This window comes from Phaseolus vulgaris, chromosome 5 (genome assembly GCF_051622355.1).
Source record: "Phaseolus vulgaris cultivar YP4 chromosome 5, ASM5162235v1, whole genome shotgun sequence".
Lineage (NCBI taxonomy): Eukaryota > Viridiplantae > Streptophyta > Magnoliopsida > Fabales > Fabaceae > Phaseolus > Phaseolus vulgaris.
In genome coordinates, this window is record NC_143502.1 from 17,976,822 (window position 1) to 18,048,533 (window position 71,712).

Sequence of the window (71,712 nt, forward strand, 5' to 3'; positions counted from 1 at the left end):
TTTTTTTTTTTTTTTGATCAGCAAAGAATTAATTTAAATTAAGGGGATACAAGAGGGGTATCCCAACCCTTTACAAAACCCAAACCCTATTTTCTACGCACGCTCAGAGATCACCACTTCATTTCTAAGACGGCAATGATGCATAACTTCGGCAATCCCCGACTACACACGCACAGATACCGCCTCTTCATCGACCGGCGATCATGTTGGTCACGGTGATGATGCATACCTTCGGCGACCACCGACTACGCACGCATGGAGGCCGCCGCTTTATCGACTGGCGATCATATTGGCCTTTCACGTGTCCTCATCCCCATCGCTTTATGTACGCACGAAGATCGCCGCTTCATCGAAACTTCGGCGACAACCGACTATGCGCGCATGGAGAACGCCTCTTTTATCGCGGCGATCATGTTGGACTTCTTAAAAAACGGTGATGATGCATACCTTCGGCGACCACCGACTACGCACGCCTGGAGAGCGCCGCTTTATCGACCGGCGATCATATTGGCCTTCCACGTGTCCTCATCCACCTTAAGCACTACCAACCTCTCACACAATCGATTACTGATGTTCCTTCTTGAAATCATCTCGAGCCACACAGGGCTTGCTCGTTAGTTCATACAACAACGAACCGGTACCACCTATATAAGCACCAGAAACACAAACACCACAGACACAACAAGCCAAATAACAGTTTAAACCTGTCAAATTACTGCAGAGAGGCAGTGGTTGGGGTTCAAGATCTAATCTGAGAACGCATAAGAGAAACCAATTGTCTTATGTTTTAACCATAACCATGACCATAACTAAGCGTTTTGGAACACTTCGTCCGCGTCAGGTATCCCTCCTCTAAAAACTACATGGTTCCGCTGTTCCCAAATGCTTCTAACAATTGCCGCCCATAAACCTCTCCACACCTGGTTTTGTGTACTGGATAGGTGGACTAAATAGAAGTTGACGAAGTGACTTCTTATGTCCTTATTATTAGCCCCCAAGATGCCAATCCAGCGATAGCAACGGGACCATACTCGTTGTGCCTGAACACACTCAAAGAAGACATGTTGAGATGATTCATCTGCCGAACCACACAGGGCACATAATGGAGAATTCACCTGTATCCCTCTCTTTATAAGATTGTCATTGGTAGGCAACCTGTCTAGAATGACTCTCCAGGCAGTGATAAGTATCTTTGGCATGGCTTTCGACTGCCATAAGAGGCCAAAAGCATTATCCGTTGCTACATGAGTTTGGTGCTGAACTAGAAGGGAGTATGCTGATTTCACCGAAAACATGCCTTTTGAATCTGCCCTCCAGGTGAGGAGATCTTGGACATCCTGGCACATATTGACCAATGACAGCGTTGAAGTTAGCTCCTTCTCCATATTTGCTTCCCATTCAAATCGATCCCTCCTCCAACTTAACCTCCAATGCCATCTATCTTCCTCCCATCCTCCTAACTCACCCACTGTCTTACCTTGGTCCAACGACAGGGTATAAAGTCTTGGGTACATGGATTTAAGACTACTGTCCAGTAACCACACGTCTTCCCAGAATCTGACTTTACCCCCATCACCTACTTTCCATCGAACTGCTTTATGGAACCAACCTTCCTGCTCGCCTTCACCAATAACTTTAACTAGGTCTCTCCACCACCACGATTGATATTTCAGCCCAACTTGTCTACCACCTGGGTCTAGATCATATTTGGACTTAAGGATGTCTTTCCATCTTCCTTCCTCATGACTCACTATACGCCATTTCCATTTTGCCAATAGAGCTGAGTTAAACCTCCTAATTTCTTTGATCCCCAACCCGCCTTCTTCAGGAGGCCTACAAACATTGTCCCAGCTTACCCAAGAGATCGGTTTATTCTCTCTCCCCCACCCCCATAGGAATCGTCTCTGTATACTAGTAATCCTGTTGCATACTGCTACTGGCGCTTTAAAAATGGATAAATAGAAGAGCGGAATGGTGGTGAAGACCGATTTCAGCAAACATATGCGACCTGCCATAGATAGGGATCTACTTTTCCAAGAACTAAGTCTAGCTTCTAATTTTTTCACCACCGGCTCCCAAAAGTGCTTCGTCCTAGGATTACCACCGACTTCTACCCCCAAGTATTGAAATGGAAGTTGCATAGTTTGGCAGTTAAGCGTCTTCACGTAAGTGTTCAGTACAAAGTTGTCGATGCTTATACCTACCAGCTTAGACTTGTGGAACTTAACTTTCAAACCTGAAGCAATTTCAAAACATCGAAGGATGGCCTTGATAGCGAAAATGTTATTGAAGGAGTCTTGGCAGAGAAAAAGTGTGTCATCAGTAAACTGTAGTAAACAACACTCAGAGTTGTTCCTTCCTACCTTTATCCCCGTAAGCTCCCTCATACTCAGCGCATTCCGCACAATCCCAGCTAGCCCTTCCGCCACCACTAGAAACAGGAAGGGTGCTAGGGGGTCTCCCTGTCTTAAGCCCCTAGATGGTTTAAACTCATCTGTAGGACTTCCGTTAACCAAAACAGACACTGAGGACGAGACCAAGCACCCTTTAACCCACATTATCCACTTTTCATGGAATCCCAGCCTTCGTAACATGTCAAACAGAAAACTCCACCTAACATAATCATATGCCTTTTCAAAGTCCACCTTGAAACAAACTCCTCTCCTTCGAGTCCTCCTACACTCCTCAAGTACTTCATTAGCCATAACCACACTATCCAAAAGACCTTTGTCACTAAGGAAGGCAGACTGGCTATCATCAATGACCATAGACATAACATTCTTCATCCGTATCGACAAGACCTTAGTAATGATCTTGTAAATGGCTCCAACAAGAGATATGGGTCGAAATTGTTCGAGCGACGACGGATCTCTTACCTTGGGAACTAAGGCAATGAAGGATGCGTTACAGCCCTTGGGAAAAGACCCCGTAACCTGAAAGAATCTCACAGCTTCCATAAGATCCGTTTTTAGGACGTCCCAACATTTCCTGATGAAATTGAAGTTGAATCCGTCCGGACCCGGACTCTTTGATCCTCCACATTGCCATACGGCATCCTTTACCTCCTCCTCGGTGAAGTTAGATATCATTTTCCTGCTAACCTCCATAGACAGGGACTTGAATTCCACCGATCCTAGGGTAACACCATAGTCTTTTGTAGCGTTAAATCTGTTCTCAAACACACGTTGTGCTTCCCTACGAACTACCTCCGGCTCCTCACACCACTGCGAATCAATCTCAACACCTTTGACCTCATTTTTTAATCTTCTCCATCTGATTGCAGAATGAAAAAACTTTGAATTGGTGTCCCCATATTTGGACCAGTTCACTCTTGCTTTTTGTCTATATACTGAGTCCAACTTCTTATCGACCAACCCCAACTGACTAAACAGTTCCATCCTCCTCAAATTTCCAGTGTCATCCAAGGCATCGTTGTCATCCTTGGCATCTAGCTCCTCAATTTCCGAAACTATTCGTTTCTTGTTGGTTTCCAGGCATCCAAAGGTATTTCTGTTCCACACTTTGAGATCAGCCTTCAGTAACTTCAGTTTGTCTTTGAGGACGGACATACTGTCGCCTTGCACATGATATGAATCCCATTTTCTTTTTACCATCAACTTGAAATCCGGCTCCATGAGCCATACATCAAAAGATCTGAACGGTTTGGGGCCCCAATCTTTTTCCCGTGCCTTCATCACTAGCGCACAATGATCCGATACCGTTCTCGGTTGTACATACTGCTTAGAAGCGGGCCAGATTTGGAGCCATTCTTCCGACACCAGACATCTGTCTAGTCTGCTCTTAGCTGTACCATTGGCTTTGAACCAGGTGTACTTCTTACCCACAGCGGGGATGTCCAATAACCCATTAGTTTCAATAAAATAATTAAAGTCTTCGATCTCCTTCTTTTGACTTGAGAAGCCTCTTAAGCCTTTTCTTTCGTTCTCCCTTCTCACAGCATTAAAATCTCCACAGAACACCCAAGCTTGATTTTGGTATTGTTGTTTGAGAGTTGTCAGCACTTCCCATAGACCCCCCTTTTCATTTAAGCTACATGGTGCGTAAATGTTCACCACGACACACTGGGTGCCCGTTTTGAGATGTTGACCCTTGAACGCAATAAAGCCTGCTCCCACGACGTGATTATCATAGGCGAAGGCAGTTTTATGCCACATTGTTACTAAACTACCTGCCCCATTGAGCCCCTCGTAATGAACCCAGCCAATGTTGTTGTCGCCCCACAGGGTAAAACATTTGGCGTCCGTTAACGAGGACGATTTAGTCTCCTGCAAACACATGAACTCAGCACCCTCCTTAGCCACTAGATGGTTCAAATAACGTTTTTCGTCCCCCCCCCCCCCGAAACCTCTGATGTTGAGGTTGATAACAATCATGGTACCTCTTTTCTCCTCCCCCTCGGGACACCTTATTAACTTCGCTGTCCCTAGCCTCCATGCGTCCCAATTCTCCAGCCACACTACCTTCATCCCCTAAGCACTGCATCCCCATATTTAGACCAAACTCCCAAATTCTAACGGAATCAGCTGTGTCATCTTCGGACTTCAAACGGTTATTACACAACACGATATCATTAACAGATTCTGCAAAGGAGCATTTACTTAACCTGGAAGAGGAAGTTGCTCGATGGTGTATGGTCCCAATTCCACCTTTTGATCTCCACTTAGGTTGGGCAGTTGACGCTTCCATTTTCCGTAGTTCCCGCAACCGTCGAATTTCCAGAGAAGTTGAACATGTCCCCTCCTTCTCATCCGCCCCAGACCTACTCCTCGCCACTCCTACCTCAAGCCCTTCCTCGAGCCCCTTCTTACAGGAATAATTGCTTCCACTGTGGTAGGGGACAGAACTTCCCGTAGAAGAACCCTCTCCTTCGCTGTACCTGCGAGTCGCATGGCAGGGGTGAATACCGGAGTCGCTCCCTTGCACTGACGTCGCTCCATGGTGATCCACATTGTCTTCCTTCTTCGAACGGATAGAGATGGCCGGAGGCGACGATGAAGCTGTCGATCCTTCCCTGTCTCTATCTTCAACTACACCTCCCCACTTACACCCTTCCTCTGGCCCATCCACGCTTCCCTCTTTTCTGAACGCACCCCTTCTTCCTATTTGGGCCTCCACCTGGTTGGGCCCAGTAGAGATTGCATTAAAAAGTTTAGGGCTAAGTACCGGATGTTCTCGGTGCGTGATGCTGCTCCATCAGCGAACGTCGTCCTCAGCTCCAAGTAGCCTCGTACCTCTACTGGATTATCTGCAAACCCATACAAACATCCAGTATAGGGTCTCAAAAGGTCGGGGGACAACTGTAGCTTATTGAATGTGGACCAAAACATTACATCTGCGGAACTCCCCTGGTCGACGAGCACCCTATGCACCCTCCTTCCTGCCATAACTACTGAAATGACCACTGGGTCATTGTCGTGTGGGACCACGTCCCGCAGGTCGGCCCTTGTGAAAACGAGATCTTACTCCCATGGGTCGTCTAAAAATTCCTCTACAACTGTACTCACTGACCTCACATATTTCTTCCGTTGAGAGGCAGTGGGCCCCCCTCCAGAAAAGCCGCCAGAGATGGTGTGCACTTTGCCGTGAACTGGGACTTCATGCGCTTGACCTTCCTCTGGCGTCGGCGGGACTGTGGTCGTGGTGGGCCTAGTGAGATAATCTTTCAAGAAACCATTCTTCACAAGCTCGTCCAACTGATAGCCCAGTGCCAAGCAGTTGTTAATATGGTGCCCAAACGCCTCGTGGAATTCGCACCATGATTCCTTGTGAGGCCCTAGAATTTTGTCAGACTTCACTGGTGGCCTCAACCTGTCAGCTATGTTGGGCACAACAATGAGGTCTTTGAGTTCCACCACAAAGTTTTGCCTCAGTGGCCTACTCCCCTCTCTCCTTCCTTCGGCTCTGCCCCTGGGCGGGGCTCTCCTTGTCTCGTAAGTGCGCTTCCTGTCTGAGTTCCTTCTCTTTGTGGCGACTTCATGGACCCTAGCAGGTTGTGTGCGTATCTGCGCCTTGGGTCCAGCGGATGCAACAATCGTGCACTTCTCGTATGCCTCGCCCTCTGAGGCAATGTGCTCTACCGCTCAACGTCTCACTTCAGCAAAAGTTCTGGGGCGACTACGGTTGAGCGACTTGCTAAAAGATTCAGGGCACATCCCCTTCCTGAATGCGTACACGATCATGGGCTCTTCTGTGGTACCTACCTTTACAACATGCGGTCCGAAGTGACTTATGTATTCCTTCAAGGTCTCCCCTTGGAATTGTTTCACGTCGAAGAGGTCGTACGAGACCGGGGCTGGGGCCCTGTTGCCTAAATACTACTCTCTAAATAGTCGTGAGAGCTGTGCGAAGGACGTGATGTGACCCTCTGGGAGGCTGAGGAACCAATCCAGGGCCATCCCAGTCAAAGTGCTCATAAAGAGCTTGCATTTTACGGCATCAGAGCCGCCAACCAACATCATTTGTGTGTGGAATGTCGTGAGGTGCGCCTCGGGATCCTCCACCCTTGTGAAGGTTACTTTGGGCCCTGTGGATGTGTTGGGGATTACTGTCTCTAAGATCGCCCATGAGAACGGTGTTGTGACTTCCCTAGGTGGGGAGGCGGTCTCAGGCTCGTCCACATCGCGCCATCCGCGACGTAACTCCTCATTGGCTCGGTGGAGCTCATCGTTTCTCGCCTGAGAAGCTGCAAGATCTGCCATTGCGCTCTTGCTCCGCTTTCGAGGCGGCCATTGCGTCCTGCAGCCCTTGCATCATGCCCATGAGTTGTTGCATGGTCATCTCTTCACTCCTAGCACGTGCTAGTCTCGTGGCCATGGCTTTTTGGAAACTCTCTCAATTTATCTAGGTTTTAAGAACTGAAACTGAGAAACTTGCGTGGTGGGACTGACGTTTTATATCAGCCCCACGGTGGGCGCCAAATGTTGCCGCCGGTTGACTGGGATCGTCTTTGCACGTGGCTTGTCCCTGCGAGCTAGGGCACCTTTGTCTTGCTCCGTCCGTGGATACCTGAAAGAAGTGAACAAAGGGGCGCCCTCGCGGTCGTTTGCACTCCGACGATCAAGTCAGCTAGCGGGAAACATCAGAACTGGGGACACACCCTTGAGAGGTGGTCGAAAAAACTGTACTGAATGACTGAAACTGTGTAACTAGAATTGTGCTGCCCTAATTGCCTGGTGCTCACTGTAAGTGCGCCGCGAAGACAACTAGGGTTTTTTCTGTGTATCTATGTGTCTTATGTTAAAATTCTGACCCCTTTCAAATGCTCCCAAGGTCTCTTTTTATACCCTTCTCCCTCTTTTTCACATCAAAGCGCATTGAAAGCGTATAAAAACATTCCTTGGCACATTCGAATCTTAACTGAATTAACGCGTACCTTAGCAAACTTTCACTGAAACCTTTAACGAGCACGTGTGCCTTGCCACGTGCCCTCCTGACTTGACCGTTTATTTTGTGCAGAGGGTCCCACAGCGCCGCAACCCAACTTAGGGTTATTCCCTCGTGCGAGCCCTCTTTCCTGTGAAGTGCTTTTGGCACGTGGGTTGACTTTCTGGGCGTCAACTCATGCGCCCCAATCATTAGTTGCTTGCCCTGGGGGTGGGTCTACCTTTCCCTCGTACCATGCACGTGGTTCTCCCCTGGTTATGGCCCTCTCATGGGCCGTATCTGTTCCAAGGTCTCCCAGTGGTGGCAGGGGTACTTCACGAGTCAGGATATCCCCTTCCGGCACTAGACTTATGGCCTTGAAGCCACCTTTCTCTTCTCCTTACTGTTCTTTTGTATGGTCGAGGCTCGAGGCCTATCGGGCGATGTCTTCGCTCGGCGATGTTTCTTTTTAGGCGAGGCCCCTCTTGGGCGACGCCTCTCTTTGGCGATGCCTTTCTTGGACGATGCCTCAGCGAGGCAATGACTCGAGCGGCCAACCTGTTGACTTCTCTTCCTTGGGTCCCCTGAGGGGTCCCACCATGTGTTGACCCTGACCTTTGGTCAAACGCCCGGGAACGGGACAGTACATGCATTGTACAAAAACATTCGAGAACATATATGTTTCGATCGAAATTTTTTGGGTGACCCCATTAAAAAAAACCCTTTGAAGGGAAAAAGAGTATCCCCTTAGAACCGTGTACAACCTTCAAAAATTTAACTGTAATAAAACTTGAGGTTGGCCACATTCCATGTACGAGGAATTGGGCCTCCTTTCAATGTCTCAAGCCTGTATGCTCCATTCCCAAGGGCCTCTGTCACTCTGAAAGGACCAGTCCAATTGGGGGATATGTTGTTCTCTAACTGGTACGAGTGGGCCTTGCGCATCACCAAGTCGGCGACTTGGAATTGGCGTGGCTTCAACTTGGAACTGTACTTATACTCCACCCTTCTCTTCAAGGCTTCGGCTTTAATTCTCACTTCCTCTCTGACTTCATCCAGTAGGTCCAGGTTCACCCTTCTTTCTTCGTTGGACTCTTCAGCCACGAAGTTCTAGAAGCGTGGCGAGCTCTCCTGGATCTCTACTGGAATCACCGCGTCTGACCCGTACACCAAGCTGAAAGGTGTCTCTCTGGTGGTGGACTGGGGAGTGGTGTGGTAAGCCCACACGATCCTAGGAACCTTCTCTTCTTAGGCTCCTTTGGCCTTCTCTAGCCTTCTCTTCAAGCCTCTAAGCAAGACTCTGTTGGTAGACTCGACTTGCCCATTCGTCTAGGGGTGCTCGACTGACGCAAACACCTGCTTTATTCCAACCTCTGAGCATAGCTTTCCCAGTTGTTGGCTTGCAAACTGCGTGCCATTATCGGACCCCAAGCACTTCGGCACCCCAAAGCTATGTTTTTCCATACGAAGTGAGTAACCTTGTGAGTCGTGATTTGGGCCATAGGCTCAGCCTCGACCCACTTCGTGAAGTACTCTATGGCGACCACGAGGTACTTCATCTGCCTTATCGCCAAAGGGAAAGGCCCTAGGATATCGATTCCCCACGTATGGAATGGTCGAGGGCTATAAATCGACCTGAGCTCATATGGTGGCGCCTTGTGCCAATCGGCGTGTTGCTGACACTGTTTGCATTGCTAAGCGTACCTTGTGCTGTCTTCCCTTATTGTGGGCCAATAGTATCCCACACATAATAGCCTTTGACACTAGAGATCGTCCATCGATGTGACTCCCACATATCCCTTCGTGGAGCTCTGCCATTATGTGTGTGCATTGGTTTGCTCTTACACATACCAAGATCGGGTGGGTGAACCCGTGTCTGAACAACTCCCTATCAATGAGAGTGTACTTGGCAGCATTTTTCTTTATTTTTATGGCTTCTGTGAGTTCCTGGGGAAGTATCCCATCAGCCAGGTAGCGTTTGTAAGGCATCATCCAAGTTTTCCTCGTTCAACCTGGCAGACCTGCCTTGCAACCTCCTCCCCCAAAACTGGGTATACGCCTATTTGGGGCGCTCTCAGCGTCTCCTGAGTCAGTGACTGATGACTCCTTGCTCTCCCTCTTGAAGTGCTGACCTGATGAAACCCCACCATGTTATCTGCTGTGAAGGTTCACGGTGTCTTGAGGGTCTCTTGTATGACGGTCCTTTGTCTGCCCCCCTTGCCCGAGCTGGCGAGTTTGGCTAGCAAGTCAGCTCTGGCATTCTGGTCCCTGGAAACGTGTACTAGCTCAAACATTGCGAAGGACCCCCTCAAAGTTTGGACGTACCCTAGATACACGACCATCTGAGGGTCCTTGGCTTGATATTCTCCAGTCACCTGACCTGTGACCAACAAGGAGTCACTTTTCGCCAAAAGACTTCGTGCGCCCATCTCCTTGGCCAGCAGCATGCCTGCGATCAAGGCCTCGTACTCCGCCTGATTATTGCTTTCTTTGAAGAGGAATCGTAGGGCCTGCTCAATCAACAACCCGTTTGGTCCCTCCAAGATGATGCCGGCTCCACTTCCTTGTTGGTTAAATGACCCATCTACAGAGAGCACCCACCGGAAATTAGACTCCTTTTGGTGTGCATCTGCCGAGGAGAGCTCTACCACAAAATCTGCGTAAACTTAGCCTTTGATAGGGCCTCTGGGCTCATACTGGATATCGAACTCTGATAGTTCCACCGCCCAGCGCACCATTCTTCCTGCCACATCCGGCTTCTGTAGGACCTTGTGAATGGGTAGATTTGTCATCACCACCACAGTGAAACTCTGGAGGTAGTGACAAAGCCTTCTCGCTGAGAACACCACCATCAGGGTCGCCTTCTCCAGTGCTTGGTACCTTACCTCAGGTCCTTGCAATACCTTGCTCACGAAGTATATGGGTTTCTGAACCTGGTCCTGTTCCTGAACAAGGACTGAACTGATCGCTCTGTCAATTACCGCAAAATACAGACGAAGAGGTGTGTTTGGCTGTGGCTTGCACAAGACTGAAGGGCTGGTTAGGTACTCCTTCAGCTTGTGGAACGTCTCTTCACACTCTTGGGTCCATACGAACCTGTTGTTCCTCCTTAGCCACTGGAAGTAGGGGTGGCCCTTGTCTCCTCCAGCTGATATGAATCTAGACAGGGCGGCCATGCGCTCTGTCAGCTGCTGCACCTCCTTCACGGAAGTTGGGCTTCTCATCTCCAATATCGCAGCGCACTTCTCTGGGTTCACTTCTATTCCACGTTCGGTGAGCAAGAAACCCAGAAACTTCCCTGCCTCAACTCCAAACACGTACTTCTCAAGGTTCAGCTTAAGTCGGTACATGGCTATCGTCGTAAATAGTTCTTCCAAGTCAACGACGTGTTGTTCTTTTGAATGCGAGGTTACCACCATGTCATCCACGTAGGCTTGCACGTTTCGCCCTAACATGGGCACTAGCACTCTGTCCATCAGCCTCTGGTAGGTGGCGCCCACATTCTTTAGCCCGAAAGGCATCACCATGTAGCAATAGCAAGACAACTCAGTCATGAATGCTATCTTGCATTCGTCTCTGGGATGCATCTTAATCTGGTTATACCCGAAAAAGGCATCTAGGAAGCTGAGCATCTTGCAGCCTGAGGCACTGTCCACCAATGCGTCGATGCTCGACAGGGGATAAGAGTCCTTTGGGCACGCCTTGTTTAGGTCCGTGAAGTCAACGCACATTCGCCACTTACCATTGGCCTTCTTCACCAGGACCACGTTCGCCAACCACTCCGGGTACTGGATCTCTCTGATGTGGCCGACGCCCAACAGCTTCTGGGTCTCTTCCCTTATTACCTGGCGCTTCTCCTCGTTAAACTTCCTTCGTCTCTGGCAGACAGGTCAGACCTTGGGGTCCATGGTCAGGCGGTGGCACACGAAGTCTGGGTCTATGCCAGGCATGTCCGAGGCGGACCATGCAAAGGCATCCGAGTGTCGTGCTATCACCTGGGCAATCTGATCCTGTGCCTCTTGGTCCAGAGCTTTGCTAAGCTTGAAGACTCTTCCTCCAATCTCTCTTTCCCCTACCTCACCCGCTGGCTCGGGTCGCTTCTCCCGGGTGATCTCCGAACGGGTGATCTCTGCTTTGGTCACCCTCTCTTCACTCTGTTCCCGAGTGGTGACGATGGGTATTGATCTCTGCACTCGCTCCCCCTAGGCGATTTCGGCGCGTTTGGTCTCGGGCTGGGCAACCTCTTCTGAGCGTGGGGGTCGCGTAGTGACCACAAATACCCCCCCTCTTTGTCTTGAGGCTATTCTCATAACACCTCTTGGCCTCCTTCTGATATGACTTGATGGTGATCACCTTTCCCGCCAAGTCAGGTAGCTTCATCTTCATGTGCCTTGTCGACGGTACTACCCCCAACCTGTTCAGCATAGGTCTACCTAGCAGCACATTATACGCGGAGGGGGCATTGACGACAAGGTATCTAATGTTCTCCGTGCGGGACGCCGTACCATCCGTGAAGGTGGTCCTCAACTCTAAGTATTCACGCACCTCTACCTGGTCTCCTGCGAAATCGTACAGGCAACCCATGTATGTCCTTAATGTATCAGGGTACAATTGCAGCTTGTTGAAAGTCGTCCAAAACATTACGTCTGTCGAACTCCCCTGATCCACCAATACACGGTGCACCTTCCTACTAGTAGTCACTACTGAAATCACCACCGAATCGTTATCATGGGGAACGACATCTTGGAGGTCGGCCTTGGTGAAGGTGAGGTCGACGTCAAAGGCGTCGTCTGCCCTTGGTGCTTCCACCGACATCACCGCCTGTGCGTACTTCTTCCGCTGAGAAGCAGTGCAACCTTCTCCTGAAAAACCTCCCGCAATGGTGTGGATTTCACCATGCAGGAATTTCATGCCCCTTGTCACCCCTTGTTACTGCCACATCCTCGGCACCCTGAGTTTCCTGCAAGTAATCTCTCAGGAAGTCGTTTTTCACCAACTCGTCTAGCTGGTGTCCCAATGCCAAACAATTGCGTATGGGGTGGCCGAACGCTTGGTGGAACTCACACCAGGCGTTTTTGTTGAGCCCGAGCTTCTTGTCGGTCTTGGGAGGTATCTTCAACCTCTCCGCTATGTTGGGGATAACGATGAGGTCCTTTAACTCTACCACGAAGTTGTGCCTTGGTGGCACGCTCTCCCTTGCACGCCCCCTGGTTTGGAGCTTCCTTGGTTGGTAGGGCTGCTGCTTCGCGAGGGTCTTCTTCTCTATCGTTGCCTCATGTACCCTTAGGGGTTGAGGTAGACCTGGTGCACGTGGGCGTGTGGGAACCATGCACGTGCGCTTCTCACTAACTTCACCCTTTGCAGCGATGTGAGCCACCGCCCATCGCCTTATTTCTCCAAACGTTTTAGGGCGGTTTCTAATGAGCGATTCGCTGAAAGGCCCTGGTACTATGCCCTTTCTGAACGTGTGCACCATCATTGTTTCGTCCTTGATGTTCAACCTCACCACCTGGTCTCCAAAGCGGTTGAGGAATTCTTTTAAGGACTCTCCCTGATATTGTCTTACGTCAAAAAGATCGTAAGAGACCGGTGGTGGAGCGTGATTCGCGATGTATTGTTCCCTGAACAGCTTGGTTAGTTGCGCGAACGATGTTTTGTGGCCATCTGGGAGGCTGATGAACCAATCCATCACCGTTCCTACCAGGGTGCTCATGAACAACTTGCATCGCACCGCGTCAGAGCCCCCAATCAACATCATTTGGGTATGGAAGGTCGTGAGGTGAGCCTATGGGTCCTCTGCACCCGTGAAGGTGGCTTTAGGGCCCACGAACGTAGTTGGTATCGTGAGGTGAGCCTATGGGTCCATTATCGCCTACGAAAACGGCATTGGGAACTCCCTGGGTGGCGTCGTGGCTTCTTGTTCTTCCACCTCATGTTCCCCTGTCTGGTTCTACAGATCCCTGTGCAACTCCTCATTGGATCGGCGCAGTTCTTCATTTGTTGCCCGCGACGCCTCCAAATCAGCCTGAATGCGCTCTTGATCCGCTCTCGACACAACCACCAGTTCTTGGAGGGTCTGCATCGTATCCATAATCTGTTGCAAGGTGAGGGTTTTGCCCCCGTTCGGTGCAACAGATCTTTGTCTAGTATTTCTCATCTTCTCAATCTTTCTGGTTCTTGCTGGTGCGACAATGTTTTAGATCGTGTCTCACGGTGGGCACCAAATGTTCCTGCCGGTTGACCGAAAACGTCTTCGTGCGCCTACGACAATCTCACGCCCCAGAATCCCTGCGTTCACTCATGCTTTCCTTCTGATTGAACACCTGAAAACACAAAGACCAAGGGCGCCCTAGAGGTCGTTTGCACTTCGACGCTCAAGTCAATCTTAGGGCTAGGAAACACCAAAACTGATAACTGTAAAGCTCTATGTAACTGTGTGTTTAGCGGCGCAAATGAATAGCGTACCTTGTTATGTCTATTACTTCTGATCCTGCCGGTTGACCTAGCGCAAGAGCGTTGCCTTGTCACGATCTTCCTCACCAGCTTGACACCACGTGCCCTTCAAGTCCACACCACAGATAGCCTATCTGAGAACCTGAAAACATAAGGTGGCGCCTTTGCGGCCGGTGGCGCTCCGACGCTCAAGTCAGTAACAAGAACACCCAAAAACTGAGAGAAAACTATACTCTGTAGAATCGTACTAAAGTGCACTCAACCCAAAACAATGAGCCGTAATGAAAACGTACCTCTGCAAATTCTGTTAAGTTTACCTTTATAGCTAGGTTTTTTCTCTCTCCAGGCAGTTACGCTTTGGACGCGTGGCTCGCACCCAACCCTGCACGTGTCACCATCTGGGCTAGGGTAGCAGGTAGTACCCAGCCCTACACGTGTCATCATCTGAGCTAGGATAACTCGAGCGCCATTTCTATATTGCATCCAACCCTACACGTGTCATCATCTGGGTTGGGGTAACAGGTAGCATCCAACCCTACACGTGTCGTCATCTGGGTTGGGGTAACTTGAGCGTTATTTCTGTGTAGTAACCAGTCGGCGGCTAAGTCTCCTATTTAAGGAATAATCTAGCACGTAATACGCTCTGGAACACCACCTGACAAGGCGAGTATCGGATGCAACAAAGTGCACCATCTCTGTGATATCACTTGTCGCAAGTGGCACCTTCCTTATTGCTACGCCATGTGATGAGAGTCAAGTAAAGGAGGTTTTCATTAATGAAGGAAGAGGCAATTCACCATCACACTTGAAGTTCTTCCTTCTAGTCTTCTCAAAATTAAAAGAAGACATAAAATAAAGAGAGGCCCAAGCCCAAAGCCCAAGCCCAAACCCAAGTTCATCCTATGAAGGGCAAGACCAAGTATTAAATAATAAAGAATATTGTTGAAGGTGCTTAGAGGGAAACATTAGAAACCTCTATTGTTAAAGCATCTTTTAGTCTTTAGTTAGGAGTCTTAGGGGGGGTGTGTTAGTAGATAGGTGTAGGAGTAGAAAAGGAGGTGCCAAAGTGAAGGAAGAGGTCACACCTTCCTCATGCATTGTTTTAGGCGCCAATTCTAGAAGCTTTTTAGGAGGGAGTTTTTGAATTTGTGTAGCTTGCATTTCAGCACCTTAGGCTATAAATAGAGGTGCTCCCTTTGTAAACTTCAGATTGGAATTTATCTAAAGAAACTATACTCAAAATTGGAGTGAGCATTGGAGAGCTTTTGAGCCTTCTTCTCTAGTCTTATCTTGAACGATCCATGGTGTCCTCAAGTGGCGGCAGCACACTCATCTAGGAGCAACCACACTTCTAGTGGCGTGATCATTCGTCATTCATCCATCTTCATGAGCAATTCTCTTCTCCTTCCTTTCTTCTTTGTTAATTCCTTGTCTTAGCTTTTTTCCTTGTTGTTTTTGGTTCGGTTTTTAAGTTTTCCAGCAGCTGTTCTTATTTCTCTTTGTGTTTGGTTCGGTACTTTTCTTTTTCCAGCAAGTATTTTCAGTTCTATGCCTTTCTTTTACATTTTGTTCGGTTCAGTTTGCTTTCCTTCCAATTCTATTCGGTGGATTTAAGTTTTACCTCCTTTTGTTGGTTCAATTTGACAATAATTGGATCTTCTATATGAGTTTGTGTTTTGGCACTAGTTTTGGTGAGTTCTTGTTCATAGAACCTTGATCCATTTCTATGATAAAGTGCCTAGCTCTTAACCAACTCAAGATGATTCCTAAGTGTACCGCCCTGGTGGTCGGGAGTGATGACGTGGCATCCTGTTACAGTATAGGCGTGTTGGCAAGGCGCCAGGTTGGCAAAGGGAAGAAAGTCGGGGGGCTCGTGTAGTCGCCAGTTGTCATATTGGCGTGTTCCGATTTCCAGCTTACCAGAATCGGCGATCACCAGGTTAAAGATGAAGTCGCCAGATGTAGATTCAGGCGACCTAGTCATCGGAGATCGCCAGAGCAAGCACATCGCCAAAGATGAAGGAGAAGCAGATTATGAAGGCGGCCGGCGAGACCACAGGGAAGGTGTATGAAGGCCCCTAACTCGCCAGTTCCAGTTGGGATCGCACTCCCAAGTTAGCTATGCACTCGGCAGTACCATGCATAAGTAACTTAGCCAAAATGAGAGTAGAAGCAGCGCCAAGTCAAGGAGGCTCCAGAGGATGGCACGTGTACGACTGGATGCGAGCCACGTGTCCAGGTCTGTAACTGCCAGGAGAGAGAAAACAACCAGGTATATAAGAGTTCTCAACAAACTTTCTGAGGTACGCACGTTCAGATTATACTCTTTACGCTTGCGAGTTATAGAGCTTACTGTGAGAGAGGATTTGCACGGTTCTTGTTCTCTTAGTATTTGGTGATACCGTCACTGACTTGGGCGTTGGAGTGCGATCGGCCGCAGCGGCGCCGCTCTGTTTCTTTGCAGGTTCTTGAGGTAGATCTTGAAGAGGAACGGAGGTTCGAAGCGGTGCACACGTCGATCCTTTGACGAGGCAGTTTCCAGCGTTCTGGTCAACAGGCAGGATCATCAGGCGCCCACCGTGGGGCCGTGTAAAACTTGCTCCCATCCACAGCGTGAGTTCTTAGAAGTTTTCGAAGTTTTCTGCGTGGTTGTGTGCTGGTGCAACCATCGTTCGCTGTTTGCTTGAGTTTCGTTCGGTGAATTCGCGTTTTATACCGTTCGTTTGGCTTTTCGATCGGTGGAATGAGGTTTCCTGCTGTTTACACGTAATCTGTTTGGTGGAAGTTCGAGTTCTTTCGCTCGTTTGGTTGTCCGCAGGGAAGCGGCGGTTTCTGGTGAAGTTGTGGTTTTCTTTGAAGGCTTACGGTGTTCTTGAGTTTTCTTGCGCAGTTTCGCACTGTTTTCACCGATTGATCGCTGATTCGATCGTGGTTAAAGTGTCGTTCGCTGCTTTCTGAGATTCGCTGAGTTCATGAGAAGCAATCGTTCAAGTCCAGTTGCGCCCGTTGCTGACGAAGGCGCCGCCGCCATGACCATGGCGCAGATGGCAGAGATGATGCGTTCGTTGCAGGCAACTGTGGAAGCCTCACGCGTAGAGCAGGCGAGAATGCATGAGGACCTGGTCGCCTCTCGCGCCAGGAACGAGGAGCTCAGCAAGGTGACTGAGGAGCTGCGTCAAGCTCTTCAGGAGCAAGGGCGTTCTTCTGCTGAAGAGGTGGCGCCGTCGACGCCACCTCGTGTTTTCCCAATGCCTTTTGTTCAGGCGATTACTGACACGCCTATTCCCACGAGCGTGGTCCCGGTTAAGGCTGTCTTTACCGGCGTGGAGGATCCAGAGGCTCATCTAACCACGTTCCATACGTAGATGATGCTGTCGGGAGGGTCGGACGCCGTCTACTGCAAGATGTTCGTGAGTACGCTCCAGGGAACGGCGATGGAGTGGTTTGTGAGCCTGCCTAACGGCCACATAACCAATTTTCAACAGTTCTCGAAGATCTTTGTTGAGCAGTACATCGTGAATAAGGCACCGCCCAGGGTGTCTTATGATCTGTTTGATATAAGGCAGTACCAGGGAGAGTCTCTCAGAGACTACCTGAATCGCTTTGGGGCGCAGATGGTCAGATCGCCGGCCAAGGATGAAGAAATGCTGGTCTATGCCTTCAAGAAGGGCGTGCAGCCAGGACCATTCTGCGAGGCCTTGATCAGGGCTCACCCCGCGACGTTTGCTGAAGTTAGGCGACTTGCGGTGGCTCACATCGCCGACGAGAGTGAAGTCGCCGAGAAGAGAGGCAGTGTGGCTCCCGCTAGGCCACGCGCCCAGACCAGGATCCAGCCGCAGAGGGTGCTGGAAACAGCGGCGGCGGCCAGGAAGGACCAGAGGACTCGCCATCCTTACGATAGGAGAAACAAGGGAAGGAGCCAAGCACGCCAGCAACCAGCACGCCGGGAATACAATCGCCCGCCTAAGCACAAGTTTGTCATGGGACTAGCGGATCTAATCGCCATTCCTAACATATCTGCTAGGTTGAAAGCGCCTGAGAAGGTGGGCGACAAGGTGCTGGGGTCAAAGCCAGATGCCTGGTGCGAGTTTCACCAAGGCTTTGGCCACACTTTGGACTCGTGTTTGTCTTTGGGATATCAGCTCGACGATCTGGTTAAGAGCGGGTTCCTAAATGACTATCTGCTGGACAGGAGGACGGGGGGAGCGTCGAGTTCCCAGCCAGCAGGTGGAGAAGCCCAGCAACATGAGATGCCTATCCACGGGGAGATCCACACCATTGCAGGGGGTTTCTCAGGTGGTGGATGCACCGCATCGCAGAGGAAGAAGTACGCGCGATTGATGATGACAGTGGATATGTTTGAAGATCACTCGCCGGAAGTGGACATTACGTTCACCAAGCAGGATCTTCGGGACGTTGTGCCTCATGACAACGATCCCATAGTCATTTCGTTGGTTACGGCGAGAAGGAAGGTCCACAGAGTTCTGGTGGACCAAGGGAGCTCGGCAGACGTGATGTTCTGGCCGACTTTCACGCAGCTGGAGTTGCCCCTTGACCAGCTAAGGCCCTATGGAGGGTGCCTGTATGGGTTCGCTGGTGACCAGGTGGAGGTCAGGGGGTACATTGAGCTGAGAACCACGTTTACAGATGAGGCTGGGTCGAGGACGGAGAAAATCAAGTACCTCATTGTGAACGCTCCTTCAGCATACAACATCCTGTTGGGAAGGCCCACGCTTAACAGGATAGGCGCAATCCCGTCGACCCGGCACATGAAGGTAAAGTTGCCGTCGATGGAGGGGGTGGTGATCACGATCAAGTCTGATCAGAAAGAAGCGAAAAAGTGCTATGAGAATAGCCTGAAAAACAAGAGATCGGTGAGTTACGTAACAACCACCCCACCTCCCGGTGTGAAGCCCAGATCGACGGTAATAGAGGAGGCCGCCGGAAGAGATGTGGAGATGGTGGACGCTGAGCTGGGGGAGAAGAATGCTGGTCTGGAGGAGGAAGAGGAGCGGAATCGCCCTGAGGAAGCGAGGGAGCAGGGAATCGCCAGGGCGGTGATCGCCAGAGAATCCAGGCCAAAACCTGTCGAGCAGTGGCTCGAAAAGGAGATCGGAGGAAAGATCTTCAAGCTGGGAAGATCTCTGGAGGTCGAGCTCCAGGACCAGATCGCCAAGGTGATTGAGCGGCATCTGGACGCGTTTGCATGGTCCGCTTCGGACATGCCCGGGATTGATCCCGACTTCTTGTGCCATCATCTGGCGATGGACAACTTGGTGAAACCGGTGCGACAAAGGAGAAGAAAGTTCAACGAGGAGAGGAGGTAGGCGATCAGGGACGAAACACAGAAACTCCTCGCTGCAGGCCACATCAGGGAAGTCCAGTACCCTGAATGGCTGGCAAATGTCGTGCTGGTAAAGAAGAGTAACGGGAAATGGCGCATGTGCGTCGATTTCACCGACCTAAACAAAGCTTGCCCAAAGGATTCGTATCCTTTACCAAGCATTGATGCCCTGGTCGATAGTGCTGCAGGGTGCAAGTTGCTGAGTTTCCTGGATGCCTTCTCGGGATACAATCAGATCAAGATGCATCCCATGGATGAAGAGAAGACAGCCTTCATGACGGAGAGATCGTGCTACTGCTATAAGGTGATGCCGTTTGGGCTGAAGAACGCGGGGGCCACGTACCAGAGGCTGATGGATCGAGTACTTGCACCAATGCTGGGAAGGAACGTGCAAGCTTACGTCGATGACATGGTCGTGACCTCGCCGGAAAAAAGCAAGCACGTTGCAGACTTGGAAGAGTTGTTCACGACGATCGCCAAGTTCAAGTTAAAGCTCAATCCGGAGAAATGCATTTTCGGCGTGGAGGCTGGAAAGTTTTTGGGTTTCCTCTTGACTGAAAGGGGAATAGAAGCCAATCCAGACAAGTGTGCCGCCATCTTGGCGATGAGGAGCCCAGCTACGGTGAAAGAAGTCCAGCAGCTAACAGGTCGGATGGCAGCCCTATCTCGCTTCGTATCAGCTAGCGGAGAAAAGGGGCATCCCTATTTTCAGTGTCTGCGACGCAATAATAAGTTCGTTTGGACGAAAGAGTGCGAGGAAGCTTTCGTCAAACTAAAGGAGTATCTGGCGAGCCCGCCGGTTCTGCGCAAACCGCTGGTGGGAATCCCTCCCAGGTTGTATTTTGCTGTAACTGAGAGGGCGGTGAGCGCGGTGCTCGCCCAGGATCAGGATCAGGCTCAGAAGCCTATTTATTTTGTGAGCAAGGTGTTGCAGGGCCCAGAAACGAGATATCAGGCCCTGGAGAAGGCTGCACTGGCCGTGGTATTTTCGGCGAGGAGGTTGCGCCACTACTTCCATAGTTTCACAATACTGGTGATGACCGACCTGCCCATCCAGAAGGTCTTGAAGAAACCCGACGTTGCGGGAAGAATGGTGAAGTGGGCAGTAGAGTTGTCAGAGTTTGATATTAAATATAAGCCCCGAGGCCCGATCAAGGGGCAAATCTTTGCAGATTTCGTGGTTGAGCTCTCATCAGAGGCGACGCGGGTTGAAGGAGACGATTTCCGTTGGGTACTTTAGTGGATGGATCGTCGAACCAGCAGGGCAGCGGTGCTGGAGTCATATTGGAGGGACCCAACGGCGTGCTGATCGAACAATCGTTGAGATTTGCCTTCAAAGCCAGTAACAATCAAGCAGAGTATGAGGCGCTGATCGCCGGAATTTTGCTGGCCAAAGAGATGGGAGCTAGGGTGCTGATGGCTAAGAGTGACTCGCTGCTGGTCACGGGGCAAGTAACAGGCGAGTTCCAGGCTAAAGATCCACAAATGGCGGCTTACTTGGCATATGTGCAGGAATTGAAGAGTTCCTTTGCCTCCTTTGAAGTAGTACATGTGCCCAGAGAGCAGAATGCCCGAGCTGACTTGCTTGCTAAGCTCGCCAGCTCAGGCAAGGGGGGTAGGCAGAGGACAGTGATTCAAGAAACTCTGAAGATGCCAAGGGCATTTGTAGCAGATGACCTGGTCCTTCAGATAAGCAAGTCGACGAAGAAAGCAGCGAGAAGCCATAAGTCCTTGACGCAAGAAACTCTGAGATCGCCGAGAATTAGAGCATGTCGAGGAGAGAAGGTGAATGTGATACAGGTCTGCGCCACCCATGAGCCAGACACTTGGATAACACAGTACAAGCGGTGCCTGGCAGATGGCCTCCTCCCACTGGATCCGACAGAAGCTAGGAAGGTAAAGAAAAATTCCAGCAAGTACACATTGATTTATGGCGATCTGTACAGGTTTGGGTTCACTCACCCACTCCTGGAATGCGTACACGGCGAGAAGTGCACGAGAATCATGGCAGAGCTCCACGAGGGTATATGCGGAAGCCACGTTGGGGGTCGAGCTCTGGCCGCGAGGACTCTCCGTGCAGGCTACTACTGGCCATCAATGAGAGAAGATTGCAAGAAGTATGCCCAGTGTTGCAAACAATGCCAACAGCACGCCGATTGGCACAAGGCACCTCCCGAGGAGTTGAAGTCGATCTATAGCCCTTGGCCGTTTCATACTTGGGGAATCGACATCCTGGGACCTTTCCCGCTGGCGATCAGGCAGATGAAGTACTTGGTGGTGGCGATTGAGTATTTCACCAAGTGGATTGAAGCAGAACCAGTGGCCCAGATCACCGCACACAAGATCGAAGGTTTCGTGTGGAAGAACATCGTGTGCCGGTTTGGAGTGCCTAAACGCCTAGTGTCGGATAATGGGACGCAGTTTGCAAGCCACCTGTTGAAGAAGCTTTGCGAAGGGGTGGGAATTCAACAAGTGTTTGCATCCGTCAAGCACCCTCAGACAAATGGCCAGGTGGAGTCAGCTAATCGGGTGTTGTTGAGAGGTTTGAAGAGACGGCTTGAGAAAGCCAAGGGAAGTTGGGCTGAGGAGGTGCCCCGTATAGTCTGGGCGTACCACACCACCGAGCAGTCAGGAACCCATGAGACCCCGTTCAGCTTGGTCTATGGGTGTGATGCCATGATTCCAGTGGAGATCCAGGAGAGCTCGCCGAGATTCCAGAACTTCGTAGAGGAAGATTCGAATGAAGAGAGAAGGCTGAACCTGGATCTACTGGATGAGGTCAGAGAAGAGGCGAGGTTGAAGGCTGAAGCCGTGAAGAGAAGGATTGAACGAAGATACAACTCGAAGGTGATGCCAAGGCAGTTTAGAGAAGGCGACTTGGTGATGAGGAAGGCCCACCAGTACGAGATGGAGAATAAACTGTCACCCAAGTGGACTGGACCGTTCAGAATAACCGAGGCGCTCGGGAACGGCGCCTACCGCTTAGAGACGCTGGAAGGAGGGGCGATTCCTCGCACCTGGAACGCCACACACCTGAAGTTGTACTATAGTTAAGAGCTTTGTAAGTAAAGACAAACACAAAGTCATATTACAATGTCTCTGATGAAACAGTTTGAAGGGGGCACTCTATTTTCCCTAAGGAGGGTTTTTAACGAGGCCACCCAATAAAAGAAGAGTTTTCGAAGTATAAGGCGTTTTCAGATTGCATGTGTGCTATTTTCCAAAAGTTTTGAAGAAAGACCTTGTCACTTATACGTGATTTAAGGCAAGTAAAGATATATCGCGTGCTTTCTAAAAGGTTTTTAAGTCCTCATCGTTTTTCGGCGATTGGAGGCATCAGTTAAAGTTTTTAAGTCCTCATCGTTTTTCGGCGATTGGAGGCATCAGTTAAAGTTTTTAAGTCCTCATCGTTTTTCGGCGATTGGAGGCACCAGTTAAAGTTTTTAAGTCCTCATCGTTTTTCGGCGATTGGAGGCACCAGTTAAAGTTTTAAAGTCCTCATCGTCTTTCGGCGATCGGAGGCACCAGATGAAAGACCTCAACGCCCTCGCGCGTTCTGAGGCAAGAAAAAGACCTCCTCGCCGTCGAGCGAGTGCAGGCGAGGAAGAGAAAAAAGTCCTCCGTGTTTCTGGGGGCGAGAAGATGTAACCCCTGGGGCAATGTAGAGGCACCAGTAAAAAGTCCTCCGTGTTTCTGGGGGCGAGAAGATGTAACCCCTGGGGCAATGTAGAGGCGAGTTAAAGACCTTCTCGCCGATGAGCGAGTTCAGGCAAGTTAAAGACCTTCTCGCCGATGAGCGAGTTCAGGTGAGTTAAAGACCTTCTCGCCGATGAGCGAGTTCAGGCAAGTTAAAGACCTTCTCGCCGATGAGCGAGTTCAGGCGAGTTAAAGACCTTCTCGCCGATGAGCGAGTTCAGGCGAGTTAAAGACCTTCTCGCTTACATGCGAGCTTAGGCAAGATAAAATCCTTCTCGTCTCGAATGAGTTCAGGTATGGTGCAGAGGGTGGAAGAAGTTTGGAAGGTGGCTAAGGTAGGTTCGAAGAGAACGCCTAGTTAACCGGTCTTTTGTTCTGAAGTTCAGGGAGGCAAAGAAGGATCCCAAAAGGCGTTTCTACCCCAGATAAAGAAACAATGGCCAAAGCATGAGGCTAGAAAGAAGCTGATATCACCAACAGTATTTGGCGACCAGGAAGAACTCGAACAGCGGCGGGAAGGTTAAAAGACCTGTTTGATGAAGCAGGTCGAGTGGAGCGGTGTTTAAGCCAGCAACTGAGTTACAGTTCATTGCTTGAAGGATATTTTTACGATAAGGTTAATTGCCTTAAGGTTACGAATTGATTAAGTGTTTGTTGCTTAGGGCTGAAGTGATCCGAAGCGGTTAAGTCAAAGGTTGTACCTACAGTTTTCCTAAGTCATTTCTTTGAAATTAAACAAGCAAGGCAAGTTGAAGCGAGTGAAGAAGTTATAAAAGGGAAAAACGTAAACATTTTTCATTAACAGATAGCAGTGAATAACAGTTCGGAACATATATGCGAGGGGACATAAAAGTTTATTACAAGTTATATACAAGGGAAATCACAAAAGTAGCAGATGAAGAAGAGTTGATTAATCTTCAGCAGGAACGACTTTTCCATCCACCACCTCATTGTTCAGCGACACCATGCTGAGATCCAGGTCGGGGAATAGGCAAGCAAATTGTTCCCGCGCAGCTTCGAATCCAGCAGCCAGAATCTGAGCAGAGTTTAGCTTGAGTTCTTCAATTTGCCCCTGAAGTTCCTCAATCCGCTTCTTGAGGTCTTCAGTTTGCTCTTTCAGCTCTTTATTCTGTTGCTCCAGCTCTTCAACCTGTTTTTTGAGTTGTTCGTTGGTCTCTTGAGCCTGGAGAAGGTCTTCAGTAACCTTCTTGGATTCTGTTTGTGCTTGGGCCAACTCAGCAGCCACCTTTCCCTTCTCTTTGTTGGCCTCGACGAGATCAACCATGGCGTCGTCCCTCGCCTTTTCCACTTGCCCAAGGAATTTCTCTCGGTCGATCGACCTCTGCTCCAATTTTTGCACCTTAGCGGCGTCAGCTTTCATGAGAGCCTCCAGGTCGACCACCCTGACGCGAAGAGGCACGATCTTGCTCTCCAACTCGACCTTCTCTTGGGCAAGTTGATGCACTTTGTGGCGAAGGTCAGTGGCCTCCTTGCGCGCCAGCCTGAGCTCGGTGTTCATTGCATCCTCCACTCGGGAGTGTTCGATTTCTGCAAGCGTCAGGCTGAAAGACAACTTCTCCACCTCGACCCTCATGGTGCTGTTTTCGGTTTTGAGGTTGAAGAGGTCGTCTTGGAGCCTCCTGGTTGAGCCCTCCACAGCCCTGGTTATGATCGTCGGGATATCCTCTGCTATGGTTTTCAGCTTGGCAGTTAGAGGCTCCCACGTCCTTGTGACCTCAAGGGGGAGGTTTGCTGCTTGGAAAGGAACCAGGTGGGCCTGTTGTGGGTTCTCGTCGCCACCTTCCTTAGCAGGTTCTTCAGTAGTTGCTTCTTGGCGTGGCGACGGAATCGGGGATTCGGTGATCAGAATCGGAGAGGTATGAGCAACCTCATCCCCGATTGGAGCATCTTCTGCAGCTGAGGCGTTTGAAGGGGGACCCCCTCCAGCTGACACATATGGTGTAGAGGCGCTTGGGGGGTCCTCCAGGAAGTTTGGCTCTTGGGCCTCAACTGCAGGTGGCGCAGTGGCCAGTGGGACCGCTTGGACTGGGGAGGCAGGAGCCTGTGGGGGTGGCGATGATGGAGGAGGAGCAGGCGTCGATGGAGGTGTTGAGGTTGGAAGAGGGGGTGGAGCAGGCGGTGAGGAAGGTGCCACCCTCTTCCTCTTTGAGACCAAACCGTCCTCGGTGGCCTCGTCATCTTCTTCCTCTTCCTCATGGATCACCTGAGGAGCTTTCCTTTTAGGTCTCTTGAGGACCATTTTCTTGCGTTGGGCAGGTTCTTTGGGTGGTGATCGCCCTTGGACGATGGCTGTCTCCACCACCGAGTTGGGCACCGTTTGAGAACCTGTCGCCAACCCGTGGTTTCGGGCGAGCGCCTTCAGTTCAGCGAGCTTGCTTTTGCCCAACATGTTGTCTGCATGGAACGAAAATGCATGGGTTAACTCAAAGAAAAAAATAAGTGCATAAGGTGATAAACAGCAAAGCAGATGATATGTGCAGGAAAGGTAAAACCAAAGTCTTGCGCGTAACGCACAAGACGCCCCGAAACAGCTAAACAGAAGCAGTATCAAAACAATAGTTTAATGTCCTAACCTATTCGAATTTCTAGCTGGTCTTCATAGAATTCGAAGCATATCAGGGTGGTGGTGAGGAAAGTAATGTTGGCGTCCGCCACCTTTTTCCAGAAGAGATAGAGGTCTCTGTCCAATGCTCCCATACTGTCAGGACTTCTGGGCCTCCTGAAGCAGCTCTTGGACTCTTTCTTCCCCTTGTCCACCCAGTACAAGGGGAAGCCATCAAGAAGGGAGGCGTCCTTGTCGTTCGCACGCACTTGGACGAACTTCCCCTTCCAGTCCTTGTAGGATTGCTGGAAGATAGCAAAGATGGACCTCCCAACAATCGCGTTCAAGCTGACCCACAGGCGGTCTCTTGGGTGCTTGGCTTCGAAGAGGAATAAGAACACGTCCACCGATGCGGGCAACCCCAGGTGGTTGCACATCACTTGAAAAGCTCGAACAAACGCCCAGCTGTTGGGGTGAAGCTGGGCGGCGGCAATGTTGAGCTCGGTTAGGAGTTCCCTCTCGAATCGGGTGAAAGGGAACCTAAGCTTCACCTTCTTGAATAAAGTCGTGTAGACGAAGCAGAAGGGCCCGTCGGCGCTCACTTTGTCATCGGCACACACAGGCAGATCGGGGGGGCAAGGCAGCACCATCATCTTCTCGTCGTGCTCCTTGTGAAAAGATTGATGAAGCTCATCCCCCTTGGTTAGCCGCAAAACTGCTCCCGCAGTGTTCACAGAGGATGTCTCCCTCAAAAGGGTCGAGTTGGCCCAGGGATACAAGGTTTTGAAGTCTGGCAGGGGAACAGGGGCTCCTCCGACGATAGGTGGAGTCGCCTGGGCCAGGACAGGACGGGAAGACGCAGGCCTCTCAGCCTGCGAAGATGAAGCGCCACGAACTTGTGTTGGGTCGTGTGCTTGTGAAGGAAGGTTTCGTGATGAAGGAGGAGGATTCGGGGTGATCTTTGTGCGAGTCATGGTAGCAGCTGCAAAGGAAGAAGAAAGGAAAAATGATCAGGGGTTACGGAGGCTGACTCGATCATAGAAGGAAGGTGAAAAACGAACGAATGTAGGTTCGTTGCGACGATTGACGAAGCCCTAAGTTACGCAGAAGGAGAAATGGAAAAACAACCCACAGCGTATGCACCAGGCAGTTACAGGATGATGCGAATCGGTTAAAATGCAAGGAAAACCAGTAGAAGAAGGAAAGTGGGTACCTTTTGATGATCAGGAAGACGGTGAAGGTTGATGGTGATGCAGGATGCTGGAGAGCGCTGAGAGTTTTTCGCAGAAGAAATTTGGAGCGTTCGTGAATGCGAGGGAAAGTGATGGAACAGTGTTGGGTGAAAATGGGTTTAAAGGTTTTTTTCGAAATGGGTTTAGGAAGCGCAAACGGCAACTGAAGAGAGCCGTTGATGAAGCCACGTGTCGAGCGATGAGTGAGGGGTTTGGTGGAGCGTCAGAGCAGCAGAAGGTACAACCGCTTGGAATTCCGCGTCAGTGCCACGTATATCGGTGTTGACGTGGCTCTTTCAGTCTTTTCGCTAGACAAGTCTTCGCTTAAGACTGGGGGGCTTGTGTACCGCCCTGGTGGTCGGGAGTGATGACGTGGCATCCTGCTACAGTATAGGCGTGTTGGCAAGGCGCCAGGTTGGCAAAGGGAAGGAAGTCGGGGGGGCTCGTGTAGTCGCCAGTTGTCTTATTGGCGTGTTCCGATTTCCAGCTTACCAGAATCGGCGATCACCAGGTTAAAGATGAAATCGCCAGATGTAGATTCAGGCGACCTAGTCATCGGAGATCGCCAGAGCAAGCACATCGCCAAAGATGAAGGAGAAGCAGATTATGAAGGCGGCCGGCGAGACCACAGGGAAGGTGTATGAAGGCCCCTAACTCGCCAGTTCCAGTAGGGATCGCACTCCCAAGTTAGCTATGCACTGGGCAGTACCATGCATAAGTAACTTAGCCAAAATGAGAGTAGAAGCAGCGCCAAGTCAAGGAGGCTCCAGAGGATGGCACGTGTACGACTGGATGCGAGCCACGTGTCCAGGTCTGTAACTGCCAGGAGAGAGAAAACAACCAGGTATATAAGAGTTCTCAACAAACTTTCTGAGGTACGCACGTTCAGATTATACTCTTTACGCTTGCGAGTTATAGAGCTTACTGTGAGAGAGGATTTGCACGGTTCTTGTTCTCTTAGTATTTGGTGATACCGTCACTGACTTGGGCGTTGGAGTGCGATCGGCCGCAGCGGCGCCGCTCTGTTTCTTTGCAGGTTCTTGAGGTAGATCTCGAAGAGGAACGGAGGTTCGAAGCGGTGCACACGTCGATCCTTTGACGAGGCAGTTTCCAGCGTTCTGGTCAACAGGCAGGATCACTAAGAATGTCAAGAATCATTCTAATTGTGCTAGTGGAATCACATCATGTGGTATCATGAGTTTAGGTGTGTTCTTGTTTAATTGTTGAGTTGTGTAGCACTTTATTTCAAGAGCTCTTTTATTTTCTTGCAATTTTCAGTTCTGTTTTTAGGCTTATTTGAGTTTGCTTGCTGTTTTTAATTCTTTTGCCTATCATATGTTTGAGTATTTTCCTTTTTGAATCATGTCAAGTTTTGTCTTAGTCATGTTATTCCATAATTGTCATTACTTCTAGTAGTACTTTTATTGTTTTTTATTGTTTCTTGCTTTAGTGTCATATAATTTTCTGAATTGATATTGATCCTTTGTGCATTTTCTTTTTAGAATTGAGTTCATACTTGTATTCTAGACCTATACAAGTTCCAATACATCAATTTCCATTATGTCTTTGCTAGTTCATAATTCTGTTTTTTATTCCTATTAGGATTTTTCTGTTTGTGAAAAAAAGTGCTTACTGTTTTTTCCTTATTGCAATTGATTTACTGACTGGAAAATTCTGAAATTCTGGATTTGTGATATTCAAAGTGTTAGAAAAGAGTAGAAAAAAGAATCATTCAAAAATTCAAAGTACACAAAAAATGATAAATAAAATAAAAAAAGTGTACAATTCTGCCGAAAAGAATACGGTAATCTGGCAGCGATTTTAAAAAATTTATCTCAATTAATTGGCTTACTGTTTTTAATTGATTCCAGTGCCATTATTGATTTAACATCTTGAAGTTTCTATGGTTTAAATTTCATAATCCAGTTCGCTCTACATCATTCCAATTAAATCAGTGAATATCAAGCACAGTTTGCATTAAAAAAAAAATTCCAATAGCTAAATTTTTGTTTTCTTCATCTACTCTAGTGCTTTTCCTTAAGTATTCTTTTGTGTGCCTACTTTCTCATTGAGTTCTTTATTTTCTTGATTGTCTTTCATTCCTTACTCTTTGAGTTTGTCTTACATATAGTTTTCCTTTTGCAATTACCTTTCTTTGCTTATACCTTTTCTTGTTTGTCTTTATTGTTTCATTGGTTTTGTGGTGGTTGCCTTTGAGATTGGTGTGCTTGCTTTGACATCTTTCATTTGAGGATTCCAAGGCCTCAAGATCAGATTGGTGCAAGGACATTATTTCTTTGAGAGTGACCTATTTTTCTGCCTCAATTCACTTCGGCATTTTTGCTTAAAACACTCACTGTTTTTGCTAATTTTTGTTTCTTAACTTGTTTGTTGTTTTGTGTGTTTGCTGTTTTTAATTTCAAATGGCTGGATTTTCAAGTGATGCAATTCTACAAGCAGAATTCTCCTTCCAAAGCTTCAATCCTTGGTGAATTACATGAAGCACAAAGAACTATTAGACGCTTGGAAGAGAAAATGCAAAAGATGGAGGTCCAACAAGCTAGACCATCTCCTTCTATCCTTGATGGGCATCATTCTCATAGACCATCTTCAAGAGCCTCTTCAAATGATTTTGGCCGTGAATAAGAGCATAGGAGAAGGAGGAATCCACCACAATTTCATGGACAAAGACCTCATCATCAAGGAGAAAGACATCACTACGGCAATGGCTTCTATCAAGATGCAAAGTCTAGGCTTCCTTCGGTCAAGCTTCCTTGTTTTAATGGCTCTAGTGATCCTAATGTATATTTAGATTGGGAGGCTAAGTGTGAACAAATATTTGAGATCCATGAGATCCAAGATGAGCATAAGCTTAAGCTAGCCACCCTAGAGTTTAGTGATTATGCCATGAAATGGTGGCATGGAATTGTAAAGGACATTATCTATCACAAGGGTCCTCCCGTGGACTCTTGGAAATCTTTAAAGGATCATATGCGCGCTAGGTTTGTGCCCCCACATTTTAGGAAAGACCTCATGTTCAGACTCCAACGGTTTCAACAAGGCACGCTAAATGTGGATGAATATTACAAGGAGCTAGAGACGCTTGTGCTTAAAATTGAATTAGAAGAAAGTGAGGAGGCTATGATTGCTAGGTTTGTGAGTGGTCTTAGGAAGGATATTCAAGACATTGTTGAGTTACAAGAGTATTCATCATTGGGCTCTTTAGTTCATCTTGCAATGAAGGTGGAAGCCCAACTTGCTAAGAAAAACTCTTTCAAAAATGCTTCCAATGATGGATACTACTCCAAGTCTTGGAGAAACAAAAATTCTTTTTCTAAACATCCTTCCAAAGATTCTTCTTTCAAACCCAAGGATCCTACGCCATCTACTTCTAGGCTTAAATCCCCAATTAAATCGTCTAGTCAAAAGTGTTTTAAATGTTTGGGATATGGTCACATTGCTGCTAATTGCCCTTCTAAACGAAGTATGTACATGCATGAAGGCATTGTAGTTAGTGAGCATGATTCCAATTCACCTAGGCATTCTTCACCTTCTAGACCATCAAGTAAAAATGAGAGTGAAAGTCCTTGTGAAGGTGACTTATTGATGGTAAGACGTATGTTGGGCACAATTCCAAAATCTTTGAATGATACTCAAAGAGAAAATATTTTTCACACCCGATGTCTTATCAACAACAAGTTATGTTCCTTGATTATTGATGGGGGAAGTTGCACTAATGTGGCTAGTACAAGAGTTGTGGAGAAGTTAGCCTTACCCACTATCTCTCATACCAAGCCCTACAAATTACAATGGCTTAGTGAAGTAGGTGAAATCATAGTGAATAAACAAGTCCTCATTAACTTTGCAATAGGAAAGTATAAAGATGAGGTTTTATGTGATGTTGTGCCCATGGAAGCATCTCATCTTCTTTTAGGAAGGCCTTGGCAATATGATAGACATGTTTTACATGATGGCCTATCCAATACAATGTCTTTTTCCTTCCTAGGGCGCAAGGTTATATTAAAACCCCTCTCTCCCAAAGAGGTTCATGAGGACCAAATAAAAATGAAAACTAAAAGAGAAAATGAGAAAGAAAAAGAAGTAAGTACTACACAAAGTCAGACCATTTTCTCCTCTAAATCCATCATGTTGACTCGTGCTATACCTCCAATGGACCCTCCAAGGTCTTCTTCTTCTTTATCTTTTTCATTACCCAAGGTTCCTATTTCAACACCACCTTGGTTAAAATATGTTAGGGATGATTTTTTCATACCTCCTAATGGGTTTCACCATTTAAGAGGTCTTTTTCCAAAAAACATCATCATTCCCAAACAAATTTTTCCAACTTGGTCAATTTATAGGACATCATTTTCTGCAATCCCTTTGGTTCCATCTGCTAAGTCATGTCTTCCTTTTTCTTACACTTTTGATTGTAAAAGTAAACTGACTTTGTTATATGCAGGGATTCAGAATTCGTGGACGAATTCTCTCCAACTCGGGGAGTATGATGAGAGTCAAGTAAAGGAGGTTTTCATTAATGAAGGAAGAGGCAATTCACCATCACACTTGAAGTTCTTCCTTCTAGTCTTCTCAAAATTAAAAGAAGACATAAAATAAAGAGAGGCTCAAGCCCAAAGCCCAAGCCCAAATCCAAGTTCATCCTATGAAGGGCAAGGCCAAGTATTAAATAATAAAGAATATTGTTGAAGGTGCTTAGAGGGAAACATTAGAAACCTCTATTGTTAAAGCATCTTTTAGTCTTTAGTTAGGAGTCTTAGGGGGGGGGGGTGTTAGTAGATAGGTGTAGGAGTAGAAAAGGAGGTGCCAAAGTGAAGGAAGAGGTCACACCTTCCTCATGCATTGTTTTAGGCGCCAATTCTAGAAGCTTTTTAGGAGGGAGTTTTTGAATTTGTGTAGCTTGCATTTTAGCACCTTAGGCTATAAATAGAGGTGCTCCCTTTGTAAAATTCAGATTGGAATTTATCTAAAGAAACTATACTCAAAATTGGAGTGAGCATTGGAGAGCTTTTGAGCCTTCTTCTCTAGTCTTATCTTGAAGGATCCATGGTGTCCTCAAGTGGCGGCAGCACACTCATCTAGGAGCAACCACACTTCTAGTGGCGTGATCATTCGTCATTCATCCATCTTCATGAGCAATTCTCTTCTCCTTCCTTTCTTCTTTGTTAATTCCTTGTCTTAGCTTGTTTCTTTGTTGTTTTTGGTTCGGTTTTTAAGTTTTCCAGCAGCTGTTCTTATTTCTCTTTGTGTTTGGTTCGGTACTTTTCTTTTTCCAGCAAGTATTTTCAGTTCTATGCCTTTCTTTTACATTTTGTTCGGTTCAGTTTGCTTTCCTTCCAATTCTATTCGGTGGATTTAAGTTTTACCTCCTTTTGTTGGTTCAATTTGACAATAATTGGATCTTCTATATGAGTTTGTGTTTTGGCACTAGTTTTGGTGAGTTCTTGTTCATAGAACCTTGATCCATTTCTATGATAAAGTGCCTAGCTCTTAACCAACTCAAGATGATTCCTAAGAATGTCAAGAATCATTCTAATTGTGCTAGTGGAATCACATCACCATGCATGCTCTAGCTGAGGAAACCTTGCCACCAATGAATGTCCACTCTGGGAATCCTGTCGCTGATGGGCAAGTTGTTTCCTTCAACCCACTCGACCTTCACGCCCCATGCTGGCGCAACAATCATCTTACTGAACTTACACGCTTGAACTTACTCTTCTGAGCCTCCAGCAGCTTTAACTAAGTTTATTGGGAGATCCGACGATGTGCTCCTTGTGGCGATGTCAGACCACCTGATCTTCCATTATCTACTATGTCGATGACACACAACCCCGGCGACAACCGACTATGTACACTATAGAACGCCAGTTCCACGAATCAGCGACTATGCTCACTTCTGAACTATTCATCTTTCTCTTGTCCACGTATTGTGCTGAGCACGCCCCACACAGTCACATGCTAGACACGTCATCACACCCGATGACTTGGTCGGTACAACTTCCCTTTATATACTCTAGGGTTTCCACTGTTTCCGCTAACCATAATTAGGTTTACTGAGGGTGTGCCTTAGCGTCGTTATGGCCCACTCTTGGGGGTAATCTAGCGCGTGAGGCTCCCTTACTAGAGTGCAACCTTTGACGGGATGACCACCTGGATGCCACCTCGTGCACCTGATCTTTAGGGTCACCCATCCTGGGAGTACCCTAGCTGCTCACGTGCCATGTGTGCAGCTCGCCCCTGGAACGTGACCTTCTCAGGTCGTATCTTTCCCAGTGGCTCTTTACTTGTGTCACGCCTGAATGCGTCATCCACACCACACGCATAGGCGCCTCGTGATCTAGGCTTCTCCCTCACTGATAACTGGTGTGTAGTCTGTCACCGATGTCCGATCTCACATCGCCATCACTATATTGCTGAGGACACGTCAGTATATCTTGGTAATTGGCACCCGACCGCTCTTCGGCACCCTGGCCCATGTGCCTCGCAGGACATTGGCCCACGCCGCTCGTGGGATCCAGCTTATGTGGCCCCATCATTACTAGCGGTCAAACGAAGCCCGAGGACTAGTCGGTACAACTACATACTGAATTTCTATTATATTTGGATAACTCTCATTAGGCCCTTAAATCTTTAAGCTTATCCAAATTATGAGGATAAAATTCTAGAGGTTGCTTGGGAAGCAAACAATTAAGGTAAGTGGAGCTTCATTTAATTTTTAATAGCACCCTAAGCTAGAATATCTGAATGTGGAAGGGACGTGGTCCCAATATTCAATTTCTCTTGTAGGGATGTTGTGTGTTTATATAGTGTTGTTTATTTATATATTGTGTTGTTTTGTTTATATATTATTTATTGTAAAAATATTAGATTTTAATGGTTTAGTATTTAAGTGTTGTTTTTTGTGTTAAATAGACTTTTGAATGTTGTGGATCGTGTTTTGAATGATACTGTGAGATGAAAATGGAATTGAATTCATACATTTGGGATAGTATGGACTGATGTTTGTATGTGTATTAAGTATTGATGCCTATGTGGTAACAGAGATCTCCGAGCTTCACTGATGATCTAAGTCACATAGACTAAGATATCAGGTGGTGAGAAGCTGATGGGGGAGTTCATGCACACTGTGACATATGAGATGCATGGCTTGGGTTGTATTGAACTTACCCTAGTCCTTTCTATTAGATTCACTAGTAATCTTTGGATTGGGTGTTAGTCTCTGGTAGGACTTACTTAATACAGGTCTTCCAGAAGGCGTCAGATGTTATTATGTTTGTTGAATATCCTGGATATGTAGATCCATGTGCGATCTATGTGATTATTTTATGTTGGGATTTGAAGAAGATTGGATAATTCTAAAATTGATTCATATAATTTTGTTTTCTCTTTTGATTTAATTGCGCATATTATAAAATTTTATTTTCACTAGCTTACCCTTGCTCTTCTTGTTGTGTTGTGAACTACGATGATTGTATTATGTACACGAGTAGATGATCATATAGCTGTAAGAGGTCTTGGATGGCTTTAGGATATTTTAAATTTTATATTGTAGATGTTTGTATTTCTAGAAGTCATAATCTTGTAATATGAATATTTTGAAATACTCCAAGTTTGTATATAAACCATTAGAACTTGTATTGTAATAGTTAGATGTTATTTTCTGTGATGTTACAACTTATCTTTTTAAAAAAATATAAATTTTTTGTTATAATTTAAGAAATAAATTAGTCATGAGCACTCATTTTTGTTTGATCTTTTATTTATTTTTTAAAATTATTACTATGAGATCATAATATTATAGACTCTAAAGTGTTATCGTTTATATATAATAATAATAATAATAATAATAATAATAATAATAAAATTTATAATAATATTTATAAATTTACGTCATATAGTAATTTAATAAAATTATAATTTTACAAAATTTATAATATAATATTTATAACAAAAATAATTAAAAAATATAGCACCTGTTTATGCTAGTAAAAATAATAAAATTAGAAAATTACATATATTTTAATATAGTAAAAATATAAATACGTGTGCGAAAGGCATGTATTTTCATTAGTTAATAATTGATAAATAAATTATTAAAATAATTGATTATCCACTCATTATGTAAAAAATTACATCAACCAATTCTAACATAAATTCTTAAAATGATTGGAAAATAATTCTATTAAAAGTCAACAATTTATTATACACAGCTGTCTAGTATGAATTCAAAGAAATTCATGGTGAATAAATTCAAAAAAATGTTAAAAAAATGTCAAAATTGTGAGCGCAAAAATGTCCATTAATTTTAGAAAAAAAATGTATTTTCTTTCTTTCTTTTTAATATGCGATACTTTTATTTCTCTTCACATACCTTTCTGACTGTACTGTTAATGCTAAAGGAAAAAAAATCATCCCTTCGAAAGTTTCTCATACGTCAGACACCCTTTCCCTGGAACAAAATAATCATACCACTTCTTCTTTTTCTCTCTCTTTTTCTTCTTGTCTTCTTTTCTGTTATTCTCTGAAACTCTCTTTGAAGACAACAGATTAAGGAAGTGGTCCTGATCCTGAAATAAGACCTGATCAAGATGCGGTTTGTGATGTCTTCAAGCTCCAAACATGTCTCCCTGATCTTCACTTTTTGCTTTCTGGCTTTGAATCACTTTCAACACTTTGGATCTAATGCTCAACTTATACCACAAGATGAAGGTGCTTACTTAATTTCCATGTTGCTATGCTTTTTTTTGTGTTCGTCTGTGTTAGAAATTGTAACTTCCAAAACTAATAAAGAGAAACTGTTTTTCACTTGAACACCATCTTCACAAAGTTTCAATCTTTATCACATCTAGTGCAAACTCAACTTTCAGAATTCAGTTCATCAACTTACATTGCTGCTTCTGTCACCAGATCCATTGGGAAATCGCCATCTTTTTTTCTGTTATCTTTCTCTTTCATTAACATTCGAGAGTAGTTTCTGTAAGAAAGTTAACATCTAACTTTCTTGAAAGTAAAATAAATTAAAAGATATGTTTGGTTTCTGTGATCTCTGAAGTCATTGAATAGTAACTGTCTTGGCCTTTTAGTTTTCTGGGATTGTTTGGTTCCGATGGACTGCAAGGAAGGAAAGAAAATTAGAAGAGGTAGAAATTATAGAAATTTAAATTGGAAGAGGAGAAATCAAAAGAAAATAAGATTTTGTTTTTTTTTTGTCCGTACATAAGTTTTAATTTATTTATTCAACTAAATAAAAGATATATATCCTTTACTCGGTGCTTTCTCTTCTATTTATGTTATTTCTATCATTGAAGCAAAGAGCTTGTATCTTCTATCATAAACGAAACACGGAATTTGTTTCTTTATTTTATTTGTTGTTTTTGACATTATCAAGTGTTGGAGTGTTCTGAAGATCCAACGAAATCACGACAATTGCTCTGCACTGTTTCATGTGATGTGAGGTAGCATCCTCTCTAAAGGACAAAGGGGCCATAATTTTCTATAATCAAAGCATTTTAGTCTATTATTGGGACCCCCTTTTGAAATTGCAATTTTATTTAACTGGGCTCATAAGAATTCTGAATAAATATTTTTTTACCACGTGTATTTTATCTTTATTTCTTTAATGACTTTCACAACATTGATTAGTATTATAATATCTGTAATTGTAGCTATCTGAAGCCATGAATGAAGTTGAGACAGCTGTTATAAGGTTGAAAATTGTTAAATAAGTGAGGGTAGAGGGCACGTGATTGTGTCTAAACGTGTGGAAGTGAGAGACAATGTGTCAGATTGTGTTCATCCTTTCTTAGATGTTTGCCCTTTTGGTGTAAGCAGTAGTTTTTCTGAAACATAGTTTTAACTTTTTTTTAGCACCTTTTCAGTAGTGAGAGAGTTTTCACTGGGTGAACCTGTGCACATGCATCATTAGTTGAGTAAAACCAATAAAATATGAAGAAAAGTTATATTCTTATACTATAAATAATCCAATCATAAACTGTTATATGATGAAAAAGGTCATATCAATTACCGTTTAAAGCATTTCATACTGTCATGAACATTATTCTCACAAAATTTCTTTTTTTTCTTTTAAAAATAGTTAATAGAGAAATGTCAATTCTTCTACCCAGCTGCATTTAGTAGCCACCTTTCTTTGCAATTCTGTTGATATTTGGCATGCAAAAAGAGAAAAAAAAAACACTACTATTTTGGTCATAAAAGTCCAGCCACAAAGAGAAAGTTAAAATAAATTGTGATGAAAGTATTCTGATAGATATGTGAGTCAAATTACCTGTCAACATGCTCTAACAGTGTTTTATTCCATAGAATAAACATGACATGTATGCATGTATAAAATAATGACGTGTCATGTTTTGTGTCCCTTAAACTATACGATTTCATCAACTTAAGGTTTAGTTATCTTTATTCAGTAATCATGTTTCTTGTTTTATTGACTGGTTTTAGTATAATAATACTTATATGAGAAGGGTTGACAATATGAAATCCGGAAACAGATTATCTTTGCATGCATGCAAAGTTCAACATCTTATATTTATTGGCCATCTTATTTGACTCAGTCAAATTATGCATGAAAAGATAGCATCGTATTCAAATTGATGAGGCAATTGATCATGAGAGTTGAAAAGAATTATTAAATAAAAATTAATTTTAAAAATAAAATATAATTAATTTTTATATTAATTAAAGTAGATATTATTCTAAAAATTAAAAAAATTATTAGTATATAAAAAAATTATTAATATTTAAAATAATTTTTATTATTAATAAAATTTCTAAATTATTAATATTTAATTAACTGTCATGACTTTAATCACTAAATTTAGAATTTAAATTAATTAATAGTTAAATTTTTTATAATTAATTAGATATCAATTTAAAATTAATTTATAAATTCTATTAATAATAAAAACTATTTTAAATATCAATAAATTTTTTAGTATCTAAAATAGTGTCTGTTTTAGTATATAACGATTAATTATTTTTTATAATTATTTTTTATTTTTAAAATTAGTAATTTTATTATAGCATGACCAATTACTTGTTTGCTAATTAAATTTTTTGCTTTTTTTACTACGTGAGTGTTGCTAAATCTTTCTGACAAATGTGAAATACTTTCACATTGTTTTGAAGCACTTTCACATTGTTTTGGTATTTCAAAGAGATTGATTAAATTAATTAGCAACCTAAAATGATTGTATTTTCACATTGTATTTCAGAATTTTACTAACCTAAAATGATTTTTTTTTCCTTGTATATTTGCAGTTAAAATACTCCAAACAATATCAGACAAGGTGGAGAACTTGAATTGGAAAGTTACACAACGTTCCTGCAAAGGGGATAGAGGGTTTGATAACAGGAAGATTTCAAGGAATGAGGAACAAATCATAAGGAATGTCACTTGTGATTGTTCTTTCAACGATGGCACTGTTTGCCATGTAACATCCATGTGAGGCTTTTTTTCTCAGATACCCTCCTATTACTATTTTATTATACAGTTTAACTTTGTGCAACTTTAGACAATTGGTTATGAGTTTGAGAAAACTAAAGAAAAGTTATTCATAACCTCTATTAAATAAAGGATTTGAGTTTTTTGGATACATAAAAATAATTATGCTGTATTTTAAAAAGTAATGCACTAAATTAGTTCTCGGAATTACAAATATTGATAATTTGAAATGGTAGAATTAGATCATTTCAGTCCTACCATTAGCGTTTGATATTTTGATCAACTATTTCTGAATTTAGTTTTGAAGAGTCAACATGGTTCCTGATACTAATACCAGATTGACTGACACTGAAATCTTAGAAACCAACTTGACTGGTGATGCAATTTCAACGACCTAATCAATTTCTAGAAATATAATTTCTCATTCCCAATTTCAGAGAATCTATTAATGTTGACCTAGTGGTGGAGGGTTTTAGGTAATTTGTTTTCTGGTTTTAAGTTCAAATCTCACTGCTTATTTTACTTCTTCTTTTTTATTCTAATCTCGAGAACTAAATAGATAAGTAATCAGAAGTTTAGAGACTAATTTACTGTGTTATTTAAACACCTTTATTTACTTTAACTTCATTAGTGTTTATAAAAGTACATAGAATATTCATTTGAGAATTCTAATAGAACACATTGGCTATGACAGTGCACTGAAGGGTATCAATATATCTGGACCTTTGCCCGATGAATTTGGAAATCTAACTCGACTGCAAATACTGTAAGTGGTTATATATTTTTTATTCCACTTTTTCTAGTTGTATGTGTTGGTGTTGAGGGAATAAAATAGAGCAAGATATTTGTGAACAGAAAATATATATTTTATTTCACTGTTTTTTTCAAATAAGAATACAATCCCTCTAAATAGTCTTACAATAGACTTCTCAAATTCTACCTTCTCTCTCATAAAACCTCTACTATAATTTACATTTAAATCATAGTATAAATGACTTTCAAAACTAGAATTAAAGATAATAATTATTGTCTATTCAGATGCTAAAATAAAACTGATGACGGCTGAAGGTTTTGAGTTTAATGCTAACAAATTCCCCCTTAAACTCAAACCTTTCATATTATTCATTCAGATTGTTGCTTTTCTGATTGTCATCGCTCACATTGCCTCCAATATTTTCCTTCACTGCATCAATCCGTGCAGAATTTTGAATTGAATTACTTTTAATTTTCCAAACAAAATCTTCTCCACTTTCACCCTTTGAATTAAAAGGATTTAAGAAAGACTTTGACTTCAATGAGCTTCGAAGATAATGATTATACCATATTTCTCTTTCAGATGATGTCTCAACACCATTCCATTTATGGTCTTCTCCTAAGTCAAAACCATTATTTTCAAGTAAAACACATGAACCAAAGGGGGCTTTTAATTTGAATTGTAATTCATTCACCTTTTCTTTTTGTGCCAAAAGCAACAAATGGAGTTCTTCAACTTGATTGACTCTACTTTCCTTGTCTTTCTCCATATCAACATATTTTTCTTCCAATTTTGTAAACCTTTTTTCCAAGTTATCAAATTTTGCTTCAACACTCTCCAATAATTTTCCCATACTGAGAATATTATTCTTCAAGTCAGGTACATAAATTTCTGTGACATTTTCTTTGGATTTAAAGGCAATGTGCTCCTCCTCCATTGGATTGAGAGCAAAACTTTTTCCCTTCATTTCAACTTTAAACAAATCTCTGCCATCAACATCTTTGATTAAACAATGTTTATTTTCAAACATCACCTTATAGCCTTTTTCCAACAATTGACCAACACTCAAAAGGTTTTGATCAATCTCTGGCACAAAAAGAACATCTGTAATGATTTTTATACCTTTATAGCTTGTGATAGCTATTGTGCCTTTTCCTTTTACTGCCAGGTGTTCACCATTTCCAATCCTCACCCTTTTAACATCAGTAGTTCTCAATTCCTTGAAGAGTTCCTTGTCATGTGTCATGTGGTTGGTGCAGCCACTGTCAATTAACAAAGATGCACTTGAAATATTGCTGCAAAAACCAGTTGCAACGAAAAGCACATCCTCCTCCTCATTTGCAATTTGAGCCTCTACATCTTGTTGCTCACTTTGATTTCTACAAATAATTGTTTCATGCCCAAGTTGATTGCACTTGTTGCACTTAGCATCAGGTCTTCTCCAACACTTAAACGGTGGATGACCTAACTTGTTGCAATGCTTACAAGGAGGATAATTTCTACCTTTGTTTCTCCAGCCATCTTCATGTTTGACTAGTAAGGCTCCTTCTATTGCTCCATCTTGTCTCATGGCTCTCCTTTGTTCTTGTGCTTGTAAAGCATTTAAGAGCTCTGCAAGAGAAATCTTTGATAGGTCCTTTGTGTTTTCCAGGGTTGTTATGGTGGCTTCAAACCTCTCTGGAACTGTTACAAACAGTTTTTCCACAATTCTTGAATCTTTAAACACAGATCCAAGCAACCTCACTTTGTTGGCAATGGTTAGAAGTCTATCTGAGTACTCTTTTATGGATTCCGACTCCTTCATTTTCTGCAATTCAAACTCTCTGATTAGATTCAGGGCTTGCATTCCCCGAATCCTCTCATCACCTTCATATTCTGCCTTGAGGTAATCCCAGATTTCTTTTGCTGACTTCAAGGACATTATCCTTGTGAATACCATAGGAGATACAGCTGCAAATAGGCATGCTTTTGCCTTTGATCTCTTCATCTTTTTATCTTTCTGTGATTTTATTTGTGCCACCGTAGGGTTTTCTGGAAGGGACTGAATTTCATAGTCCTCTTCTACAGCTTCCCATAAATCCAATGCTTCTAGATAGGTCTCCATACGAACAGCCCACATTTGATAACTGTCTCCATCAAAGGCAGGTGGTGCCATTGCTAAAAAATTTGATCCTCCTTCCATTGGTGCACTCTACTAACCTCACAGATCCCTCAAGAAAATAGCTCCGATACCAATTGTTGGTGTTGAGGGAATAAAACAGAGCAAGATATTTGTGAACAGAAAATATATATTTTATTTCACTGTTGTTTTTCAAATAAGAATACAATCCCTCTAAATAGTCTTACAATAGACTTCTCAAATTCTACCTTCTCTCTCATAAAACCTATACTATAATTTACATTTAAATCATAGTATAAATGACTTTCAAAACTAGAATTAAAGATAATAATTATTGTCTATTCAGATGCTAAAATAAAACTGATGACGGCTGAAGGCTTTGAGTTTAATGCTAACAGTATGTTCACAAATGTTGTCTCTATGTTAGAAAATATTGAATATGAATTAACTAAGTACATAGTTGTTGTAGTAAAAAATGAGGTAGTTACTATGCTATAGTTTTGGGTATCCTAATCATGTGGGATGTTAAGTTAAGCATTTGTTGATAGCCAAATGCATAAGAACTGCAATAAAATTTGAAGTTAAATACCTCCAACAATTTATGAAGTACTGAAAAATTCAACCAAATCAGAAAAATATGGTACAAAACAAATATGAATGGTGAATTGCAATAGTGTTATTTATTTTAACATTAGTAGCATGCATTCTAGTTCTTTCATGTGAAAATGAAGCATTGTTAACTTCAACAAATGCAAATAAATCTACATAGAAAAAACTAACTGAAACTTTTACAGTGATCTCACTCGGAATTATTTTAATGGCTCAATTCCAAAAGCCCTTGGACGCCTCTCATCAGTTGTAGTTCTGTAAGTCATCATTACCTTTAGAGTGGTTTTCTTTTTTAGTAGGTAGTATATGTATGAACTGTAAAAGTAAATGGTTTTTACTTTTTGCTCTGTGATTCAGTCTATTGTTATGTTCATTGACCTTTACAATAATTGTTTTTAACAGTCATCTTGCATTGATTTCTGTTTGGTTGATGATAGTAAAAAAAGTTATACTAGCCATACATAAAAATAAACTCCTTTTGTTATTGAATTTTTGTTTCATACATTGTAATTTTACACTGTCAATCAGTTATAAATCATTCTGAATATGACTTCGAAAAAAAACAAAACAAATGTCAACAATGTTCCTACACATAGCAACATGCATATGGATAATAGGGTACAAAACTTTTATACTATATTCTAATTAAATTATTTTTCCTTGGAAATGGGGTTTGTATGATTTGCCATATTCACATTAATCCAAATCCTTAATGTACAACTGTTACTATAAGGAAGAGTTATCTGAATGTTATGTGTCTAATGTAGACCACACAGTATATGCTTACCTAATAATCAATGATCCTAATTTCCAAGAATCTATAGCAGCTAATGATTAACAAACCAGTAACAGCAAATGAATAATTACATTCTAACAGTTACCATGCTTCAGGTCACTTCTCGGAAACCGACTTACTGGTTCAATTCCTTCAGAAATTAGTGATATGACTAGTCTGCAAGAACTGTAAGCGTTTGAGAAAAATATGATGTCATATTGATTAACATTGGAAGCGGAATAAATATATTTGTAATGCATATTTACAGGAACTTGGAAGATAATCAACTTGAAGGACATCTTCCCCCAAGCCTTGGAAAAATGAGCAATTTGCTGAGATTGTGAGATTATTTGTTTTATTTCAGTAATTTTCATTTGATGTACATAATCAAATTCAATCATTAGTATGTCTTCATTGATGAATAAATATCTACAATTTCTACTGTTTTGCCCACACATGCTTAACTCCTTTTTTTTCATTTCAACTATATGAACATGCAGACTTCTCTCCGCAAATAATTTCACAGGGACGATACCAGAAGCATATGGAAAACTAAAGAATCTCACTCAGTTGTGAGTGATAGGATATGATGCAATAAAATTTCTTCCTAAGTTTTTATTTTGTCTTGTTAAATTGTGAAACCACTCCACATTTTGTGCAGTAGGATAGATGGGAGCACTTTGTCTGGGAAGATACCCAGTTTTATTGGGAACTGGACCAAACTTGATAGACTGTGAGTCTAAATGACCTTTTCTCCCTTGAAGAATCAAATAATGCTATATTTGCATTGTATTACTGAGAAAACTTTGTTTTTGAAGGGATTTGCAGGGCACATCCTTGGAAGGTCCAATTCCTTCTGTCATATCTGAATTGATCTATTTGACAGAACTGTTAGTACTTTCCCCTTTTTAAAATATTCCAAATTATTACATTTTGTCTGCATTTTAAAATGGCTAGGGAATGCAATCTCCAATAGAGAAACATTTTCTTTTCATTGATGAAACATTTATATATCAGGAGAATATCTGATTTGAAGGGACCAACCATGACATTTCCTAATCTGACGAATATGAAACTCTTGCAAAGACTGTGAGTTGAAAACATCATCGCTCTTACGTGAAGAACTGTATAATTCATTCAGGCTTTTAATGTTTGGTTTTTGTTCTTACTCAGAGAATTGAGAAATTGCTTAATTACTGGTCAAATTCCTAGTTACATTGGAGAAATGCAAAGTTTAAAAACTCTGTAAGTTGCATCTGGAGTATTTACTGGCTATATATGCTTTAAGCTTTTTTTATAGACCCGTTTACCAATCTCATTATTATCAATTAAATTTTAGTTTACAAAAACACAAGTACCTATGTGTGTGTATAAAGAGACGAGTCTGCTTGATACTTTTTTTGCCTGGCCCTCAGTGAGATGGTAATGTAAGAAGAAAATTCAGGTTGCAATCATAATGAATAATGAGAGAAGTTGAAACCATCATACACAATTAAGGATCTAGAAGTAACTCTGTGATACTGTGATCCTTTTATTATCTTCAATTCTACTGTCTGAGTTTTTTGACAAATACACACATTTGTAGGTAGCACCTTTTCTCCCCCCCTTTTCTTTTCTATCCCTAATTGCTTTAAAGGGTCAATTCTTGTTTGATTAAGCTTATGACCACTGAATTACTTCATTATAAAGACCAGTAAATAATTTGAATCCAATTAATTTTGTGATTAGCACTTCTTTGCTTCTTTGGTAATCATTGCTAAATATTTTTCAAAGACTTATTTTTCGACACTCTTCAGCTGTTTGTGTAGTAGTTTGAAAAGCTATTTTTTTAAACTATTGAACCAAAATCATTACAAATGGGAACATGTCCTATAAGGTGACTGATTTTTTAATTAGTTATATCATTATAATGATAGCATATAAAACAAGGATGTGATATAAATTTTATCATACATCATCTGTGCAAATTATCTGTAGTATTGTGTTCCAATTTCAAAAGGCGAGCAAAAAGAGAAAAAATTTAGAAGTTATTGGAACCTTGAAATTACCTCTCATCACATTCTCTGCTGCTACAATTTGACTGTGGCATGTGCCATTACTTCATCGTAGTAATTATTCTTTTTTTGGTTCAGAGATCTGAGCTCCAACATGCTGACTGGTCCAATCCCAGATTCGTTACAGGACATGGAAAAAATAAATTACTTGTAAGTGCATATTTTCATTTTCCGGCTAGAAGATTAACTGAAAGGATGTTGTGGATGTTCCTACAAATAATTTGATCTCAAGAATGTTTGTTGCTTTTTCTCGATTGAATTTTCTCTCTCTGATGTAATGAGACATGTGTTCATGATGGATATAGGTTTCTAACTAACAATTCTCTAAGTGGACGAATTCCTGATTGGATACAAGACTTCAAACAGAACATGTAAGCATATTTCCTTGAATTTTTACCACCCTCTTAATTTCATACTTTGCTACTCCAGACTCACTTGTTGACATTCATCTTATGCTTAGTCTTTAGAATTAGAATTCTTTGAATCATGAAATTTAATCTCACTTTATCTTCTCTTTCAGTGATTTATCTTTGAACAATTTTAGTGAGAGTTTTTCAAATGGTTGCCAGATCTTGGATGTGTAAGCTTCTTCTTGTCTAGAAATTATTTAAGCATTTCACCTATGTCAATGCTAAGCATGGTATTATTATTATTGAGCAGGAACTTAGCTTCAAGCCTCACGCCCTCAGCAAACACTTCGTATGTTCTTTCTTGTGATCTAGTTTTAATTCAATATCAACTTTAAATCATCTGTTGAACTAACTATATATCTTGCAGATCGTCTTGTTTGAAGATGGGCCAACCTTGTTCTGGAAAACCCCGGTGTAAGTGTCTAGACTTGGAAAGTAATCATGTTTCATAAACTACAATGGTTTTGTCGATGAAATTATTATAGTTGCTTTTTCATTAAGCTTAGGCATTTTTCTTCATAAACTATTCACTTTCACTGTGTCTCTGCAGCTCATTCACTGTTCATAAACTGTGGAGGACCTGAAATAGAGTTTGAGGGCAATGAATATAAAGCCGACCTCAGTCTACGAGGCATATCAAACTATGTTCTTAGTGATGATGGCAAATGGGCATATAGCAGCACTGGAGTATATCTAGGAAGGGATAAGGCTGATTATGTAGCAAAAAATCAGTTTAATCTGATTATTAATGGCTCTGAATACTACCAAACAGCCCGCATGGCCCCACTATATCTTAATTATTATGGTCTTTGTATGCTGAATGGCAATTATAAAGTGAAACTTCATTTTGCTGAGATAACATTCTCTGATGACAATGCATTTACCAGCCTTGGAAAGCGTGTCTTTGATGTTTCAATCCAAGTGAGTAATGAAGCAAACAGTTTGTTACATATATTATGTTAGGACTTAAGTACAAGAGGAGTCTAACCCAAAAAGACTAGTCCACTAGGTGGGAGAGTCTCAAGACTTAAGTACCACATCAAGTAGCTCATCCAAGTGACTCTTAACATATTATACTCGTTTTCTATCTGGTTTTCCAATTAAGCTAGAGTTCTGAAGGTAGATATTTTCATTACTGTACCTTGACAGGGTTTTAAATATTTGAAAGATTTTAACATTGTGAAAGAAGCTGGTGGAGTTGGTAAGGGAATCACCAGGGAGTTTAATGTGAATGTTACCCACAACACCTTGGAAATCCACTTCTCCTGGGCAGGTAAAGGAACTAATGCTATTCCAGTAAGAGGTATATATGGACCTCTTATATCCGCGATCACTGTGACCCCAAGTAAGTAGCTTTGATAACAATGATTTACTCTTTGAAATCAATAAATACCTTGTCTTTTCATGTCAAGTAAACATTTCCACTTTGATGTAGACTTTAAAGTTCCTTCATATGGGCTGTCTACTGGAGCAATTGCTGGAATTGTGGTTGGGATATGTGTGTTCATCATATTGATACTCCTTGCACTTTGGAAGATGGGTTTCCTATGTGGGAAAGATGAAACCGACCAAGGTAAGATTAAAGTCCAAAGGAAGTTTTAAAGTCAATCTTGACGAATATGCATTTTTTATAATCTTATAATATTGTAATAGGCATACTTTTGTAGATATTAATATCAGATTATATTACAACAAAAAATTCACTGTAGAGATCTAAATTATGGTGATTTGAAGTTCAGAAGAAAAACAGTCTTGGGTTATCATAAAAACAATTCTCCAATTTCTCTATTTTAACTTGATACTTTTCATTGATTAGCTACATCTACCTTGTTGCAGAACTTATAGGTTTGAAGACAGGTTATTTCAGTTTAAGACAGATTAAAGCTGCTACTAAGAACTTCGATCCAGCAAATAAGATAGGTGAAGGAGGCTTTGGACCAGTATACAAGGTAACTTTGGATAGATTACAATCATCTCAAGCTGTATCAAATTTTGAAACACTAGGGTTGAATCTTTTATCCCCAATATGTCACAAATAAAAACATGTACTCAAGACATTGTTTATTCACAGGGTGTACTGTCAGACGGTGCTGTGATTGCTGTTAAGCAGCTTTCCTCCAAATCAAAGCAAGGGAATCGCGAATTCATCAATGAAATAGGCATGATATCTGCTTTGCAGCATCCAAATCTTGTGAAACTTTATGGCTGTTGCATTGAAGGGAACCAGTTGCTTCTAGTATATGAATATATGGAGAACAATAGTCTTGCTCGTGCACTTTTTGGTAAATGCATCATGAACATCTTTGGTTGTGTATGCCGCTACCAAGTTAAAATCCAACTGAAAAAGCTTTTCTCTTCTAGGTAAAGAACACGAGAGAATGCAATTGGACTGGCCCAGAAGAATGAAGATTTGTGTGGGGATTGCAAAGGGATTAGCCTATCTCCATGAGGAGTCAAGGTTGAAAATAGTACACAGAGATATTAAAGCAACCAATGTCTTGCTTGATAAGCATATGAAAGCCAAGATCTCTGACTTTGGTTTAGCCAAACTTGATGAAGAAGAGAATACCCATATTAGTACAAGAATAGCTGGGACAATGTTAGTACTATGCCAAAGGATTCTAGACTTTGTTCGTCATTTCATTGTTTTTTGAAATCACTGACACAAGGGTGCTAAATGTTTCTTACCAGTGGTTACATGGCTCCTGAGTATGCTATGCGGGGTTACTTGACTGACAAAGCAGATGTCTATAGCTTTGGTGTTGTAGCTTTAGAGATTGTTAGTGGAAAGAGCAACACAAATTACAGGCCAAAGGAGGAGTTTGTGTATCTTTTGGATTGGGTAAGTTACACTTTAAATGTAGACATTATTTTATGTTTCTCTTTTCTTATGTTGTGGTTTCTTTGTTTCATAGTTTATGATTAGTTTGAAATTTCTAATACTATTCGTTGCATGTCATTCAAGGCCTATGTTCTCCAAGAGCAAGGAAACCTTCTGGATTTGGTGGATCCAAGTCTTGGTTCAAAGTACTCCTCAGAAGAGGCCATGAGAATGCTGCAGTTAGCACTCTTGTGCACCAATCCTTCTCCCACTCTTAGACCGCCTATGTCATCGGTAGTGAGCATGCTTGAGGGAAAAAGTCCAATTCAACCACCACCAATAATCAAAGGCAGTGACTATGCACAAGATGCGAGATTTAAATCTTTTGAGTTGCTATCACAAGACAGCCAAACTCATGTCTCTTCTGCTTTCTCACAAGATAGCATGGAGCAAAGAAGCAAGTCAATGGGGGGACCATGGGCTGAAATGCCTCCATTTGATAGCAAGAAAGGTCGAATATGATATAAAACAATCAAATGTAGTTTTAGATGGATATTACTGTTGAGTACACACGGATGAATTAGAAGGCTTAGAGATATGATCACAGCCTTATAGTTTGTCACCGATTTAATTATTAATATGTTAAATATTGGAATTATAAAATTTGTAATTATTTTTTTAAAATGTCTTAAATTTAAATAGCAGAACTGACTTAAAAAATGTAATTTTAAAACAATTCTAATGATACTCGTTGAAATTCATTCAAACGAAAACTAATGGTAGAAAACCACGAAGTCGTAATTTGTGTATTTAAAGTTAAACATCTTAAGCTGCATGGAAGAAACCCAGCTTGTCAGAACGACATCTCTTAACACCAAATTGACAATTGCAACAGCGTAATACTAAGTATTCTCATCATGAAGAAAGAAATCAAAGTTTGATTGAATTGTTTTTCTTGTTTATATTACGGATGGTGCCTTCTTGGTTCCTAGGACAGAAGCTCTTCCAGGATTTTTACATTCTCCACTTCCAATGAAAGATGAATTAAGAACATTTTTGCCAGCGACCTGATTGAAACAAAACAGCTTTGTTCTTCATCAAGATTATTTAATTCAGCTTGAGTCCAATTTTGAAGAAATATAAATCAAACCTAAGAAAGAAAGAAAAAGATTGATTTGGATTCTAATTTTAACTTAGAACAAATCTAATCGATCCTTTCGGAGAAGTTTAAGTTCATTTTACAAAAGGGAAAATCCTTCCCTAGTAAATAATATATCAACTACCATTAGGATGTGAATGTTAATGCTAATCTAAAAAAATTAACAATGAGGAATACTACAATATTGGAATCTAACTTTTAGAAGTTAAAGCCTGCAAAATAATTAGAAACTCAATTAAGTACACCAGGCTCCAAAATGACAAACTAATACACTACCAACCAAGGCAGGATTTTCTATTCACATAAGACTGTAAGCTTTGTTGTTAGGATTGTTCTTTTGGATTTCCTGCAAGTACTGTCCAGGAATCAAACCTATGTACACTTCATGCAAATATAAAACAGATCGTACCAAACACTAGAAGGCTATCAAAACTCAATGCCACTATTTATTTGAATGGAGAAGGAAGGGCGCCCAACGGTAGAGAGAGGCGCATCAACTCTTAGAACAAGACCCGAGTTCCCCACATTTCCATTCCACTTTGATCTGCCAATCTGAATAATACAATATAACAAGAGAGACGAACCATTTAGATTACGATACATAAGCAAGATCCTTTCACAGTGAACTTTGGAAATAATAGTCAAGAATTAGTGCCAATAAAAATATACAATTGTAATAAAGCATCAAATAATCAATATCAACGTTGATAAATATTCGTGAACTGGTGTAGTAATAGAAACTGAAAAAGGTCCAAATATGGTAATCCAATATACCACACATTAAACATTTAGATTCACATTAGATGCCTTATTACTTCCTTTATTTTGTTATCAAGCGACTACTATGCTAAACACTACAGAATTTACTTCCTACTTTCTTCTTACTCACGCACATATACCTATGAAGCTCAGATACAACAATTTATTCAAATTTAGGAGTCAAGGATATATTAAAAAATTATAAAATATTTAATACAGATATAGAATCAAATAGACATTGATACTTTCTTATTAATTCATAACTATGATGATCACAATTTACAAAAAAGACATTTGTGATCATAACAAATGAACATAGTTTTATCATAATCAATAAAAGCAATTAAGGATAGTTTTTATCATAAACTCCAAATCCTAAACCTTAAGGTACAACGCAACACTTATTCAGTCTACACACTAGTAGCTTACAATTCAGAAGCTCCTTATTCTATCATAACACATGTTTTTACAGCATTAGGAAACATCGAAAATGAGTCCTACATAATTCAGGAAGTGATGCTCATTCAGAAACAACTTACAGATACTGAGGCAAATGCAGAAGGATAAGTCATGAAAGCACATCCACAAATTAGATTAAGTTTCTCTTTAACTGAATGAATGAGCTCCGCCCGCAACCCTGGATTGCTTCCACCAAGAGTAGGACACAAACTGACCAAACAGCAATTATAAAAGAAATATCAGGGGGTATAAAAGAAATTGCAAATACAAGTTTCGGAGACAATAATGAAATGCACCAAAAGATTAGATGCATTGGAGACATTTAATGCATGCTTTATTTTCCAGAATTTGTATTTTGCCAACAGCTTTTTCTTAAAAGCTTAAGCTCTCTCGGCGAGATTTTGATAAAAAATAATTTTGAAATAAAATACAAACTAATCCAAAACACACTTAGTGATTATTTATAAGAAAAACAAATGTAACAAAATGGGCTAAGCCCACCAAGTAAATCAGCTAGATGGATTGCATGACCCTATTGCCCTTGATCAAAAACCAAATTTTCAAGGAATAAAGATATCACTTACCATAAGATCCCTTTTTTAAAAATTTCTGCCCATGTGTCCTCAGAATATTTGAAACAAATGGTTTTGGGTACAGAGGAAAAGTGGATACAACAAAAACACATTGGTATTCAGGACACTACAAGTTACATTACGTATCCAAATTGCTCTATTATAAAAAAAATCTTATTATGGAATCGAGCATGGCAGATTACACAGTCCATTGCTTCATCAAACAGGCTTAAAATAAAGAAAGACAACTTCAAAATCCTTTTTTTCCTCACATGAATGCAACCATCAAACTACACTACATTTTATTTTTTTAGATAAAGAACTATACTTTCAAAACTGTGGCATACTATCTGAATACAAAGTTTGAATTTTGTAGCAAAGAACTTCATCCACACTTGGAGGAGACAATTTTATCTAAATTGGAGAAATTAATTTCAACTAAGTGAAACAGCCCAAATATTTTCTCCACTGTGTAACGTTAAGAAAATGCCTTAACAACACCTATGATAACCACAGTGTACCATGCTCCTTTCACCTTGCCCCAAATGTAACATCTTACCTGAATTGAATGGATGGTCTCACCATAAGACCAGATCTCTTCCAAGCCAAGGCTTGAGCAAGACCCAAAGAAAATGATTTGTCAGGCCATTGTACCATTGGTGTGATTCTTGTTCCCCACTTGTTCTAAAAAAAATTGAAGAGTAGCCAATATTAAATCCAGTGCAGAAGGAAATCAGGCTAACATTGTGAAATCCAAACACCATTTAATCAGAGCCTTCAATAACCTTGAATTCTAACCTTGCATGAAAAGCTGAATCTCATTTCACCAGGATATTGACCCTGAGCTTGAAGAAGACCTCCGCAAACAGGAAGGAAAGCACTGGTACTTAGACCCTCACCAGATACGTAGGTTAGTTGCCCGTTAGGAAATTGAAGATCCACGAATGACTGGGTGCAGAAAGAGGGAGAAAAATAATTAAGACAGGAAAGTTATTTCAGGGTGATTAAAGAGTAGACAAACATTAATCTTAGTTTCTTACTGACTTATGCCAAGAGATTTGCCCATGTAAAGTAAGTTATATTTACCTAAATGTCAAATTCAGTATTTTATGGCACATAGCATTAAAAAGAACCAAGTAACAACTGAAACAATGACAGCTCAGTCATAATCATCAGACAGAATGCCAAGAAACAGTACAAGCATGTCAAACCAAAACAGAGGAAACACAAATAAAACAGCCTAATGAACCCAATTGCAACGGTGTAGTGGTGAAAATAAGCAATAAGGAATGAGATTAGCAGATGGTGTGGTGAGGCAAAAAGACAACAGACATGGAAAAAAGATTTGTTAACGCCAGACCAAATTCAATTGGTGTGAAAGCAAATGGGTAAGGTTTAGTGGTTTAACCATAGTTAAACTGGTAATATTTAAATAATATCATTTTTTATTTTTAATACAATACATTAAGGAATATTAAACAACAAATAAAAAAATAGTAGAATATAATACTGATATGTGGTTTGGAATAATGAATTCCAAAATACAGAACACAAACTCCAATTCAAACAAATATTATTAGACCCTAATTCCAATAGATATGGAAACAAATCATTCAGTATAATGAAATATATGGATAGGAAAACACTCCTAAGATAATCTAAAACAGTCCAAATACTTTCTAACATGAAAAACAGATTTTGAGATCATCTACAATAATGAGATTATGAGACATTTTCTATACATTTTAGTCCAACAAGCTCCAGACTAAGTTCAATTGGAAGTTTAGCAAACTGAAAATTAGATTCAGAATTGTTGAGTATATTTCACTATGAATCTTCAATGCATTTCGATGACATTTTGCAGTTTGTTCAATGTTAGAGAACAAGTGTAATAAAATATTGTTCGATAAAAATTGGGAAACCATTTTAAGAAATTTCAAATAAAGAGAGGAAATGGTGGTTGGATAAGAAATACTGATACTTTTTTTCAAGTTTTAATAATCAATAACAAGTTTTAGTGGCACTATAGTAGAAAGATTGTAAATAAAGCGGACAAATAGCTGCTGTCCTTGCTCTAGTGGCATTACAATGAAATAAGCTTTAAACACCAATTTTTACCCCCTAAAACGTAGTTGAGTTACTTTGGGTAAAATTGTGATTTCTCTCACCATTTTCTAGTGCCTTCTTTGCAACAATATCATATTACCTTCTTTTTTAGTCTTTTGACCATTCATCCTTCACATCCTGATATCTCTTTTTCCTTTTAGACTTTCTAGTTCATATTCCCCTAAGTTTTACCTTTCCCAACTAATTTCAACATCTTTGATTTTTTGACCTCATTACTGTGATCTTGTTCAACCTGGAAGAATGATGGTGATTTAGTATGTAAAGAGTGACATCATATATCAATGGTTTCTTCAACATTTTTTTTTCTTTTTGAGTATTTACATGTATAATATAACTTGTTTATTTTGTATTATAGTATTTCAAATAGCAGTCACCATCTTTCATTACTTTTCTGTTCTTTTCCAGCTAATTTCACAATCTTTCATTTTTTGACCTCATTATTGTGATCTTGTTGAACTTAGAAGAATGATGGCGATTGGGTATGTAAACAGTGACATATTATTTATCATTAGTTTCTTTAACATTTTTTAATTTTTTTTTTTTGTATTTACGTGTACAATATAACTTACTTATTTTGTATTATAATACTTAAAATGGCAGTCATCCCACTTTCTACTATGGAGTTTTCAAATATGATCACTACGGCCACTTATAACTAAGGTTTTAAATCCAATCGGAATCAATTAGTTTGTAACCTTTGAATAGTATACCCATTAAACTAGTTTTGACTTTAGAAAAATGATCCAGCATAAGCAGTTTTTAACCCGAACACCATATTTTAAAAACATTAAAGATCGACCAACCAAGAAAATTCTACCAAGTCAAATGTTCAGTAATGAACTTAAATAACAACGAAACAAGAGTATGATGGGTGAAGAATTACATCTTAGGGTAAGATTATTATAGGTCTATATTTGAATAATCAGGTAAGAAAAGCAAATTGAGTTCTAAAGAAAAGTAAGCACTTAATTGGTGGTAGACTAATATCATCAAATTCATCATCATGGCACTGTGTAAATAAATAAAAAATAGAACAAACAATTTTAAAGGCATCACAACAGCATAATCAATCAACTTACACAAGCTACAGGATTCAGGCAAAGCATGGACATTAACAGCCACCTTCTGTGCTTTGACCACACTGCTGGACACAAAGAATGCATTCCATTCTGACCACAAAAATAATGACCATGTAAGCTAAGAAGAAGCTAAATTTGGGCGATAAGCACTACGTGGAACATCTACAAGCAATATAACAGAGATGATGTAGACTAAATAAGAAGCTCTAAAAAATAACTAAATAATTATACCAAGTACGAGAGAGTAATTTCAACAAGAAAAACTAGGCATACAAACTATATTATCAATTGCTATTGTCATAAAAGAGTACATGAATCATTATAATGTTCAAGATGAATAACCATAGTAACATGGGCATCATTTCAGCCTATTTTATAATAGCTTGGACAGGAAATCTCGTTAACAACTCAATGAGAATAGTGCTCAATGCTCAAATGCATATGGTCCAATGAAGCCCACATACTCAGAAAAGTTAAAAAGTATCACTGTCCAACACATCTGATACCAATAACACATTCAATCCTTCCCAACATGCATCCAAAAAATATTGATTATTTTTAAAAAAAATTACTTGATATGGCCGTGCAATTCAAGGTACAACTTCATAGCCAATAGACACTTACTACAATTTTTATTGTTAAATTTTGTCTGCCTTGACCTTTATATCTTCTACCGTGTAAGTTGCTCCAAATCATGCAATTCAACAAGCCCCCGAACCGTGACTAGTAGGGCATGAAAACAACACACCCAATATCAAATGCATCTAAGGTAGTGAACAGTAGACAATTCTATAGGGCCAAAACTTCTTTTGGACACGGCTATTGATGTTTTTGTGACATTTTCATCTTAGAAGATTATATGTAATAATATGGGTGGAGGAGACGTATGTACTGGGCTTACGTGTTACGGTCACATATATGTTTATTATAAATTATGATCGTCATCTAATAACTATTGATATGTTTATATATTAATGTCAATATCTAATCTCTTTACAAATATCATGCATTTATATAAATGCCTGTTGCCCATTATCTTGACTTTGCTATATCTTGATTCTCGAAAAAGGATTTGTATGTATCCATCATACCCATATCGTATTACGCATCTGGCTTATTAGGACAACAGATTTAGTAAGAAGACTTTTTATCAGGACATATGAAAGACTTTTTTTCTAACTAGACTCCAAGACAATGGCCACACAGTTGCTTTCAATGATAAAAAATAAAACACAATGGCTATGAACATGCTTTTATACCCCCTTCCCTATATATTACCAATTTTGTAGCAAAGTCCAATTAGCCAGAAGAATGTTATCTTTACCTTTCTATCATAGCCATACCACAGCAAGTGCTGCTTTGACAAATGAACAGGCAAGAGAAGAGTTGAATCTCGGATAAAGAGGAGCGGTCCAAGCTGAACCAAGAAAAGAGATGAATTTTCATTTCCAGAAGTAGAACCACCATGTGATGCCTCTAATCTCCATAAATCTCCCCTTGCAACTAAAGAACCCTCCACTTCATGAGTTCTACTATCATAAGTTGATGTAAAATTTATGATTCCCTATACAAGACAAAATATAACCAGTAAATGAAATAGATAGCGTAAGAATACAACAATGAAAAAGAGAATTTAGCCGCATAAAATAAAGATTCCAGAGCTTGCACATTTTCCACATAAATTTCAAAATAAACGTTAAAAATAAGAAATGTTTCCAAACTATCAAGCAAAATTTGAAAACTAGTTGGCAATATATTAAATTGTACCATGAAGGAACTCAATATAAGTCTCTGCCCCAGAGATTATAACTTAACATCAAGATCAATAATACAATCGCTATACTCAATTGCTAATGCGGTCAATGTCATAAACAAATAATTTACTCTGACCTAGTAAGTGCAAGTATCATTATTAAAATTACAAGTTCTTTGCTGCATGTATCATAGGAAAAGTTGAGGGCATTGAAGAGAAAATAAAATTCTAAGTACAGATGATAAAGAAACCATTTGCTCAACTAAGTTTTCCCGTTATGAAAAACATGACTTGTGCAACTATATTAAAACCCGAGATGCCACTGCACAACTCGATCATGAATCCCAAAAAGAAAACTGTAGAAGCAAGCAATGAACAGAAAATGACTCCAATGCAAATTCATAAAGGTTAACAATTCTCTGCGACTGTAGGGGCTCAGGAGGTTCCCCAAGAGCTTGGGTGTTTATCAGGTCACGTCTTGCATCAACATAAACAAAAACACAACAAAGACCAAGGACAGACCCTCCTCACAATGACATTTAACACCAAAATCTCACCATCAAAAGCACAATCTAATCAGAATAACCACTTGATCTAAAACAGAATAAGATTTTAGTAATAAAAACTGTTTCTTTTGCGCATGAACACCAAAATTGCACAGTAAACCATAGCAAGAAACTACTTTAATAGCTCTTCTACAATCATAAATGCTCCCCTCCCATTACACTAACAACTATTTATCACTCCATCAACAAACAAGCAATTAAACAGCAACAGTTGATCACTTCCACATCCAAAAATCAATCTGCAAATAAACAAACATTTAATCCAAAACCAAGGGTTTACCTGACGCCGGCCCAGAAGACCAATAGAGCCAATGTTAAACCCACCACCACCCTCTTCCTCAGCGCTTCCACCGCCAGCGCCACTAACACTCTCAGCAAACCCATGATTCTTCAACCTCTCACTAAGCGACCCCAACCCCAAATCCTCCGGCACAGCAACCCCAACTCCTCCTCTCTGCCATCCCTTATCCCCACCCTCCACTCTCACCGAACTCTCCTCGTGCTTGAACGGCACTGGCACCGGCAACGACCGGAAAAACTGCTGAACCAAGCCATTCAAGCTGGCCCCAAAGTCCGCCCCAGCCTGCCCAATCCTGTTCCCGATGTCGAAAATCGCCGACACGCCATTGATCCCGTATTCCTGAGTCGCCAAAGCGAAATCCCTCTTCCCGAAGCTCTGCGATGGAAACTCCAAATCGAAGAGCTTGGATTGCGAAGGGTGCGGCCACACGAATTGCGGAGGATTCATATGCGTATGAATCAATCCGCTGAAACCCTGGGCAAGGCGGTCAGCCAGGTCCTGCCCGTGACGCTGCACCTCTTCCCATGCCTCAAACGACCTTTCCACAGACATCTTCTTTCTCAACAAAACTCTCTAACTTTCCATTAGGGTTTCACTTACAATCCCTACTCTAATTTATATAACACGACTCAATCAAATCAAAGCATCGATGACTGAATCTGAATCTAACTATTTTATTTCAAAACAAAAAGAATACAAGATAAAGGACAGATTCTTCAACAAATCTCACAAACTTTTCAAACGGTGTAGGATTTTGGTTTCACTTAAGCTCGCAAATGCAATCGAGAGAAAACGAATCAACGAGCGAAAAGACTAAACCTCAACAACTAACCTAAAATAACAGAAATAAAATACACAAGAAATGATTGTTCTTAAGAATTCAAAAATTAACGAATCAAAGCGATGAACAGTGAATTTGGAAGGGATGGTGAATGAGAAGGTCGTGGTGGCGGTTGCGAAGTGAAGTAGTTGAAGGAAACGGTGAGAATGATAAATGGAAATGGGAGGGGATGCGCGATGCGCACGGGGTTTGGTTTAGCGACACGTTGCGTACGATTAGTGTAGTGTAATGGATGAGGAGGACCAAGATTTTTTTTAGCTGAAGGAAGTGACAGTGATAAAAAAAAAGTGATAATAATGGAGAACGGAACTGGTCTCCAGAAAAATACAAACAAATAGCACAGCCAATGAGAATGCGTGAATGCTCGACACATTACGCGTGCCCACACCACACAAGCAAATTGAATCTCCAATTTCAAAGATTTTTTTATTATAGCATGGGATTTTTTCTTCTTTGTGTATAGAAAATGTCAATTCACTCTAAAGAGTAATTCTATTTTTTTATTTTTTTTCATTTAATAATTAAATATTTATTGTCGTAATTTGCAATTGGTTCTTGTCGATTATATTTTCGGTTTTTCTTAGTTATTTGTGTTGAGTTGAATTTACGGTATCGATATAGAATACGAGAAAAGACGTTGAACCTTGGAAGTTTTTTAAGGTTGACGTAATTTTCAGTTTTAGTTTCCAAATATAAACTTTAAAACAAAAGTTGATGAGCTAGAATAAAGTTGAATTCCATTTTGTTTTAAAAGACTCTTAACACAGTCTTTAAAATTAAAATAACAAGCCAGTTTAAGTTTGCTTTTTTGTTTTTACTGTAACATATCTCTTAACCGATTTTATTATTATCTCTCCGCCACCACAGAAAGTCCAAGTGAATAGCTAATTTTAAATTTTGAAAAACAGATAAATCAAAAGAAAATCATATACAAATTAAGAACTAAAAGTGAATTAACTTTAAATTGTAAATTTTTTATTATTGTATTGACCAGGAGTACTCGGGACCTTGGTCCAAGCATTTAGGTACGGTCAGCTCGGTTTTGGGCGAGTATGGATCCAAAAGACGGATCATGAGCTCGATCTAGATGCTAGTAGTCAGCTTGAAAAAAAGATAATTAAAATAGAGATACTATGATTGGTTATAATACATATGTTTTTTAAAAACAAATAAAAGTTGTTAGGTATAAAGTAGTTAGCACCCAAAATAAAGGTGCATGCAAGCATAATGTTTTTATGTTCTGACTATATGCTTTATGTTGAGATTATGTTCTCATTAGTGAAAATTGTTAAAGGGATATCTATAAAAGGGGCTTAAGATCCCGAGTAAAAGGCCAAGGCCGAGCAGAAGTCCGAGCTGAGCAAGAGCTCCTGCAAGATCGTCTGATAGCAGAAATCGAAGCCTCCCAGATAGCTATGAGGAACACGTGCAAACCAATGAGGAGTTGTGCAAAACCAATGAGGAATTGTAGAAGAGTCTGCACTAACATGGTCGACGTTCCATCAGGGAAGGATCTCTGAATTTGTCATCGAGAGATGACCCCAAGCCATTCTCACAGGAAATCATGGATGAGCCTGTGCCACCTTATTATATCACACCTAAAACCGTCTTTTTCTCAGGAGTAGAAGACCCTGAGAATCATCTCGCAGCATTCAAGGCTCAAATGATCATCTCTGAAGGATTGAATGCCATCTGATGTAAGATGCTCATGGGTACTTTTACAGGTACAACCCTACAATGGTTTAGTGGAATTCCATATGGTCACATCACCTTTATTCCTTAGTTCTCTAGGATGTTTATTCCCGACCAACAAGGTCAAACCCCCGAGGTTGTACGACCTTTTCTACGTCAGGAAAAGGAGGGAGAGGCACTGAAAGATTATCTGAATAGGTTTTGTGAGGTCACGGTAAGGCTTCAAACACACGATGAAGAGATTATGGTCTTCGCCTTCATACAAGGGATGACAGCAGGACCGTTCAGCGATTCGTTAATCAATAATCCAACGGAGACATTCTCTGAGGTACGTGAACGAGCTGTCATTCACATCGAGGCGGAAGAGGTTGTACTCAAGAAGAATAGAAGCTCGCACTCAACGCAACCTAAGCCCAAGGAGAGCAACCGAGATCGATCCCCTGAGGGTTAATGAAACCTCCGCCGAGAAGAGAACTGACTAGAGGTACGTCCTATATATAGCCAAGAGAGATGAGCCCAAGACGAAGGCCAGGGAAGGGTCAACAACTAGGCCCAAATTCTGAGTATCCTATAAAGAGCTCTTGAGCATGGCAGGGGTAGCGGACAAGCTAAAGTTTCCCCAAAAGACAGATCAGTTCATGGGATCGCGAAGAGATGCTTGGTGCGAATTCCACTGAGCATTTGGGCACAACATCGAACGATGCATAGCCTTAGGTTTCCAGCTGGCAAGCCTGGTCAAAGAGGGATTCTTGAAGGAGTATCTCAAAGCTAACTAGGAAGAACCAAAGGGAGAGGTTGTTATCAAGGACCAAACACATGAGACACCGGTCCACGGGGAGTTGAAGACCATTGTGGGAGGATTTTCCAAAGGAGGAAGCTCAGCCTCCAAACGTAAACGATACGCGCGAGTAGTGATGTCCCTAGATACAAGGAGACCTGATCATCCTCCAGAGCTCACTCTCTGCTTCACGAGTTCCGACTTGGAAGACGTGTTTCCTCACGAGGATGATCCGATGGTGATATTCGTTGTCACTACAGGGTGAAAGGTGCACAAAGTTTTGGTCGACTAGTGGAGCTCGATTGATGTGATGTTCTGGGGACGTTCACCAACTTGCAGTTATCCCCTGATCAATTGAAGCCATACGACAGTTGTTTGGTCGGTTTCGCAGAAGATCGAGTAGAAGTATGAGGGTACATTAAACTAAGGACGACCTTCTCTAATGAAAACGCGGCTAGAACGATTACCATTAGGTACATCGTTGTTAACATGTCTTTTCCTATAACTTACTTTTGGGGTGAGCTTCCCTGAATAGGTTGGGTGCGGTATGTTAGAATTATAGAGCTAAAACAAGAGGGGGTGAATTGTTTTTGAAAGATTTTCGCAAGTATTGAAGGTAGAGTGAAAAGCTATGAAAAATTAATCAATGGAAAATTTGTCCAACCAAATATAAAACTATTTTTAAGCTTGATGCATAAAATCAACCGGTTGTTTTTACGAAACAGTCAGTTGTTTTTATCAGCACTTTATAAAAACAAAGTTATAGCATTTTAAAAAGTGTAAGGATAGAGAGATTCACACAGAATGTTTATACTAGTTCACTCAACACCTGAGCTACATCCAGTCCTCAGAAACCACTGAGAATACACTATGTAATCAACCCTAAATTACAAGCTACACACACCAAGAGTGATGATCTTGAACCCCTCAAGAACACACACCACTCCGTGGCAAAAATCACACCAAGAATGTTAATCTTGATCCCCTCAAGAACACACAACACTTCTTGGCAACACTAGTACAAAAATATAATTATCAAGAAAGAAGAGAATAGAATACACCTGGTAAATCACAAGATCAAAGATCAGAATACAAGATCCAATCCTATTCCACAGTTGAGATGATCCAAAAGCTCTTTGAAAACTTGAAAACTGTTTTTGATTGATCTCTCTCACTTAGTTAATGCATAGGAGCGTAAAACCACCTTTTTATCTTTCAATCAAATGGTTAAAACAATTACAACAAAAGCCCAAAAGTTGTTGGAATCATTTAAAACAAAAAAACCACTTAACAAAATTCTGTTAAGGTTTTCAGAAAAACAATTGGTTGATTTTTCAAAATAACCGATTGATTTTTGTTTGACAATATTAAAATCCACTAGGTGTCAAACAACCCGTTGTTTTGAAATTTTAACCTGTTGAAATTTGTTTGACAGCAAAGGCAAAGACAAAGCTTTTCCAAATCATTTTAAAATGTACTAAGTGTCAAACAACTTGTTGTTTCGAAATTTCAACTTGTTGAAATTTCACTTCCCTTTAGAAAACTCATCTTTTCAAAATGTTAAATATTCAATTGAACTTGGATCATCTTAAGGAGTGAATTAACAAGTTTCAAACAACTAGACACACACACACAACAAAAACAAGGTCTTCAAGCTTTCCACTTGGATTTGGAGATATCAAAGCATCTTGTTCAACACGGTAGCCTCAACTGCCCATATGAAGATGAAGTTGCCTTCTCCTGAAGGAGGGGTGATCACCATAAAGGTCGATCAAAAGACAACACAAAAAATGTTGTGAGAGTAGTTTGAAGAATCGAAGGGGAACTTACGCAATCACCATCCAGGCAAGAGTGTTAGGATGGATTGCAGAGGCAAATGTCATCAATGAGAGACGACATGAACCTGCTGGAGAAGTTCAGGAGAGAGAGATAAAAGGGAAGAAGTTCAAGCTCGGCACCTCACTGTGCAAGGAGTTAGAAGATAAGATAGTCGATGTGATATCAGAGAACATGAATGCTTTCGCATGGTCATCCGCAGACATGCCCGGGATAGAACCAGATTTTCCATGTCATCGGCTTACCATGGATGAAAGATCAAACCCGTGGTTCAAAGGCGAAGAAAATTAAATGAAGATTAGCGAATCATCATCCGAGAAGAGACTCAAAAGTTCTTGGATGTTGGCCACATAAGGGAGATCCAATACCTTGAGTGGTCGACGAATGTTGTGTTGGTAAAGAAGGCCAACGGGATGTGGAGGATGTGTGTCAACTTCACTGATTTGAGCAAGGCTTGTCCCAAGGATTCTTACCCACTTCCGAGCATAGACTCTCTGGTTGACAACGCCTCAAGTTGTCGGTTATTAAGTTTCATTGACGCGTTCACAGGGTATAATTAGATTCATATGAACTCGAAGGACGAGAGTAAGACAACCTTTATGGTCGAGGTCGCTAGTTACTGCTACAAAGTCATGCGTTTTGGCCTGAAAAATGCTGGCGCAATTTATGAAAGGTTGATGGATCGGATACTTTCCCCAATGCTTGGGCGAAACGTTCAAGCATATGTAGACAACATGGTCGTCACGTTGGAAAGGAAAGATCGGCATATTGTCGACCTGGAAGAACTATTTGTGGAACATGGGAGATTTGATGTTTTAAATCTATGGTGAAGGTTGAAGTTGTGTTGCTTTTGGTTTGGGCTTAGTCTAGGGTGTTTATAATCCTTGTAAAGATCATTCCTAGTCCCTTGCACAAGCTTGCTCAATCTGTTTTAAAAGAGAAAAGTTTTTTTCTAAGCAAAGAGAAAAACAACCAGTTGAAACCTCGAAATAATCGGTTGTTTGTCACTTAGCTTGTTTAAACGTTTTAAAATTGTTTTTGACTTGGTTAAATAACTGCCTAACCAATTCAACCGGTTAAAACAAATTTTCAACCGGTTGATTGTGACATTTCATAACAGCCTTTTGAAAACCTGTTAATCTATTTTGGAAGTGAATCAAAACTGTTTTGGCTCATAAATGTTGCCTAGAACGGCTAGTTTATAGAGTTGTAAATATGGCTTTCTATTAAAACAAAAAACATAAGTTAGATATCAAATACAATGAGATTGAGATTGCTTTTGAAAAAAGTTTTTCAAAAGTTTGCAAGATTGCTGAATAGTTGTGCACTGGTTCAAGGTCTGATTATAGGAGCTTTCTGATTCCTGTAAACTTAGGTGTAATTTGTTCCTTTCATGATTCTTGTATTTTTTCTTTTATAAACATGTAAAGTGTGTGGAAATCCTGTAAAGTCTGAGGTTGTTCTGACTAAAGGTGTGTGTAGCAAAGAGGGTGAGTGGTTCTTGTGATTTCAAGATCACCTCTTTGTAGTTGTGTGAATTGTAATCTGTTATTGGTTACTAGTGGAACCCGGTGGTTGTTCTAGGAACTGGATGTAGCTCAAGGTTGAGTGAACCAGTATAAAATTGGTTGAGTAAATTTCTCTCTCTCTCTCTCTCACTTCTTATAAATTGTTTGTTTTAATTCTGCTTTTGTTGTTGCCATAAACAACTGGTTAAAATGAAGTTTCAATCGATTGAAATTCTGCAAATAGTTTCTTAATCATTGTTTAATTGCTTTCCTTGATTGCTTAATCTATTAATTGTGATCAAGCTTCATTCTTATTCAATCTTTGCGAAAATCTTTTGATAAAAAATTCACCCCCTTCTTGTTTAAGCCATTAATTCTAACCCTATGGTCCATTGCAGATATAGTTAGAACACAAGCATAAACACAAACAAAACACAAGCACAGTTTAAGCCAGGCAGAGTAAGCGAATTGAAACGAGATTTCAGTTCAGGCAATATAATCGACAAGATGAATAAGCAATTGGCAATAGAGATTAGTGGAGAAAAAAATTTATGGAGCAACGATGGCGGGTGATAGCTCGACAGTGAGAAGAAGTGCAAAAAAGGCTTTTAGTGTAATAGAAGTTATGAGAATAAAAGGGTTACAAGTGAAGGAAGAGGAAATGGGTTTTTATTTATTTGAAAGAGAGAGATGAAGCGGCAGTGCTCCCTCGCCGTTGATGCACATGCCACGTGGACGCTCCAGATTTAGTGTGTTGAGATGTCTCATCAGGAAACACTTCGGTAATCGCGCCTCACCTACTCTTTGTGGAAGCATCACGTCATTTGCCAATGCTAGAAAGACTTTTCGCCTAACCAAGCTCGGCTCGAGCCTAAGGGCTTGTGTATTGGCCAGAAGTGCTCAGGACCTCGGTCCAAGTGTTTAGGTATAGTCAACTCGATTTTGGGTGAGTATGGGCCCAAAAGGCGAGTCATGAGTTCGATCCAGATGTTGGTAGTCATCTCGAAAAAGATAATTAAAATAGAGATACTATGATTGGTTATAATATATATGTTTATTAAAAACAAATAAAGTTGTTGGGTATAAAGTAGTTAACACCTGAGAATAAAGGTGCAGGTAAACATAATGTTTTAGTGTTATGATTATATGCTTTTTGTTGAGATTATGTTCTCATTAGTGAAAATTGTTGAAGGGATATCTACAAAAAGGGACTTTAGACCCCGAGTAAAGGTTCGCTTTTTCTAAATACTTGAGACTAAAACTAATTTGATATTTTGAATGCTCTCACTGACTTGATTGTCGGAGTGTGATCAACAGGTAGAGCCTCATTTGTCCTAGTGGAGCAGCATCTCGGAGCACCAATTGGAGACAAATCAAAAGAGGATCTCGCTCATTCAATCCATCTATGGACAACCGGCGAGAACAATTATATTATTTGTCTTAATATAGTTTACATTTCTTCATAAAAATAATTTAAATATTAAACATTTAAAAAATAGTTTATGAAGATTGTTCCTTTCATTGTTTCTCTCCTTGATGTTGTGTTTGCGTCTGAGGGAGTATTGTTTACTCGAATGGATTTGCGATGATTTACGTCTTTTTTATCCACTAATTTGTGCTGATTTGAGAGCGTGGAAAGGCGGGAAAAGTGGAAAACAACATATGCGCATATGGTTGGAGAAATGAGAAGAAAGCCACATGGACCTCAAGTAATTAACGTTGTTAAACTTTATTTTTTGAACTAAGTCGTGTGACCTATGCACACAGTGTAGATTCCTGAGCAAAAGTTGTTGACCATGCATGCAGATGAATAGTGACCTAACCCTCACCATAACCTTAACTCTAACATTAAACCTTTACCTAACCTTAACTCTAACATTAAACCTTAACATAACCTTAACTTAGCTAAAACCATAACCCTACCCTAACTACCCCTAACGCTTTTTAGAATAGGCAACCTAAAACAATAGGGGGGGGTAAATTGTTCTCACAAGATTTTCGCAAAAACTAGAGTTAGATTGAAATCTTAATAAAATCAACTAATTGATTTATCTGTTCAACTTATTATAAAAAGCACATCAAGCATATATTCAAAATATAAACTAGTTATTACGAGAATTCAATCAACTGATTTAAATGCACAACATTGTAAAGCTAGTGATAAAACATATATCAGAGTGAGAGAAAGATTGCACAAAAGATTTATATTGGTTCACTCTTACACCAAGAGCTACATTCAATACTCAACAAACCACTGAGAATTCACTTAAGCAAACACACAAGGTTTACAAAAACAATCAAGAGTGTTGATCTTGAACCCTACAAAAACACACAAGACTCTTAACCACAACAAAATTCAAAAACCCTATATGAATCTGCTTACACCAAAATATAATGAGAAGAATAAGGTTTGAATACATCGTGATTATTACAAATGAAGCACAATAGAAATCAAACCCAAAAACCTTCTTTACAGAACAAGAATGATCTAAGAAGCAAACTCAACCTCCAAGAATGATTTTAAAACTTTTTTGTTTTTCTCTCTTATGAAATTCGTTGTTTTAAATGATCATATTACATCTTTATATAAGTTAATATAGTTTGTAAAAAGAATTTGATCATTTAATGAAAATAGTTGTATCAATATAAAATAGATTGGTTAATATAAAATAATTATGTTAAAAACATTTAATTGATTTTTGAAATAACTGATTGTTTTCTTTTAACATATGAAATCAATATTTTTTAAACCGGTTCTTTTACGAAATAAGCTATTGATTTCACTTAACAAAAAAGACAAAATAGAAAACAAATCATTTTTAAATCCTTAAAAACCTTAAGTGTTTTCAATCGATTGATACGATGAATCAATTTGTTAAAAATACTTATTATAATCAAGATACTTGAATAGAAGTAATTTCAATTGATTAATACATGAATCAATTTATTAAAAAAATATATAGATTTAGAAAACAAAACTTTTCAAGTAGATTTCTTTTCAAGTAATTTGGATCATAATGTAATGCAAAGTCATACATCAAAATCTACCTAACCAAACACACACTCAACTTCAAGTCTTCAAGACAGATTGGATTCATCAAAGCTTCTTGGTCAACAATCTCCCCCTAGTTGATGAAGAAAATTCCCTAGTGTTGTGTTGTAGATTTTGACAAGGAGATCCTGCAAAAACATAAAGGAAAGACCAAAACAATAAAAAATATACAAGAATAGTAGGATAACCAACCCAACTATACAGAAACACAATTTCTACAAATAATAAATCATAAAATAGAAAAATTATGCAAAAATAATAACAGTAAAATATTACAACAAACATCCAAATATTCTCCCCTTTTTGTCTTCAACAAATAGACAAATGAAGACATAAACAATGTAAAATGTCTAGAGAATTAAACAACATAAGCAATATCCTTTAAAGCTCTATGCCATAGTGGAATTCAACAAATTGAGTCTGAACATCCTTAATTTGATCACCCATATGTTGATAAAAAAAAATATGCTTCAATCTTGCAACAAAAAAATCATAATGCTCCTTCTGGTCATTTGCATGGTATCCATGTGATTGATCATCAACTTTTCAAACTGTGACATAGGTATGTCACGGTCAACAGGAAGTTCATAAGCAAGTAAGGCTTTCATGTTGTAATCATCATCAACACCTTTACTTTTCCCATGAATCATTTGCCTTTTGCAAAGCCCATTTTGATCAAAGAACCATTATTGATCTCATGAGATGGTTTTACCACATCAGACAGTTCTCCATCAAGGTTAATTTCAAGTTTGTAAAAGTATTATTTAATGAAAATAGTTGTATCAATTAAAAACATATTGATTAATATAACAAAATTTTGTTAAAAACATTTAATTGATTTTTGAAATAACTAACTGTTTTCTTTTAACAGATGAAATCAACAAATTTTAAATCAGTTCTTTTATCGGAATAACTAATTGATTTCACTTAACAAAAAATACAAAATAGAAAACAAATCATTTTAAGTTCTTAAAAAGTGTTTTCAATCGATTGATACAATAAATCACTGTTAAAAATACTTACTATAATCAACAAAATTGAATATAAGTAATTTCAACTAATATATGAATCAATTGATTAAAAAATACACAAATTTAGAAAACAACTTTTTAAAAAGATTTATTTTCAAGAACTTGGATCATAATGTAATACAAAGTGATACATCAAAATCTACCTAACCAAACACACACACAACTTCAAGTTTTCAAGACAAATTAGATTCATCAAAGCTTCTTGGTCAACAACCTTAACCATATCCCAAATATTTCACCTAACCCTAGCCCTAGCTTTAACCCTTAAGCTTAACCCAAATTTTTTACTCTATCCTTAATACTAAGCGCAGCTCTAACCCTAATCCTAACGTAGACTCTAATTAAACCTTAAACCTAACCATAAATATTCACCTAACAATAACCCTACCTTTCACCTAATTTTAACCCAAATCCTTAACCTTAACCATAACCCTAATCATAACTCCAATTTTAAGCCTTCACCTAATCCTATCCATAGTTAACCCTTAACCTAACTTCATAACCTTAATTTTAACCATAACCATAACCTTAAGCCTAACTTTAACCCTTAACACTAACCTAAATCCCTAATTCTAACTCTAACCTTAAATATTCACCTAATCATAACCTTACCCCTAATCCTAACCCAAGTCCCTAACACTAACCCTAAACTAAAATCTTAAAACTAAACCTAACCCTAATCATGATCTTATCATGTAACCTTAACCCTCAACCGTAAACCTAGACTCATGATTGTTTTATGTAGTAATTGAACTGATATGGTTGTCCATGTGCAAGGATTTGTCTACAAGAGATAACGATAATCATTGGTCTATGTATTTGGACAATTTCTAAAAGAGTAACACGATTTACATGACTGACGATGTTGTTTGATATGAGTTGAATTTAGAATTACACACATTGTTTATAAGTTCCACTTGGATTAGATATTGAATTTACAATTATAGTGACAACTCAGCGAGAATCGTCATTAGACATGAACTTAACCAAGTGGTTAAGTAAGTGTGAAGGTTCTCTTCAAAAAACAGACACACAACTAGAAGAAGACATGATACAAAATTGAAAATAAGAAAACTAGTAAAGACAAGTAACAATTACTAACAAAAAAACTACAATTAGAAGAGAAGAGAAGACTTAGATGGATGAAGATGATTCGGTGAAAATGAGAGTGGAAGATTTCACGCCACTTGGAGGAGAGGATTCCAAGATAGGCAATGGAGAAATCACCACTTGAAAGCATTCCAAGACAAGACTCATAGAAAATTGAACACTCAGGTTCTCACTCAAGCAAAGTAACATTTCTAAAGTTCAAGATGAAATACAATAGGGGGTGACCACCTATTTATAGTGATAGGTGTTGTGTGATTAGCAGAGGGAAGGAAATTTGAAATTCAAACTAAGCCTAATTAACTCCCTAAACAGGCACTACTAATCATGGATCTAGAAAGGGTTACATTTTACACATTTAAGCATGTGCTTAATGTGAGAAATGTGGCTTGGTGCACCCTCTAACTAGGCTAGAAACCTATGTTGGGTTATTAATAGTATAATTAATTTTTTTTTGAAATTATTAAATAAATGTGATCCTGCCGGTTGACTCGAGTGCAAGAGTCTTGCCACGTCAAAGGTATCTCCCTCTGGATTGGCTTTGCACCACGCTAGCTTCCGTCCTTCACACCTCGATTCTCCTCAAGAACCTGAAAAAGACAGAGTGGTGCCACTGCGGCTGATCGCGCTCCGACGCTCAAGTCAGTGACGGAACCACCAAAAATCTAAGAGAGAAAAGCTAAAACTCAAGGAACCGTGCAAAATCTCTCTCAGCGTACTCCAGTGTTCTCAAAAGCGTAAAGAAGTGTTCTAAACGCGCGTACCTCAGAAGTTCGTTAGAATTCCTTATATACCTGTGCATTTTCTCTCTCCTGACGGTTACACCTCTGGACACGTGGCTCGCATCCGGCTGTACACGTGTCACCATCTGGAGCGTCCTCTACTTGAGCGTCACTTCTACTCTTCAGGCTGTTCGACTAAGTTACCCATGCAAGGAGTAACTCGGTGCATAGCTGCCTTGGAGCGCGATCTCTTCTAGTGGCGAGCACGGGGTGTCACCATGCACACCTTCTCTGTGGTCTCGCCTGCCGCTATCACAATCTGCATTACTTGCACATCATGCATGTTTTGGGAAACTGTTCCCTTGCCTTAACCTCTGGCTAGGGAATGATCATCTGATAACCTCGTCCTTCGTACTTGTACCCCTTGAAGGCCCTAAGCAAGCCTTCCTGATCTTTCGGCGATGTCCCCCTTTAGGCGGTCTCTGACCACCTGGTCGCCTAAACCCACATACGGCGACTATGACACAAGCATGGTGACCGCCGGTTAGATATGCTAGAGATCGGAGCACGCCAACTTAACAATTGGCGACTACACAGACTTCCCGATGTACTTCCCTTCTGTCAGCCAGGTGTTCCGCTCAACACGCCTATGTTATCGCTTACTGCCACGCCATCACTTCCGACTACCTGGTCGGTACACAAGCCCCCCAGTCTTAAGCTGAGACTTGACTAGCGAAAAGACTAAAAGGTCACGTCATCGTCGATCTACGTGGCGCTGGTACGGATTTCCGTACGTCCGTACCCTCTGCTTTTCTGACGCTCCACCAACCTCTTTTTCCATCACTCGACACGTGGCTTCATCAACGGTCGTCTTCAGCTGTCGTTTGCGCTTCTAAAAACGTTCGAAAAAACCCTTAAACCCCTTGCGCTTCTGTTGATATTTGCTGCATTTTAACCGATTCACATCATCCATTATCTGTCTGAAGCATACGTTGTGGGCTGTTTTTTCCTTTTCTCCTTCTCTCGTAACTTAGGGCTTCGTTCTTCGTCACATTCATCCCAGCGAACTCTTGTTCGTTCGCTCTGTCTTCTTCGTCCTCAATCAAGTCGTTCTCTATTAGCTTCGTTTCATCCTTTTTCTTTTTCCCTTGCAGTTCTTGCGATGGCTCACACGAAGTCCACCGCTAACTCTCCTCCATCATCGCAAAACCCTCCACCCCAAGTGCGTAGGGTTGCTCCTGGGGCAAATCCTCCACCAGCGCGCAATCCACAACGAGCCTCTGGTGCTCCTTCTAACCAGGCTGAGAGGCCTACTTCTTCTCACGCCAATCCCACTCAGGCAACTCCGCCGATCGCCGGAGGAGCCTCCCTACCTCCAAAAGACTACAAGGAACTCTACCCTTGGGCCACCCCAACCTTGTTAAAAGAGACTTCTTCAATAAACACAGAGTTGGGCGTGCACCGACTAAGGAAAGGAGACCAGCCCGACCTTTCCTTCCATAAAGAGCATGATAGCAAAGTAGTCGTGCTGCCCTGCTTCCCAGATGAACCGATCTGTGCGGACGATAAGGGGAGCAACGACGACTTGTTCTGCTTCATTTACACCACCGTGTTCAAGAAAGTGAAGCTTAGGCTTCCTTTTACCCACTTCGAGAGAGAGCTGCTAACCGAGCTCAATATCGCCCCCGCCCAGCTTCATCCCAACAGCTGGGCGTTTATAAGGGCATTCCAAATTCTTTGTGCACACCTGCTGTTACCGGCCTCAGTCGACGTCTTTCTCTTCTTATTTGAGGCAAAAAACCCTGGAGATCGCCTCTGGGTCAGTCTGAACGGGATTGCTGGGAGATCCATCTTCTCAATCTTCCAGCAGTCTTACAAAGATTGGAAGGGGAAGTTCGTGAAGGTGTGCCAAAACGACCAAGATCCTTCACTGCTCGACGGCTTCCCCTTATATTGGGTACAAAAGGGGGACAAGGACGCTAAGGACAGCTTCAGAAGACCAAGGAGCCCTGACAACATGGGGGAATTGGACAAGGACCTTTGCCTCTTCTGGAAGAGCGTAGCTGCCGCCAATATTACCTTCCCCACTGCCTCAATCATTCCCTACGAGTTCTTCGAAAGCCAACTCGAAATACACATAGGTTAGCTCCTACCTCCACACCAAATCCTTCACTTCAAGTTAATACTTAACTCAGCGTCTTCCCCACTCTACTTTGGCATTCTATTACTTTGTGTTGACTCTAATCTTTCCATCTATGTATTGCTTATGTCGTCTCTGCATAAATATGCTTGTATTATCTGATTCTGTTTTGATTGCTCAACCGTTCTTTACCTCATGCAGATAATATGTTGGGAAAAGGGAAATTAGCAGAATTGAAGGCGATCGCCCGATCCCATAAACTAGCGGCGGGCTCCCAAACCGTGCCTAACCCGGTGGTGGCGATCGCCGCTACTCAAGACAAAACCCCGCCCCGAGGTGCAACCTCTTCCGGGGTACTACCCACCCCTCAAAGGAAAAAGCTTGTCTTGAGGAAGCCAAAGAGGAAAACTCCTCAAGTGGTACAAGAAGAAGAAGATGACGAGGCGATTGAGGATGGCCTCGTCACCAAGAGGACAAGGGTGGCTCCCTCTTCACCTCCTGCACTCCCAACACCAACACCGCCCTCACCTCCAGCTCC

General features: G+C 41.2%; 4 protein-coding genes across 4 annotated transcripts; 1 reads left to right on the top strand and 3 right to left on the bottom strand.

Annotated features, from left to right (window-relative positions):
- Positions 1-12,274: 12,274 nt before the first annotated feature.
- Positions 12,275-13,141, bottom strand: LOC137834057 (uncharacterized). Its single transcript, XM_068642122.2, has one exon. The coding sequence runs from the start codon at positions 13,139-13,141 to the stop codon at positions 12,275-12,277; it is 867 nt and encodes a 288-aa protein (XP_068498223.2).
- Positions 13,142-35,054: 21,913 nt separating this feature from the next.
- Positions 35,055-48,376, top strand: LOC137835232 (putative LRR receptor-like serine/threonine-protein kinase At1g53430). Its single transcript, XM_068643635.2, has 24 exons — positions 35,055-35,398; positions 37,967-38,150; positions 38,845-38,916; positions 41,818-41,889; positions 42,524-42,595; positions 42,676-42,747; positions 42,908-42,979; positions 43,069-43,140; positions 43,226-43,297; positions 43,425-43,496; positions 43,581-43,652; positions 44,540-44,611; positions 44,767-44,832; positions 44,982-45,041; positions 45,122-45,160; positions 45,239-45,285; positions 45,422-45,792; positions 46,021-46,216; positions 46,307-46,444; positions 46,708-46,820; positions 46,943-47,153; positions 47,233-47,470; positions 47,563-47,713; positions 47,837-48,376. Exons 1-24 carry the CDS (start codon positions 35,278-35,280, stop codon positions 48,212-48,214), a joined length of 3,033 nt encoding a protein of 1,010 aa, XP_068499736.1. The 5' UTR covers positions 35,055-35,277; the 3' UTR covers positions 48,215-48,376.
- On the bottom strand, positions 38,981-41,086 carry LOC150027515 (uncharacterized). The gene has a single exon (XM_090302029.1). The coding sequence runs from the start codon at positions 41,084-41,086 to the stop codon at positions 39,269-39,271; it is 1,818 nt and encodes a 605-aa protein (XP_090158155.1). The 3' UTR covers positions 38,981-39,268.
- A 732-nt stretch (positions 48,377-49,108) lies between the features above and the next one.
- On the bottom strand, positions 49,109-57,705 carry LOC137835233 (uncharacterized). The gene is made up of 7 exons (XM_068643637.2): positions 56,447-57,705; positions 55,172-55,411; positions 53,848-53,937; positions 51,440-51,589; positions 51,201-51,325; positions 50,150-50,279; positions 49,109-49,403 (listed from the first exon to the last, which is right to left on the bottom strand). The coding sequence occupies exons 1-7, from the start codon at positions 57,017-57,019 to the stop codon at positions 49,278-49,280; spliced, it is 1,434 nt and encodes a 477-aa protein (XP_068499738.1). The 5' UTR covers positions 57,020-57,705; the 3' UTR covers positions 49,109-49,277.
- Positions 57,706-71,712: the final 14,007 nt, after the last annotated feature.

What these genes read in the sequence shown, in the direction of transcription:
- LOC137834057 (XM_068642122.2), bottom strand. Translation starts at nt 13,141, where the DNA reads ATGATGTTGATTGGGGGCTCTGACGCGGTGCGATGCAAGTTGTTCATG.
- LOC137835232 (XM_068643635.2), top strand. Translation starts at nt 35,278, where the DNA reads ATGCGGTTTGTGATGTCTTCAAGCTCCAAACATGTCTCCCTGATCTTC. An exon ending in CTAACTCGACTGCAAATACT is followed by an intron (nt 38,917 to 41,817) that starts GTAAGTGGTTAT and finishes AAACTTTTACAG; the next exon opens with TGATCTCACTCGGAATTATT. An exon ending in ATGGAAAAAATAAATTACTT is followed by an intron (nt 44,612 to 44,766) that starts GTAAGTGCATAT and finishes TGATGGATATAG; the next exon opens with GTTTCTAACTAACAATTCTC.
- LOC150027515 (XM_090302029.1), bottom strand. Translation starts at nt 41,086, where the DNA reads ATGGAAGGAGGATCAAATTTTTTAGCAATGGCACCACCTGCCTTTGAT.
- LOC137835233 (XM_068643637.2), bottom strand. Translation starts at nt 57,019, where the DNA reads ATGTCTGTGGAAAGGTCGTTTGAGGCATGGGAAGAGGTGCAGCGTCAC. An exon ending in GTCTTCTGGGCCGGCGTCAG is followed by an intron (nt 55,412 to 56,446) that starts GTAAACCCTTGG and finishes TGTCTTGTATAG; the next exon opens with GGAATCATAAATTTTACATC. An exon ending in GGTATGGCTATGATAGAAAG is followed by an intron (nt 53,938 to 55,171) that starts GTAAAGATAACA and finishes TTTTGTGGTCAG; the next exon opens with AATGGAATGCATTCTTTGTG.